Genomic DNA, 72089 nt, shown 5'->3' with positions numbered 1-72089 from the left:
CCAGCAGAAAAATCAAATTACAGTTTATGCAATACATAATGTATGGTAATGCTCTCTACAAAAGGGGACAGATGGGTTATTATTGGGATGTTTAGGTCTAAAGGAAGCATTGACAGCCATGGCTGAGGTTCATGAAGGTATCTGTGGTGCTCATCAGCCTAGTGTGAAGATGAGATGACTCCTTCAAAGACATTCTTAATATTGGCCAACCATCCTTAAGGATTGCATAAAATATGCTAGAGGTTGCCAGGCATGACAGAAGCATGGCGCAATAAGACATGTACCTATAACTTATCTACATGCAGTTGTGAAGCCTTGGCCGTTTAGAGGATGAGCTATGGATATGATAGGGAAAATACACCCACCCTCTTCGAAGCATCATTGTTTCATCTTAATGGCCACAGATTACTTCACTAAGTGGGTCAAAGCTAAGCCGTATAAGGATGTAGACCAGACTGAAGTTATTGGATTCATTAAAGATCTGATCCACAGATTTGGCATCCCACAAACCATAACTGTTGATAATGGGACTGTATTTGATGAGAATATGGTAAAGTCTTTTATGGCGGAATTTAGAATTAGTCTTATTAATTCTACCCCCTATTATGCACAAGCCAATGGCCAGGCAGAGTCATCTAATAAATCTTTGAAGAAAGGAATACAGAAAGGTGTGGAAGACAATCTTAGGGATTGACATAACTTACTGTTGGATGTACTATGGGCTTACAGGACTTTTCCAAGATCAAGTACAAGAGTTACTCATTACGCCTTAGTATATGGGCATGATGCAGTATTATCCGTAGAAATTAACATCAAGTCCTTAAGGGTGAGAAGTCAGGATCAGTAAGTTCCTGAGCAGTATCATTAAAGTATGTGCTTGGAATTAGAGAACATAGATGAAGCTAGAATTCTGGCATTAAATAGCATTCTTTTCCAAAAGAAGAAAGCAGCCAAAAACTATAATAAGAAGGTCAAGCACATTAGCTTTGATAAAGGTGATTTGGTATGGAAGACAATACTCCCAATAGGGATTAAAAGTCACAAGTTTGGCAAGTGGTCACCTAATTGGGAAGGACTATATCAAGTTCATAGAGTATTACCTTCGGGAGCATATCATTGGAAAAATTAGAATGGATATGTACATCCCAAGAAGATTAATATCAGATATTTGAAGCCTTATTATCCGACCATGTGGGAAACACAAGGAATAAAATAAGTGCTAAATGAAAAGAACATGAAAACACTCAAATGATAAATAAGGATTTTATTTCATAATGAGTTAAATACATGTAGCCATAGATTGGCCCAAAAGTCGGTACAATATTTTAGTTGTTCCTTTACAATAGATTTCCCGCTCTTAAGAGATGGAAACAACTGAATGGCTGTAGCCATTTCTTGTTTTCGATCAGCCAGTCCTTGATTAGTAATCTGCAGCTTAGTGGCAGTTCGATCTAAGGCCTGGTTAACTACTGATAACTCTTCCTCAAGTTGAGCTTTTTTCTCTAGTAGTTGAGCTCAAAATTGGGAGATAGAGGAATGTTGCTCTTTCAATTTTGACACTTCAACATGAATTTGGGAAACAAAACTCTGGTCTCTCAGCAATTTCTCCTCTACGGCCTTGGCAACATGGCAGATGTTGATGTAAAAATTAATGGTGGCTGCCGCCTGAGATAAATAACTTAAAACAGTCATGCTGGATTACTCAACAATCTTGCAGCACTGGAGGAAGCCATTCCTGATTATAGGATTTTGTAAGGCGTCGAAAGGAATCCTTGGGAAGGATGTTAACAACTCCAAATAGTTGTCCAAGTCTATTGAAGGCAAGGGAGTCCTAACACTGGAGGAAGAGCTCTCAAAAATTTCTAATAGAGAATCAGCTAGGACTAATGGCTCAGCTTCATTGCTAGCTGGTGGAGTGGTGGAAGGCATGTCAAAAAGACTAGCTAGCCTAGCTTCGAAAATGTCCACCTCATCAATTGACATGGTGGATGCAAAAAGAACTTTGGTAAAAGGAGGAAATGGCTGCATAGGAATTAGAGAAGAAGGTAAAGTATCCCTAGCAGTCTCTATAGTTTTGGCTACTAGTAGGTCAAGAGAAGAGGAACTGGAGCTAGGTAAAGATAATAAACAAGGGATTGGAGAACTACCAGTGTCTTCTCTATGAAAATCAGCTATCCTTGGAGATAAAGTAATTGCTGGGATTTCCTTAGGAGGAGAAGGAGTAGCAAGGCTTGAAGGAAGAATAAATTGGGTAGAGTTGAAGGATAAAAAAGGAAAGTATGAAGTTAAGCCAAAAGATAAGGATGGAGGAATGCTTGGCCTCAAGAAAGATATGGAAAATGTAGGACCAGGAAGTAGGAGTATTATTTGAATTGGATCCACATTGTGAGATTGTTCAACTTCAGATGAAACTGAAGGAGTCCTTATCAAAGGGGGAGGCAGAGTAGTTGTTGCTGCAAAAGAAGAAATACAAAGTAATGTTAATTATCAATTTCAAGAATTTGAGAAAAGAAAGTGGAGACACGAGAGGAAATTAACGGTTTTAGAAGTGGTGGCAATGATGGGAGAACTACGAAGGGAATAATGCTCAGTAGTGTGTTGTCTTCTCACAGTTTCCCTTTGGATTGTATCAGCAGCAGCAGCTTCATCTCTTAATAGTTGTTACTGCCGACTTTTTTCAGCTCCCTGGAAAATAATTATTTCTTTAGAGTGTTCCTTCTCCACTGTTTTGGCAACTATCTTATGAGTAGGATCTTCGACTAGGTCAGAAAGAGACACAGTTATCTTCTTTCTCTTTTTTCTCTGCAATGGTACTTCTTGCTCTTTCTCTGCCTCTTTCTTTTCAATCTGAGACTCAGACTCCTCAGAAGTGAGTATTAGTTTTCTTTTCTTTTTCTGCTAGTGTTTATCTTTGAGAATAGCTAGGTCTTCAGCTCTCTTGGGAGATTCTTCTTGTAGAGACCCTACACCAAATAGTATGAATATGAAGAAAAAAAACAGAAAATTCTAAAAGAAAGGAAACCTAAAAATGCATACCTTTTTTCGAAGCAGCTCTGGTAACTCTGGAAGGAGGGAGTGAGACTGCAGGAATATTTTTGGCAGTTATAGAAAAAGAGGGAATGGTCCCGGCTTCTTTTGGTTTAGCCTTAGAAGGCACACCTAGCCCTATTAGTAAATCATGAGGATGTATTACTAGATGCACTTCCATATTGGCTGTCCACCAATTTTGAAATCTTTTCAAAACTAAGCCAGAGGGGAGGAAATGAACAAACTTAAACTCACTCAAATCTTTCAACAGTTTAAATGTTGCCTCCTCTAGTTTAGATTTGGGTACTCTCAGATCTCTGGCTGTAAGATGGACATTCGAGAGACTGCAGAGGGGAATGAGAATTCCTTAGGTAAACCCAAATTGCTTGGCAAACTGGGAAGGACAGTATACCTCAAATATGCACTTATAAGCTCGAGGATTTAAAGTACCAATAAAAAGTTCCCTCGGCAACAAAATAGAAGCCCACTTGTCTTTGTGCGATGGGATGGAACACTGTATATCAGCCAATAATGTCCTTAGCCAAATCGGTGCTTTATTGGCATCGAATGGGGTAAAGAAGGTGGCAGTTGGAGAAACAGGAAGTTGGTGGAAAAAGGTAAGATAGTAGGCGAAAGAAGCGGGATAAAGGGCAATTCTAGCATACTTTTCTCCATAAGTGCTAGGATCTTGAACTAAGAATTTCAAGCACATGGGATGCAAATCAGTAAAGTAAGCAAAGAGCCAGAGTTGAAGCACCCAGAGGGGACCTCCTTGGTTGATATCGAGAGGTTTCTCACAGAATTGAGAGCAGGCTCTATAAACATGGCCTAAAAGATAGCGGCCAAGGCTATTCGTTTTTTCAAAACAAGGGCCTTTGCAAGTGGGGCAAATTCATGCATGATTCGTTGAGATGATGTACAAAAGAGAAATTTACACAACCAATATAAAATAAAGGAGAAGAGTTCTTGATCACTCACAGGGCCCACATTTCTATTTTCAGCCTTTACGAAGTCACTGAAGGAAGAATTCAAAGGCGGAAGAGAAAATTTAACCAAAAAGTCTGGATGGCTGGGTGTAAAGGGGGTACCGAGTGGTGAAAGCCCTAAGAGATGGCAGATATCAAGAACAGTGAGAGCCATCATACCACAACGAAACTGAAAAAAGTTAAGGGCCATATTCCAGAAACAAAGAGCGGCAGCAATCAAAAAAGGGTCTTCAGGAATGATAAACCTGGAAAGACGAAGGGCATCGAGAATGCAGAGCTCTTGTAAGTCCTATTCTCTTGCAGGCACTACCCTGTCATACCATTCCTCCCACTCAACCCTCAATGTCGGCCAGCAACGATGAGGTCGGTTCACTCTCCAATTTCCCCAGTCAAGCCTCCCTTCATAGAGAAGAAAGTGGTCCTCCAAACGAGGGTACAAAGCTGGAAGTTGGGCGGGACCTTCTTGAAAGATAGGACCTAGGACATATTCTTGTTTTTCGCTGTGACGAGGAACGAAGAGGCATCCGTCTATGGCACTCGATCTACCAGCTTTAAAGTTAGCAATTTCTTCCTTAATACATCGTTTCAAAACCATTGTTGGGATTATGCATTCTCCAGTTGGTACTTTCAAAGAAAAAGACTCCATTGGTAATGAGTAGCAAGAAAAGGAAGTTCAGTAGAGATGAAGGGTTTGTGTGTTAGGCAGATGAGTGGATTCAGAGTACGAAGTAAAAGGGGTTTTCAAAACCTTTGTTCTGAAAAATATACCCAGTCGTTTTATATGGACGAAGTTCGTAAGGAAGTACCAAAGGTACGGGTGCAAAAAGTTTCCCTCAATGTTGATAGTTATGGAGGGAAACGTATTTCAAATACTAGTTTTAGCTTCGAAATAAAGTATTTGGTTTCAAAGCCAAGTTTTGGCGCCAAAATCAGATGACAAACGACTTCGAAAGTAAGAAGTTGACTTCGAAGCACATTCCATGCCTCACGGTGAAAGGATGCTTAGGTATTTGTTTACTTCAAAAGGATTAAGGACCCGTTTTTAGGTTTCTTAATGAGAGTAAGATCCTTCGAAGCAAAACTTGAAATACCTTAAAGTTAGAAATTGTTTGTTCTAAGTTTCAAACCAATAATTGGTTTAACAATATACTTATTTAGAATAAAACAGTGCAGTCCTTAAAAGAGGTTTTCATATTTTGAAAAATGTAGACTGTTTGTTTGAAACAAAATTAGTTGATTTGAAATTACTTGGTTGTATTAACCATATGTTGGGAAACTGGATATGATCAAATCAAGTTTCGAAGGGCAGAATTGATAAATTCGAACCTTTGATTCTGAAAGGAAAACGGCAAAAGTTGTCAATCACATTCCATATGTTGGAGAGGTTCAAATTGAACTTTAAGCATTTCATTGAATATGATCAAATCAAGTTTCGAAAGACAAAGTTGGTTAATTCGAAACTGATGGCTGAAGAATTATGTTGGTCCTAGAATCAGTATGAGAGGCAATAATTGTTTTCTTCAAGGGAAAACTAATTTGGGATAGAGTTGGGGAGTTAAAGCACATTCAGCCATACAGATTAAGTTTATAATTGGAGTGGTAAATCAAAATCTGACAAATGAAATTTGGAAAGCTTAGTTCTATTGATAAGTGCTGTTTCATTTGATTACATTCTCAATTTCATAGAAATATGGAATGAACAAAGTTACAAGATCATGGAATTTAGTCCAATAAAATTCAATAAATAAATACTCTTTTCTTACTCTATCCTCTATCTTGTCCAGGTTTGGTTTATCTAATTGGTAAGCCCTTAATTGAGAAGTGAGTTGTTGGGCCTTCACTTCAAATTCTATCTATTTTAGGGCTTTATCTATGGCGTCCATCTCCTCTTGTTCATGCACTTCGTTCATTGCAACATCCTTCCCATACTCAGAATCTGGGCTCCTGAAGGCCTCATAGTCATCAAGGAGGTTCTCTGCCTCATATTGAACCTGAATGCAAGCAGAGAAGGCTTCATCCAGAACTTCATTGGTAATGGAAGCCTGGAAGTACCAGTTGAGCAAGAGAAGAAGTTGGTCTAAAAAGGTATAAAGCTCTATTTGGGCCACAGGGTTGAGAAGATGACTTCGAGACATAATGTCACAAGCCCATAGAAAGTTTTTGTGGGGAATGTCATCTCGAAGGACTTCAAAAGATAAATGTGAGAAAACAGCAAGTAAGATCTGAGCCCTAAACTACTGATAAGGAGTTGGAGGCACTGGGGCCTGGTAGGGAGTGAAGTATTGGCCCTCAGAGAGAGTGAGTCTCAACTCATCAATCCAATTTGGATTGGAAAGCAGATGAGGAGCAGTCGGAGGTTCCCTGATCGAATCTAGGAATTTAGGTCTGGCCACACATTCTAGCTAATCGGAGGTATAAAGTTTTGCTTTTTTGGCTAAAAGCGCAGGACGGATCCCTAAAGCTTCACCAGGACGTTGGACACTTCGAACTATCCGAGATGGCAAGGTAAAAGTATACCATGATGAAAGCAGATTGTTCTCAAGACTGCGTATACGGTCAATAGGAACATATGAATATACTACAGAACTACGTTTGGAAAGAGGGATTTCAAGAGGGTCATCGAATTCTGGGAATCGGTGATGAATGCGTTCTTTCGTCTGAGGTTGAGTAGGGGTAGGCCAAGTTCCCCAGCCAGAGGTCATAGAAGAAGAAGAAGCAGCAGCTTCATCCCATACGGAAGGCTTTGTTGCAGAAGAAGAGCTTCTGATATCCATGATTGCAAATTTGTGTTCCAAAGAATCGTAAGCAGTAGATTCTTGGTTCGAAGGTTGGTGATTTGCGAAAGCTTCCATAACTTGTATAAATAGAGGTGGATAAAGGTGGCTAATCAATGCATGAAGGTTCTTTCGAGGAAGAACAGCATCATCAAATAACTCTTTGTATGCTTGATCAATGTAAGAAAAGATTGGCTTGGCCATAAAAGATGTATCAGTCTTTTCAAATACTGAGATAGTGGGAATGTTCAAGGGTTAGAAGAGAATTTAATGCAAATGATGAATAACGATTGCATTTCTAGAAAATGCAAAGCCCATGCACGTTCTAAGACGTGAATAAAATACCTTGATCCACTAATATCACCAAGTATTGGGTATATTAGTGCGGGGGGTAATGTTGGTTACATATTTTGTATAAACCAATTACAGTTCGACACGTGGCAGGATGAGGGCAATACGGGAAGACAATTCAAATATTCAATCATAATCACACACATGGCAGTTAATATTGGTTTTTGTAGATCTACATAGCATTGGATCAACAAAGAGATGCAAGATGACGTGGTTTCAACGATTACTCATATTTAAATTCAAATCATGAGGGAAGCCTAACTGTAGATATGGCATAACGGAGCTAACTATAAGACAACATGATCAGCGACCATAGAGGGATGGTTCGACAGTTAGAAATGCAGTTCGACGGTTGTCATTGAGAAGTATAAATAGCAGAGAAAGCCCCAAAAAGTGCCCCCAGACTCAGATCTAAAAAACCAGTTTTATCTACTTTATTTTCCTTCCAGTTTTTACATTTCTTGTTTTTTACATTTCTGTACTTCAAATTCCTGCACTGCACTTCGTTCATAGGAGAAGTTTCAAGTAGTTTGTTGCTGTAAACCTCTGCGAGGCTAATTTGGATCTTTGTAAGTCTTTCATTTTACTTAATGAAATGCTACAATTGTTCTTCAATTAATCATTATTTACTTAATTCTCCTAAACAAAGCCATTAGTAAAAGTCCTTTTCATTGAGGCTGAAAAAACTAAAACATAATCGTCTGATAATTGGTTGTCAATTAATATTCTGTAAGGACTGAATGATCCTTATTGGCACGCTCACAATTACAATAATAACTTTCGAAAGCCAAAAAAGCCAACAAAGTTAATATGTTTGGGATAATATTTTAGTGTTTTTTTTTTTTAATGAATAAACATTTAAAATAGTAACTTACCAAGGGAGACTTAAAAAAGTCACTTTTTACTATTTAAGTCAAAATATTTTGGTGTCAGTTTATTTAGTTGTCAATTAAAAAAATAATCTTTTAACAATTTTAAAAACACAGATGAAATTTACGTAATAAATTACAGATGAAATATGTGGAACCAATAATCAATTATCTTACATTTGTATTCTATGATAATTTAAATTCTAACTTTTTAAAACCAGATCCACCCTATCTCGCAAGCATAAAAAGTTGATTTTTTTTAACTTTTGATTTTAGTGAAAAAATTTAGAGTTTTCTTATTTTATTTTTTTCAAGTCTTTCTACTAAATCTAGAAAGCAAACTAAAAAAATAAAAGTAAGACGTTCACTAAATCAAACCCCACCTAAAATTTTCTCCTCGTATAATCCTGTTGACCAAGTCCACGCTCCTCCGTACGACGTCGCTTTATCACCCGAAAACACAAACGTGAGCTAGCCGGCGGGTGTGTGCCGGAAACCTCTCCGATGCCTAAGTCAGTAAGCTTGACAAATAGACAAAGTTTTATGCTCTCAAAAAGAATTGTGTTCAATTACCTCCTCCAAGGTGGTGCTTGTGAGCTTTTATAGGTTTCGAGTGGCATAATCCTAGTAGGACTTTTATTTCTCCATACAGAGTCCTCCTAGGATTCATACTCCTGAGGATAATGCTTATCCTTTTACACCCTCCCCCACTGCTTAAACCAAGTGGGATGGTTTCCTCCATGGCCGAACTACCATTTAACCGAAATAAAAACTGGCTATGTAGAGCTACAGAGAAGGCCGAACTATCCTTAGCTCGGATTTCTCCTCCAACTCCTTATCTCGGCTTTCCCCTGTTCAACCATGGTGTGTTTAGATCAATCTTCCAAGTAGCAAGTTCTGACCGACCTAACCATAATATGTCACGACCGGACTAAACGCAAGGCCGGACTCACTTCAAACTGCCACCGGACCGGAGTTGCTTTGCACATTCTTGAACCGGAGTAACCACACCCCTCCTGGGCCGGAATAACTTCACTTCTCCTGGGCCGGAGTACCTACACCTCTACTGGGCCGAAATAACATTACGGCTTCTTACCGATTCCTTTATACTTTGGGCCGCAGGGCCCAACTCACAGCTCGGCCCAATTCTTTCCCAAAAAATTACCCTCTCAATTGCCCCTTAATTTCATCTGCATAGCATGATTGAGATTACAGATCCTTCAACCGAGCTGAAGTTCTACAAGCCTTTCCAGCCGAGATAAAAACCCTTCAGTGTATCCAGCCGAGCTAGTTTTACTCCGAACTCTGCTTTACCCGGTCAAAACGTCTCTTCAATCGCGACTGTAACGCTTCCCTTTCCCTTGCCACGTGGCGGGCTCTGATAGGCCGTGAGCTGTCATCACGCTGCCTTCGTACTCTGAACTTTTTGAACAGTCCCGCCCCTTTTTGCCGCGTTTTTCTCTCTCCTCTTTCACAAAACAACCCTTCTTTTTCTTGGATCATTCACCTTCCATTCTTCATATTCTCTTTCTGTGTTCTTGCCGTTCGTGTTCTTCCTTCACTGTTGAGAACTGATTTTGCTGCCACTTTCCCATTATCAGATCCCACTTCTTCCACCTGGTAAGTAGACTCACTTTGCTTCCTTTATTTTGCTTTCGCATCTGTATATCTTGTTTTGTATGTTTTTTGCCAACATTTTGCCCATTTCTGGTTCGCTTTGTGTATTTTTATGAAAGAACCAGTAGAACTCATGTGTGTATGAACTATTCTGTAGAAAACTAGTTTTAGATCCAAAATCACATAGCAACCGAACTAGGATATTGTTTGTCCCATATCGGTAGATCACTTTAGACAATAACCGAAATGGAGCTTGTATAAATACCAATAGCTTCAATGAGTCACCAACTCCTGATTCACTTCAGCCGAAATAAGATCACCGAACGAAGTATGAACATATTAAACTGAGAACCTCGGTCCTCAACCGAGCTAAGCTTTTGGGGCTAAGCCAGCTTTCTAAGTTTCTGAACCAAACTCAGTAAGCTGCCCCTAGAGGCTCAGCCGAAGTAACTTTATTCACACTGCAACCTATTTAGGCCTTGGGGCTAAACCAGCTTTCTTAGTTTTTTTTTTAGACCGAACTCAGAAAGCTGCCCCTAGACGTTAAACCGGTCTACCGAGCAAACTGCTCAAACCGAGCTACCAAACCTTTTGATGAACCGAGATAGAACCAGTTTCTTGAGGCCGAAGTAGGGCTCTTATACCTTACTTTTAAATTGTAGCACGGTCCATTGATCAGTGCTTTAACCCCCTCTGTTTTTTACTTTGCAGACTTAGGTTACCCAGGCACTCCTGCGTGCGCTCAACCGAGCTACTGAGCACGATTTTTGCACCGCTATAAAATATAAGTAAATTATTCATCAGATGGGTAAGTATAGGTATCTAGTTGAGACCCCTGGTGGCATGGCCGAATTTAGGAAAGATTACCAAATTCCTGATGACGTCCATCTGACGTTGGCCAAAAAAGATGTTATTCCTTGGGAAAATGAAGGCTTCGTCCCTTTTACCCTTCAATCCATAATAGAAACCGGACTACGGTTTCCTGTCCAACCGTTGATCTGCGAATTTCTTAGGCAGACTACATTATGCCCCACCCAACTGTCCACCCATACATACCGCATTATAATGGGGATAGCCGCACTGAACCACCAAATCGGATTAAACCTTGGGCTGGCCGAAATATTCCATCAATACTCCATCGGCTCAAAAGATGCTGGGTGGGTCTATTACCTTAGGATTCGCCGCCGCCGAGAGAAGATAGTTAAACACACACCGGACAAAGATCTTAATGACGACGATTTTTTCTAGGTCTCTGGGAACTTTGAGGACTTTCAAGCCCAAATTCCTGGCCGACCTATAAATTGGAAAAAGGGAGAGCCCGGTAATTTATCTTCGGTCTTCTTCCTTGTATGTTATTTCGGTTTTTTTAGTCTATTAGCCGAACTAACACTTCTCTTTTTGCAGATTTCGCCCACTTCCGTTCCCTATACAGCTATCCCAACCTTGCGATTTTGCGAGCCGCACTACAGTGTAAAGAAAGGAGTTGGGCCAAACTTCTAAACTTCGAACCGACCTACCGATATAGCGGTCGTCGGAAGGCTCGAGTGACCGATTTCCTTCTCGAGGAAGCACCAGAACCGGACCCAACCTTACCCGAAATACGACTTGTCCCATTAACTGCTGAAGAAGAGATGGCAAAGAAAAGCAGAGTTAGGGCCCTTCTGACCGCAACAACCAGGGCCGAAGTACCACCAACTACTGAAACGCAGCCTGCCGTTGTGGCCCTCCCTTCTCAACGGCCTTCTTCATCTCGCCCTTCCAAACGCGCCCGATCTACATCGACCGAACAGCAATTTGTCGATGAGGTTGAATCCGTCCCCCAAAGTCCTCAACCTTCCCCCCAACCGGAGCAAACTGACTGAGCTGAATCTCCGAAGTGGGCTCCGCCGCTGACCTTCAGCGACCGAGACATCAAAGCAACTGACTCGGTCGTGGTTGAAAAAGATCACCAATTGGCCTTTAACCTGGCCAAAAGTGTGTGCCTCCCCAAGGACATGGAGCACCACTTAAAGCAATTAAACACCGAAATGAAGTCAATCCGGTCCACATCGAAGTCCATGATCTTGGTAAGTAGCTCTGTCTGTTTTTTCTGCCTAAATTTTCCAACTTTTACTTCGGTTCAAAGGAAATCTTTGTTTTGCCAGGCCTTACAAAAGAACAATATTACTTACAAGAAAGTCCAAGAACTGAGAAAAACCACAAGGCAAGCAATGGCGGAAGCCGAGGCAAAGGCGGCCGAGCTAGAAGAAGCCGAAAAGAGAATGGCCGAGCTACAAGCGGAGAACGGCTGTCTTGCCGATCTGGTTAGTTCAGCGGAGACAGAAAGGCAGAAAGCGGCCATTGCTATTAAGGACAAATATCTGCGGGAGTTGGTGAAGCTTGAGAAGAGAAAAGACACCGAAATAAGCGAACTAAAAAAGAGCGTGGAGGCGGCCGAAAAAGAGGGGTACAAGCGAGGTTATAAGGAGGCAGAAGACGCCTATGTCAAACAATGCGACGCCGCCAAGGAGCTGTTCTTCAAGTGCGGCTGGAGGGCGGCTGTGGAGAAGCTCGGTCATGATCAACAGACCGAGGTCTTCGACCCTCCAGCTTACTTTATACCGAAGTCCCTTGCGGAGTATGCAAACGCCTTGCAACAAGAGTTTCTGGAGGACTCAGACTCTGATGACTCCTCTGCTCCCGAAGACATTCCGGTTGTAAGTGCAGACCCGTCACTTCGGTTGGAGCCCATGGTGGATGACCTACCTATCGAACAGCCAAATGAAACCGTGGTTCCAACCGAAAGCATTCTGGCAACCGAGAGTGAACTTCCTCTTGCAACCGGTCTTTAAGTTGCTGGTGACGCGGCTTTTGATGCTGAAATTGAAGAACTTTTTTCCTGATTTTTTCTCCTTTTTTTTGTTACCTTGTCTTTGTAACCGGGCTGTGCCCTTCTGTAATGACTTTTTAATGAATGGAAAATTTGCTTCAACTCTTATTCCGGTTCTGATATGTATGCCTGTACTTTGTAATGCCTTTTATTACACCAACTTCTATTTCGGTTCTGGCTTTTTAAACTTTGCTTACCAGCCAACCACTCCTTAGCCGATATAATCACTTCGGCTGAGGAGTACAAAGTGCTTAATCCAGTCAATCCAATTTCAGCCATACCCTTACTATGGCTGAAGGGTAACAAGTGTTGGTTTATTTCAGCCAACCACTCTTCAGCCTTGCACTTACTTCGGCTGAAGAGTAATAACAGTTGGTTTATTCCAGCCAACCACTCTTCAGCCATGCACTTACTGTGGCTGAAGAGTAACAAGAGTTGGTTTATTCCAGCCAACCACTCTTCAGCCTTGCACTTACTTCGGCTGAAGAGTAACAGGTGTTGGTTTATTCCAGCCAACCACTCTTCAGCCATGCACTTACTTTGGCTGAAGAGTAACAAGAGTTGGTTTATTCCAGCCAACCACTCTTCAGCCTTGCACTTACTTCGGCTGAAGAGTAACAAGAGTTGGTTTATTCCAGCCAACCACTCTTCAGCCTTGCACTTACTTCGACTGAAGAGTAACAGGTGTTGGTTTATTCCAGCCAACCACTCTTCAGCCTTGCACTTACTTCGACTGAAGAGTAACAGGTGTTGGTTTATTCCAGCCAACCACTCTTCAGCCTTGCACTTACTTCGGCTGAAGAGTAACAAGAGTTGGTTTATTCCAACCAACCATCGAAGTTAGTTTTTCCAGCTAACTTATAGTATTTGGTTATTCCGACCAAATGTCCTGCAGCCTGGATCCTTATCCTGGGCTTAGGAAGGGTGTTGGTTTAATCCAGCCAACCTCTAAGTTAGTTTTTCCCGCTAACTTAGAATAGAATGCTTGCAATATACTTAACCTTTACTAAAGCTAACTTCTATAAGGAACAACTTCTGCTAAAAAGAATTTCTCATTTTATTGAAGGAAGAGAAAATTACATGTGTTTGAAAAAGAAAAGCTAAAAGTAAAATAACTTGAGATTGGCCGTATTTCATGGCCTAGGGATTGCCTTGCCATCCTTGTCTTCTAGGTGGTATGCCCCTATGCCTGCTAACCCAACCACCTTATAAGGACCTTCCCAATTTGGGCCTAACTTGCCGTCTCCTGGGATCAAGGTGTTTCCCATTACTTTGCGTAGTACCCAATCCCCAATCTTGAATTGTCTTGGATGCACCTTTTTGCTGTATTTTCTGATTAACTCTCGTTGGTATGAGGCGATGTGGACTAGTGCTCTTTCTTTTCTTTCTTCTGCAAGGTCGAGTTGTAAGGCTATGGCTTCTCCATTTAAGTCTGGATCAAAATTTTCGCTTCGAATTGTGGGGAGGCCAACTTCTAGTGGGATCACTGCTTCCATTCCATAGGCTAAGGAGAATGGTGTTTCTCCGGTTGATCGCCGAGGTGTGGTGCGGTAAGCCCATAAGACGTGAGGAAGTTCATCCGCCCATTTGCCTTTTGCTTTCTCTAGCCTTTTCTTTAGTCCATCCAAGACGACTTTATTTGATGCTTCAGCTTGCCCATTTGCTTGAGGATATGCCGGGGTGGAATTGTAGAACTCTATCTTGTACTCTTCACAAAAGCTTCTGAAGATTCTGCCGTCGAACTGAGTACCATTGTCTGAGATTAGTGCTTTTGGTATGCCAAACCGAGTGATGATATTCTGCCAAACAAACTTCTTCACGTCTTTCTCTTTGATTGATGCCAACGCTTCTGCTTCCACCCACTTTGTGAAGTAGTCTGTTGCTGCGAGAAAGAACTTCCTGCCGCGGGCGCTGTTGGAAGTGGACCTACTATGTCCAAGCCCCACATTGCGAAAGGCCATGGGCTAGTTAATGGTAGGAGTTCTCTTGCTGGTTGATGTATTTGGTGCGCGAATTTTTGGCATTTCTCACACCTCTTCACATATTTTTCTGAGTCTGCTTGCATATAGGGCCACCAATATCCTTGTGAAATAGCCCTGTAAGCGAGCGACCTTCCCCCTTGATGACTTCCACACACCCCTTCGTGTATTTCGAACAAGAATGCTTCTACTTTGCTGGGATGAACACATTTTAGGTAAGGCCCTGAGAATGACTTCTTGTAAAGTGCCAAAGATGGAGATAGCCAAAATCGCTGCGACTTTGCTCTTATTCTGTTGGCTTCTTTTTTTTCTGGTAGGATGCTGTCTTTTAGGAACAGGATGATGGGATCCATCCATGAAGGGCCTAATTCTGTGTAACATACTTCTTCTGCTTCGGGGTTTTCTATGCTTGGTCTTGGTAAGAAGTCGATGAGTAATGGATGAGGGATTGATGTATCTGCCATTGAGGCCAGGCCTGCCAGTTCGTCCGCTCGGCAGTTTTCCTCCCTGCCAATTTGTTCTATCCTTACCACATCAAACTTCTTGATCTCTGTTCTGACTAACTCTTGGTACTTGGCCATTCTGTCGTCCTTTGCTTCGTATTCGCCAGAAATTTGGTTTACCACCAGCAGAGAGTCACTGTATACCATTAGTTCGGTTGCTTTCATGAAGTGTGCTGACTTGAGTCCTGCGAGAAGCGCCTCATACTCCGCTTCATTGTTGGATGCTGGAAAGCCAAGGTTGATTGCTTGCTCTATAACCAGGCCGTCTGGAGAGATGAGGACTATGCCAAGCCCTGCACCATGTCGGTTGGATGCACCATCCACAAAGAGCTTCCACATCTCTCCAACGAATAGTTTCCAGCAAGTGGAAGGATCAGATGATGTCGTGAGGTCAAGAATGGTGTTTTCTTCAAGGTCCATGTTGGCTGTCTGTCCTTTGTCCTCTGTTTGAACTGCTGGTGAGCCTTTGTTTGTCTCTCCCTTGTTGTCCTTAGTATGGTCTGCCTTGGTGCTTGATTGACGACCTTCCACTAGGGGTTGCGCTATTCCGGCGTCAACTTCCGTCCCTAGTTCGGTTGTGTCAGTTAGGTCGACTGGGCAGATATGATGACTTCCAGGAGTAAACTCTGTGACGAAGTCTGCCAAAGATTGGGCTTTTATTGCGGTCTTGGGTTGGAACTTGATGTCGAATTGTCCCAACTCTACTGCCCACTTCAAAATTCGCCCGCTAAAGTTCGCCCTTTCAAACAGAGCTTTTAGTGGAAAGGCTGTGAGGACGACTATGGTGTGGGCGTGAAAGTAGTGCGCCAATTTTCTGGATGCCATCATTAATGCTAATGCTAGTTTCTCCAAGGGCAAGTACCTTGTTTCGGCTCCCAACAATGTCTTGCTGACATAAAAGATGGGCAAGTGTTGTATTCCTTCTGCACGAACCAACACTGCGCTGACTGCGTGCTGAGAGACTGCCAGGTACAAAAAGAGTTCTTTACCAGGTACTGGAGTAACAAGTAGTGGTGGGGAAGACATGTACTCCTTCAAGCTTTCTAGAGCTCGGTCGCATTCTTCATCCCACTCAAACTTGGCTTTTAAAGCTTGGAAGAATGGTCGTAGTCTGTCTGATGACCTGCTTATGAACCGGTTGAGCGCAGCTGCCATACCAGTGAGATGCTGCACTTCTTTGACTGGGTTTGGTCTCTCCAATTCCTGGATTGCTTTAATCTGAGAGGGGTCTGCTTCTATACCTCGGTTGGTCACCAGGAAGCCCAAGAATTTGCCAGATCCAACTCCGAATGCGCATTTGGACGCATTGAGGCGCAACTTGTGTTTCTTCAGGATCTGGAACATCTCGCCTAGATCTTTAAGATGGTCATTCTCATCCTTGCTTTTGACCACCATGTCGTCGATGTAAGCCTCCATTGTTCTGCCTAACAATGGTTCAAACATCTTGGTGACCATCCTTTGGAATGTCGCCCCTGCGTTCTTTAGGCCAAAGGGCATGACCTTGTAGCAATATAACCCCCTTGGTGTTATGAAGGATGTGACCTCCTGGTCTGGTTCATGCATGGCGATCTGGTGGTAGCCTCTGTATGCATCCAGAAAGCTAAGTCGGTTATGCCCTGCCGTTAGGTCCACCAGTTGATCTATCCTTGGTAGAGGAAAGCTATCTTTTGGGCACGCCTTGTTGACTGTTTTGTAGTCGACGCAGACACGCTATTTACCATTCTTTTTTGGCACTACGACTGTGTTGGAGATCCATCTTGGGTAGTGCACTTCCCTTATTGCTCCTGCCTCCAACAAGTTGCCTACCTCTTCTGCCACTATTTCGGCGTGGTGGAGTGCCGATCTGCGTGTGCGTTGGATGACAGGTCTGGCGGATGGGTGGACATTGAGTTGGTGACTGATGAAGTTTGGATCAATGCCTGGCATGTCGTAAGGTGTCCAGGCAAACACTTCGATATTAGAGGTCAAGAATTCCAAGACCTCTAATCTCTCAGTGCTGGACAACGATGAGCCAAGCAAGAAGAACTTATCCGGGTTCTTCTCATCTATTTTTACCTCCACCAAGTCCTCCACCGCTTTCTGATCAGCCTCTTTGCCGACGTCCGCGAATAGTTCATTACTCTCTGGTTCTTCCACCGAATGAACGTATCCTTTGGCAGCTCGGCTTCCATTCGCTGTGGCGAAGCATTGTTTTGACATGATCTGATCGCCATAGACTTCTTCAATTATGCCGGTGTCATTGGGGAACCGCATTACCTGATGGTATGATGACGCTACCGAACGCATGGCATGCAGCCATGTTCTGTCCAAGATGATGTTGTATGTGGAGGGGACCTTCAATACCCAGAACTCCACTTGTTTTGTTACACTCCCTGCCCTGACTGGAAGAATTATTTTGCCGACAGGCCACTCTAGCATGGAGTTGAATCCAATCAGGGGAGAAACTGCAGGCGCCAAGTCTTTGTCTTGCAGCTTCAGTTGTTTAAATGTGTCGTAGTACATGATCTCACATGAACTACCCTGGTCAATCAGAATCCGCTTGACGTCAAAATCTTTGACTCGGAGAGTGACAACCAGAGCATCATTGTGAGGACAGTATATTCGATCCAGGTCCTTATCTGAAAAAGACATGACGTTTGTTGCCTCTGTTTTCCCCTTCTTGATGGCAGGTTGGGCACTTAATACTTCCCTAAAGTGCTCAGCCTTCTTAATTGAACCTCTGAGCTCGCATACGCGCTCAGGTTCAAAAACTCCATGAATTACATTGATAATGCCTTGAGGTGGTGCATCGATTGGCATTCTGTTGGGATGGTCATTATGATCTTGGGGGGCCGGCTGCGCTCCTCCTTTAATGTATTTGTCCAAGTGGCCTGCTGCCACCAATTCTTCCAAGTGCTGTCTCAGTGGCGTGCAATTCTCAGTTCGGTGCCCCTTTTCTTTGTGGAAGGTGCACCGTGATCTGTCGTCGTAATTTTTCTGAGCTTCCCCTAGCTTGGCTGGCCACTTGACAAAAGGCTCGTCTTTTATTTCGCTCAGAATCCGATATATTGGTTTTTTGAACATCGTTGTTATGGCAGTGCGGATTCTCAACCATCTTTTGTCTGGGTCTTCTCCGTTATCTCGTCTGCCACGCCCGTTTTTATTCTGCCGATCTACTGCATTGACCTTCGCTGGGGTCTTCTTTTCTGGTACTGTGGTTGCACCAGATTTTGCTTTTGCACGTGCGTCATCCTCTTCTACCCTGATGTGCTGATGCACTCTTTCCATCAGGGCCTCCATGGTGAGGGGTGGCGTCATGGTAATCGAATCACTTAGTCTGTTCCCTACTGGTAGGCCTCTTTTATATTGCGCAATGGCCAGATTGGTGGGGCAGTCCCCAATCTGGTTGAATGTCTCCCAGTAGCGACTGTTGTAAGATCTGAGGGTCTCTTTTTCACCCATGTCGATGGAGAGTAACTGGTCTATCTCTACCGGCGTTTTAGTGTTTGTTCGGAACCTCGTTACGAACGCTTCTGCCAATTGGGCCCAGGAGGCTATGCTGCCCTCTGGGAGTTTTTCGAACCAAGTCAAGCCTAGGTCGCCAAGACTTGACGGGAAGAGTATGCACATTAAGGCCTCGTTTCGCCTGTACACAGCCATGACTTGGCGAAAGTGGCTCAGGTGCGAATACGGGTCCGTCTTCCCTTCATAGGTAGTGAATTTCGGCTGAAGGAAGCCCGATGGTAGGGGCGCGTTTTCGATCGCTGGAACAAACGGCGAAGTCTGTAGTCTTGCCAATGCTTTGTCCGTTGGTTCGTAGGCCGGTTGTGGTATTGGCATTCTAACCTCGACGCTTCCATGCGTCCGAGGAGCCAACCGTTGTAAGGCCGAGACTCGGTGTGGATCCCTTGCCCTGGCATCCTCCTTGCATCGTGCTTTTTCTTCGAGCACGGTTCGTAAGTCGGATGACCTGGGCAGCTCTGTTTGTCTAGATCTGGTTTGGTGTGAGTGCGAAGGCCAATACGTGTTTCCTTCAGTGTATGATCTTTCGGATCTCGTCCTCTCAGACCTGGAGTGACGAGTTCTGGAAGATAAGGAATGAGTGTCGCCTGTCCAGAGGCTTCTGCTCTCTCCTTGGGAGGGTGTAGTTTTCCTACTACGATTCTCTGAGTGGCGAGGGGGCGTCTTGTGCTTGCGCCCCTCTCCTGTCGCCACATCTTTAGTCTTCATCTGGCGTTTTAATGCTTCCATGTCCGCCGCCATCTTCCGAATTAGTTCATCTTGTTCTTTCACGCGATCTTCCAGGGCTTGAGGATCAATCCTCCTCCTTTGCCTGTCAGGACTTTGAGAGTGACGAGGGCTGCTATTCCGCCTTCCCCTGCCACTCCTCCTGGAGTTATGTTGTTGGGGCTCTAGATCTGCCATAGGAGGGACAGAGGGTAATCCTTCTCGCCTTGCGCCCCCGTCTGGAGTTAGCCCGTCGACGGCGGACTGCGGTAGTTCTTCAATGTGTGCCATTGATTGAGAAAAGGAGGAGCTTAGTCAAGAGGTTTTTGTTCTTGTCTGTTTGTTCCCACAGACGGCGCCAATTGTACGGGGAGGAAATAATTCTCCTCGTATAATCCTGTTGACCAAGTCCACGCTCCTCCGTACGACGTCGCTTTATCACCCGAAAACACAAACGTGAGCTAGCCGGCGGGTGTGTGCCGGAAACCTCTCCGATGCCTAAGTCAGTAAGCTTGACAAATAGACAAAGTTTTATGCTCTCAAAAAGAATTGTGTTCAATTACCTCCTCCAAGGTGGTGCTTGTGAGCTTTTATAGGTTTCGAGTGGCATAATCCTAGTAGGACTTTTATTTCTCCATACAGAGTCCTCCTAGGATTCATACTCCTGAGGATAATGCTTATCCTTTTACACCCTCCCCCACTGCTTAAACCAAGTGGGATGGTTTCCTCCATGGCCGAACTACCATTTAACCGAAATAAAAACTGGCTATGTAGAGCTACAGAGAAGGCCGAACTATCCTTAGCTCGGATTTCTCCTCCAACTCCTTATCTCGGCTTTCCCCTGTTCAACCATGGTGTGTTTAGATCAATCTTCCAAGTAGCAAGTTCTGACCGACCTAACCATAATATGTCACGACCGGACTAAATGCAAGGCCGGACTCACTTCAAACTGCCACCGGACCGGAGTTGCTTTGTACATTCTTGAACCGGAGTAACCACACCCCTCCTGGGCCAGAATAACTTCACTTCTCCTGGGCCGGAGTACCTACACCTCTACTGGGCCGAAATAACATTACGGCTTCTTACCGATTCCTTCATACTTTGGGCCGCAGAGCCCAACTCACAGCTCGGCCCAATTCTTTCCCAAAAAATTACCCTCTCATATGATAATTTAAATTCTAACTTTTTAAAACCAGATCCACCCTATCTCGCAAGCATAAAAAGTTGATTTTTTTTAACTTTTGATTTTAGTGAAAAAATTTAGAGTTTTCTTATTTTATTTTTTTCAAGTCTTTCTACTAAATCTAGAAAGCAAACTAAAAAAAATAAAAGTAAGACGTTCACTAAATCAAACCCCACCTAAAATTTTCCAACTACAAAAATGCAATTTTTTTTAGTAATTGTCAAGTGTATCATTTTTTTTTAACAACTTTATCCTAAAATGGTAAAATAATAATAATAATAAATTTACCTTTTTTTTTTGAGGGGGGGGAACCAGCCCTTAGGCTCTGTTTGACAAAAACAAAAAAAATTTACACTTGTACGCCTTGTTCTACGTTTTTTTGCATGCCATCGGAGCTCCGAAAATTTGCTAAAAATAAAATTTTTCTCTCTTTGGGCAAAATTTTCAGATTCTAACTCACATGTTCAAGAACTTGTATTTCCCTTATCGTAACTTCATTTCGCCTCATTTTCGCGTCATTGGATTCACCTCATGGCTTAGTTTTCATTTCATCCCTCATATGCCTTGTTTCATCTCTTTTTGCGTGCCGTCGGAGTTCCAAAACTTGGCCAAAAATAAGATTTTTCTCCATTTGGACAAAATTTTTAAATTCAAACCCACATATTAAAGCACTTGTATCTCCCTTGTCGTAACGTCGTTTTGCCTCATTTGCATATCGTTGGATTCATTCCATGACACAGTTTTCATTTTATCCCTCATATGCTTTGTTCCACCTCTTTTTGCATGCCGTTAAAGCTTTGAAAGTTGGCCAAAAATAAGATTTTTCTCACTCTTTTTTTTTCCCCCTCCTCTATCTTCTATCTCCATGTTTCTTCCTTCATCCCTCCTTCCTTTCCATCATTATTCTCTCTTTTCCCTTTCTTTCATGGATGTTCCCCCTACCCTACGTTTTTTCCCCTTCTTGTAAGTCATATACCTCTATACTTGACGACACTGCCACCGTCGGAGGTTTGGTGGCCACCATGAGCTTGATGGAAGGACCATAAGGGAAGAGGAAAATAGAGAATAATAATGGAAATTAAGGAGAAAGGAAGAACTATGGAGATAGAAGATAGAGGGGTAAAAAAATCTTATTTTTTGGCCAATTTTCGAATATCTGACGACACACAAAAAAAAATGTGAAATAAGGCATATGAGGAATGGAATAAAAATTAGGTCATGAGGTGAATCCAACAACGCGAAAATGAGGCGAAACAGAGTTAAAAGGAGAGAAATACAAGTTCTTGAACATCTGAATTCAATAATGAAAATTTTGCCCAAAGAAAGAAAAATCTTATTTTTAGCCAATTTCGGAGCTCCAACAGCACAGAAAAAGAGGTAGAATAAGGCGCATGAAGGGTGGAATGAAAACTAGGTCATGAGGTAAATCCAAGGACCAAAAAATGAGGCAAAACGAAGTTACGACGAGGGATATACAAGTTCTTGAATATGTGGGTTTGAATATGAAATTATGCCTAGATTTTCGTTAGTTTAATATGACGAAGATGGACGGTGGAGCTAGATTGAAAAACGAGTAAAAGGATGGGGTTTAATTTGTCGAAATTAAAAACCTAGGATTTAAAATGAAAATGACGCGAAACCCTAGGATTTTTTGTGTGATTAACCCTATAATTTTTTTAGCTAAGCTAATATAACTAAAAAATTAATTAAAATAGCCAACTTTTCAAATGCGTTTATGAGAAACAAGGGTACACTAACCGTAACAATTTTAATACAAGGACACTTCTCTCACCCAATAAACAAAGAGGGAATTATCGGACAAAAAAAAAAATTACAAAAATAAGTGAGGTGCAAGTGATTTTGTGATAGAGGGCAAGTAAAAAAATTTGAGAGTCTAATTCTCCATGTGTGTGAAAAGAAAAATTATGTCCTAGAGAGATGTAATTCTCCCACAAAAAAAACTAAATGCTAGGCTTCATTTTGTTTTATTTGGAACATTCTATTTTAACAATTTATTAATTTTTTTGCTAACATAATAAATTAATATGTTTAGGATAATTTTTTTATATAAAAAAATATTTAAAAAGTAGAGAAAATATAATTTTTGACTTTTTTGTATAATATGTTGACTTTTTTTTTATTTTCTTAATAATTTTTTAACTAAAATACTAACTTGCGAAACGAGACTTTAAAAAAAATCACTTTTGACTATTTAAATCAAAATATTTTGGTGCCAGTTTATTTAGTTGACAATTAGAAAAATAATCTTTTCACAATTTTAAAAACACATGGAATTTACATAATAAATTACAGATGAAAGATGTGGAACCAGTCATTTATGTGTAATGGTGAAGACCCTAAAAATTCTATCAAAATTTCTATCAAATATCTCACATAAGTGGATCCATACAATGTGAGTCCCGTGTGGATACCACAACTATATGAGATATTTAGTAAAATTTTTAGCATCTCTAACATTTTTGATCATTTATCTTACATTTGTATTCTATGATATTTAAATCCCAACTTTTTTTAACCAGATCCGCCCTTTCTCGCAAGCATTGAAAGTTGATTTTTTTTCAACTTTTGATTTTAGTGAAAAATTAGAGTTTTCTTATTTTACTCTTTTCAAGTCTTTCTACTCTAGTAAATCTAGAAAGCAAACTAAAAAAAATAAATAATAAAAATTAACTAAAAATTAAAAATTAAAAAAATCAAACCCCACCTAAAATTTTCCAATAACAAAAAAGCAACTTTTTATAGTAATTATCAAATGTATCAATTTTTTTTAACAACTTTATCCAAAAACAGTAAAAAAATAATAATAATAAATCTACTATTTTTTTTTTTTTTGGCCAAACCAGCCCATAGGCTCTGTTTGACAAAACCAAAAAAAGTTACACTTCTTTATTTTTATTTTTAATCTTTGGTGATTTTTTTAAAATTTTATATAATTTTTAGGTTTGTCTAGTGTAAAAGGACTAATATATATGACTTTCAATTTGCAACACAATGGCCACATTTTTTTTATTTCTATTTTTATTAGGAAGGCGAAAACTTATATTAAGAAGAAGAGGCTTCAGCCAAAATCAAAGGCGCTAACTCGGGTGGAACATTCTCCATCCAAATTCACGGACCAATACTATCAAATGCAAGTCTACTCAAACAATGAGCTGTCAGATTATTCTCTCGATAAACATGACCAACAAAGAAAGACCGAAATCCGCCCAACAATGAACAGCTAGTGCCAAATGTCCAAACCAAGACAAAGGGGGTGTTTGGTGTGCATTATAGGGGTGATTATAGCCTATTTTAATTTGAGAATCTATGTCAGACTATTTGGTGCAGTTTCTGTTTATAATTTTTTGGGCAGAAATAACTTAAATAAGTTGAGAAAAGTTGATTATTTAAAAGTTAAGTAACGGATGCTTTTGACATATATTTTTTGATTATCAACTTTTAACTTACAATAAGTTGCATGCCTCTCCCGGTCTTGAATTGCCTTATCACATTTGTAGAATCTCCCTCTAGGTGAATATTCATATGGCATAAATCCTTTTGCAAATTGCACCGCACGCAAGGCTGCCATTGCTTCCACGCAAGCAATGTCATCCCAGAATTGAAGCCCATTCAATAGCGCTGCCACCACATCGTACGGTGGGATTTTATAATCAGGTAATTCTATTTCTACGCAATTAATGAGTTTTATTTTTATTATAATTTTATTTAAAATTGCCTTATCTTTTTCATTCAAAATCATAATTCCTAAGCCCTAGTCTCCCACCCTTCTGTTGGCGGCAAACTCCTCCCGTCTTTCTCCAGCTCCATCTTCCCTAACTTTGGTCATGTTTGGTTTGTATTTGTGAAACAATTTTAAAAAATAAGTTTTTAAGAAGAGTTTACAAAATTTGAAAATTTATTTGGTTGTATATTTTAAAAATAGTTTTGGAGTTTGGAATTATTATTATTATTATTTTTTTTATTTTGTAGTTGAATACATGTGAGAGAAAAAAAAATGATTAATTAATATGTAAGATGTGAGAGAAAGAGAGAGGAGAGAGATTAAATAATTTTTTTTTTGGCTAGGCTAAATAAAAAATTATTTTATTTTATTTTTTAAGAATTAAATAAATTTATTTATTTTTTAAATTAAATAAATATAACATCAATAAAAATTTATATTCTTTTTAAAATAAAATTTGAAATAAATTTATTTTAAAAAATAATAAATATTAAACAATGGAATTAAATAATAAATAAATAAAATATCAACAAAAATTAAAAATAAAACATCTATAAAAATTTATTTAAAAAATTAAATAAATAAACATCAAAAAAAAATTTATTTATTGTTTAATTGAGATTTTTATATTTTATTTTATTTTATTAAATACAATGCATAATGAAATCAAATACATGGAGGGCAAATTTGTCATTTTCTAACTTAATCCCATGGTATTCCAATCCCACCATTTCTATCCCACATCCCCTAGGACACAATAATTCAACATATATGGAATTTATAGTCCAATGGGACTCCTAATTTGGCCTACCAATTCTCAACCAAATAATGGACTCCATGGTATGAAATCCAATTCTCTCCCTCCAATACTTCCAAACAGATGGCAGCTGACAACAGTAGAAAGATGAAGTGCTGGGAACGATACAAGTTATCGACGATAAATAAGGAAGATAAGGATTAAGGGTTAGGATTAGGGTTTGAATAATGAAGAATATGAGGATATTTTTGGTAGGGGTAGAATGTGCACTGAACAAAACATAAGATTTTAAATTTATTAAGTGTGTATTTTGAAAAATATGTGCAACAAAAGGATTTGATGTGTAGAGATAGAATTGCCCTTCATAATTCTATCATAATAGGAGGGTCGGATTTAAAATTAAATGATTAAATACCCTTAAAACAAATCTAATTTTCTTTTTGTCTCTCTACCGTTTTCTCTCTTTACCATCAATGTTTGATGAATCACTCAACTAGTGAGTGTTACATTTTGTGATTTAAAATTTATTTATTTGATTTTAACATTAGACATTCTATCGAAAAGTCCAATTTCGAATTTGTTTTGTCTAAAAGTCAATGAGCTAAATGATTGTGTCCATAAGGACATACTTCTGCAAAATGACCAAACTACTCATTCCTATGCATACACACATAGAATAAGGATCTGGTGAAATTGACGTGTGGGAACCTATCTGTTGGCCCATTTCTTCAGTCACTGTTTCTCTCTCTCTCTCTCTCTCTCTCTCTCTCTTCAAACCCTAGACTCTTCTCTCTCATATTTCTTCCTCCTTAGAGGTGACTTTCTTTCTCTCTCTTTATCTCTGATCCAACGATCCTTTATCTTCGCAGTCTTGGAGAGTTCGTTGTTTGCTATAGGGAACTTCTTCAATCAATCGAGTTGACCCAACTCGAATGGAATCAAAACTCTAACTTTAGATCCTTGGGCACTACTGTTGGGGATTCGATGGATGTCACCGTCATGATCGATCGAAAATATAGGTGAGAGAGAAATGTAGGTGGCGGTACTGGTGTTGTAGCGGCTCCGCTGCCTCCACAATATCCAAATCTATAATTGACACCATAGTGGTGGTCGATCCAGGCCGAAGGTGTCTCTTAAGCTCCTCTATCTCCACTCTCGAATATTTTGTAAGATTAAAGGTCAAATAACCCCAGTGAGATGATTCTTTGTGGCCGTTCGGTTCATTAGGTTTTCAATTAAGCTCCAGCGAGTCACCCGAAGCAGCCGACGGAGGAAGAGCATGTCTCTGGGGATAGTTCGTCGTTGTACCAAGCATGAATCTTGATAAAGAGAGAAAATTAGATGATTGATTGTCTATATTCAACAGGTAGAGAGAGGGTTTCGAACAGAGAGAAAAAAAGACAGGTATTTGGATGGTTAGATTGTTATTGATGAATTGAACAGATAGAAAAAATTTGGACATATAAAGCTAAAAAATTTAAACAAAGACCTCTCTTTCTCTTTTCTCTCTCTAGAACAAAAAATTAAATTGAATAGATAGAGAAAACAAACTTGGTGAGTTTCAATAAGTAGAATTTTAATAGATAAGAGAAACATGCTTGGTAAATTTCAACAACTAGGAAAAAAAAGTTAGTGAAATTGAATAGATAGATTTTTTGAATAGATAATTTCAACAGATAGATTTTTTGAACAAATAATTTCAACAGATAAGAATTTTAACAAATAGATTTTTTGAACAATTTGAAGAGATAGGTTAAAAAAATTCAACATAAAAGGTCAAATCTGGAAAAAAAATATTTTCTAAAATAACAAAATGTAATTCTCGCCATAATATTTCACAAAGCATGTACTTCTCACTAATAAAAAATACCCAACGATTCTAACACCTCAAACAATTCTCAAATTGAATTTATCACAAATTTTCACTTTAACATAAGTATTTAATTTCTTTATTATGTCACTTATTTGATTCATTCTTTTAATATATTTAAATCCCATTTTAATGATTAGGGTTTTGTTAACAAGAAAGTAATAAATGACTTTCAACACTTTCCATGGGAAATGTAAGGGGACGAGAGAAATTTATGAAGACTTTTAATAGTTAATTGTTTCTCCATATAGACATAGAATAATACTATATATATTAATTGGTACACTAACTAGTGTATCAATTAATTATGTGGTATAATTAACGAAATTTTTGAAATTTGTAATGTGATTAATAGTGGGATCAATAATAATGTCATAACTAGTGTTAGTACACTAATTAATATGTTAATTAGTGCATGTAGACTACGGAAAGACATAACTTAAGTATCCCTGTTTTTAAAGATAATTTTTTTAACAACTACTACATAAAAATAAATTAAACATCTTATATTTTTTTTGGTTTTGTTTTATTTTTTTTAAGGGTTTTTAATAAGGTGAGAACCCCACGAAAAATATATGAAAGTAAAGTTGAAAAACTTTAGTTGCAAAATATTTTTATTTGATTTAACTTTTAGAATTTATTTTTAAAAAATTATAAATTGTTTTGACAAAAATAAATATGAATATATATGTGAATTTTTAGATATTATTGTATGTTAAAAAATCATATCAAAATAATAGTATTTGATTTTTTTTTTTCACCAAACTAAAATAATATAAAACATCAAATTTTAAAGAAAAAGTGAGGAGGCATACAAAAATAAGGGAGGAGAAGGGTGCAATGCAAAAAGGGTATTTTAGTCTTATTATAAATATAAAAAATTTAACTAAAGTTGTGTTATTTTCTATATAAGTTGATATAAATATATTTATTTAATGTCTTCTTAACATGTATCCTTAGGCATCTATATATATATCTATCTATACTATATATTAAGTAAAATGGGGTTTTTAATCCCAAGCTTTGTGGGGGTTTCAATCTCCCAATCTAAATTTCTTGATTTTTTGATTTAAAAAAAAAAATCTTAGCATTTATTAACTTCTCCAAACCCCTAAGTCTTACCCTCATAATAACACTTTAATGCATTAAGAATAAGCATAAAAAAAATTCTTTGAAATCCAACACATATGAATTCCTTGAAAAGTCCCAACACATATGATTATTATCCCTCATAACAACACTTTAATGTATTAAGAACAAACATAAAAAAAAATTCTTAAAAAGTCCAACACATATGATTATTATCAAAATATTAAACTTTAATATAATTAAAAAAAAGACATTTAATTCCCTGAAAACTCTAACACATATAATTATTATCAAAACATTAAACTTTAAGGGTGTTTTGAGAAGTTGGTAAAAAGTTGACTTTTGACTTTTTACTAAAATATTTGGCTTTTTTAGAAAATGATCTGAGAAATTGGTAAAAAGCTAGCTTTTGACTTTTTTAGTTAATACTTGTTTATGGTATCAAATCAAAATAAAATGACCAAAATAACCTTGCCAAACTTTGAAATTTTACATAATTTGTTAACATAGTTGGCTCAGCTTTTTTCCATAGCAACAAAAACGCACGCAAGCGTTTTTGTGCTCTTCCCAAAACGGCTTAATATAATATAAAAAAAGGAAAAAAAAAGAAGGCATTTAAAAAAAAAATTAAAAATCGCAATTCACATATATAGATAATTGTAAACACAATCCGTGCTGCTAGTATATTATATCAGGAAAATGAGTTTCTAACTCACAAGTCTTGTGAGAGTTCCAATTTGTCAATCTTAATTTCTTAATTTTTTGATTTAAAAAAAAAAAAACTTAGCACTTATTGACTTTTCCCAAACCTTTTTAACTTCTCCCATTCACACCCTTTTCAACTTTTCTCATACTTATTTAATTATTTTGGAAATAATAATTATTCATCCTTTTCAACTTCTTCCATACCTATTAAATAAAACGATATGTACCAATTAGTATACTAATTAGTATACTATTTGATGATGAGGCATAGTTTAAGAAGTTTTTGATATTTGTAATGTGATTAATGAGTGGGGTCAATAACAATGTCATAACTAGTGTTGGTACACTAATTAGTATACTAATTGGTGCATGTAGCACCACCGTTAATTATTTTGAAAATTAATTTATGGATTTCAAATGGAAAGATAACAAAAATATTCCATAATCTCTCAATTGTAATTTCTCTTATCGATTTTCAAAAGAAAATATTAAGACTTGTCTTGTGGGAGCTCCAATATCCCAATCTTAATTTTCCAATTTTTTGATTTTTTTTTAAAAAAAAACCTCACCATTTATTAGTTTCTCCCAACCCCTATGCGTTTTGGGGGTTTTGATCAAAACCCTCTCATAATTAAACTTTAATACATTAAGGACCAACATAAAAAAAATTTATTGAAAAATCCAACACATATGATTATTATCACAATATTAAACTTTAATATAATATAACTTTGATGTAGATATCAGTTTGTAATAAAATTAGTATTTTTAGAATTCTCTCATCAAGATTTATCAAATAAGATCTATTGACTATGAAATTCTTTAAAAAAAAAAATTATTACCGTTGAAATTGATGTAAACAATAACAGTAACATGTTAATCTGTTTGACAGTTATTCTGTTTGATAGTTACTCTATTTGACAGTAACATGTTATTTTATCTCATAGTAACATGTTATTTTGTGTGACAGTAACATGTTACTCTGATTCACAGTAACATGTTACTCTGGCAATATCGTTCAAGAAAAAAAAAAAAAAAAAAAAAAGATATTTTACTTTGTCCTTACTCAATTATGTGTTTTCTCCTCAAGGTATTTATGAAGCAAAATAAATTAGGCTGTCCTTTTCAATAAACAATGGCCAATAAAGGGGTTTTGACTAAATTTTTCAAGCCTTTTTTACTTCTTTCATACCTACTGTCGTACCCTTTTCAACTTCTCCCATATACTATGGTTAGTGATGAAATTGTTAAATTATTTTTATAAAAAATCTAAAAAAAATAATTTGTATATTAAAAAAATATCTAAAACAAATATAAATTCTTATTAAAAAATAACATGTTGCAATTGCAAAAAAAAAAAAAAAAATATTACACTGTGCATTTCATTATAATGCTCAAAAAATGTGCCAAGTATTTGTGTAAAGGTTTGACACATGTCCACTCTCAAATTATCAAGTGAATATAGATGAAATCAAAGAACTCAACTTTAATAGTTAACAAATACAAGAAGCCCGACTATTGAAACCAAATAACTATTAGTTAATAAAATTCAACAATTGAAAGGTTTCAAACTGCATATCTTTGTCTTATTAAATGTTTCTTTTTTTTTATTTATGCATTCATTGTAATATTGATAAAGAATTAAACGTGTGGATGAGTGAGCGACATTATAATTATACATTGAGATGTGATTGCGTTCTTTCTGTTTTCTTCTTTGGTGTGTTTGTGTGGCCTAAGAGCTTACCTAGGTTTTTTCGGTACACATGGAATGTGAGTTTAACTTGTTTATACTTTGCACACTGGAATAGAATTACTTATATTTTCTTTTTAGTTTTAGCTTGTTTACATCCTTAGGTGATTCAATATTTACCTAAGAAAAAGGTTGACCATGACTCTGAACACAGTCTGTTTTCTCTTTTCAGGGTTTTGATGAGGAGATAATTGTAAGAAGATACTGCTATAATTGGATATGGATCAACCAGAACAGACTCAGCACCAGCTGCCGGTTGTGGGAGTTGTAGCAGGTTCAGGTCAAATGGCCTACACTTCTCCACCCTACCATATGGTGGCGTCAGGCTCATCCACTGTCGATGTACATTCTCCAACTGAGCCTCCCGCCACCTTTTCTACTTCTCAGCACCAGCTTGCCTATCAACAAGCCCAGAACAACAGCAACTTCAAGTACTCTGGATCAACCAAATGCAAGAAATTGAGAGAACGACTGATTTCAAAAATCACAGCCTTCCACTTGCTCGTATCAAGAAAATAATGAAAGCTGATGAGGATGTTAGAATGATTTCAGCGGAGGCTCCAGTCGTATTCGCAAAGGCATGTGAGATGTTCATCTTGGAGTTGACTTTGCGCTCTTGGATCAACACGGAAGAGAATAAAAGGAGGAGAGGACCCTTGAGAAAAACGATATTGCTGCTGCCATTCAAGGACTGATGTCTTTGATTTCTTAGTTGACATTATACCCAGAGATGAATTGAAAGAAGAGGGACTTGGGGTCACCAAGGCCAGTATCCCTATGGTAGGTTCTCCAGCTGATTCTATTCCATTCTACTATGTACCGCCACAGCATCCAGTGGGACCGACAGGAATGATTATGGGAAAGCCAGTTGATCAAGCAGCACTGTGCGCTGGTCAACAACCTCAGCCCCCCATGGCATTCATGCCATGGCCTCAGACTCGCCAACAACAAACCCAGCAACAGCAAAGTGAATTGAGGGAATGTGTTGGCTGTGATTGGCGGAGACATGTATCTCTACTTTGGCTTCTTTTGGGTGCTTGGCTTTTATGTGCATTTGTTGCAAAAGTCAAAAATTGGCTTTTTTGTATTTAAAAACATTTGGGAAGTTGATTTTTAGCTACTGGTAAAATTACACTTCTATCTCTCATGGTTCAAAATGTACTGCATGTACTGCATAGGTGAAGTTGTAAATATTTTAAATTGATTGGGGATAATTTGGTCATTTTATTGTGATTTGACATCACAAACAAATATTAATAAAAAAAACCAAAAGTAAATTTTTACCAACATCCCATATCACTTGTCTAAAAAATCAAAAGCTTGATTAAAGGTCAAAAAGTTACTTTTTATCATCTTCTCAAAACACTCCTTTACCTTATTTGTAGGAAGTAATAGTGGTAGCTCAGAACCGAAGTCAAATGTTGTGACAATTGTATCAAGTTTGTTTGTTTGTTTGTTTTCTTTCCCGTGGCTTTAACGCCACAAAAAGGATTTGATGATTTCCCCGTTATGCCATCCATCCATCAGGGGGCGAAAAAAAAACCATTGTATGCTTGGTTTTGTTGGATACGCGTATTGTTGGTTTGCCACATTAGACCCATGATGGAGATGGTGATGCTCAGATGCTGCTGGAACTACTACGTTTGACAGGGTCGCAATTGGAATTGAACTAGGTTATGGTTGTGGACCAAGGTGGACTAGATATGGTGAAGTTTGGGGGAAAGCATCTCCACCGTTGCAACTGAACTAGGTTATGGGTGTGGACCAAGGTGCACTAGATATGGTGAAGTTTGGCATATAGTGGAAAGCATCACCACATAGCTACTTGCAGACGCACAATCGTGTGGCTTTTTCCCTCAATGATATCCAGTCTCAGTAATGCTTACTGTATTCAAAAAATATTTTAAAAAATACTCAAAATTTAATGTGTAGATTAAAATTTGAAATGTGTGATCTTCCACACACCAAGTTTACACCATAAATTCCGATTATGAGTACTTTTTTTTTTATTAATACGTAGCATTTCTAAAATTCAAATTGAACAAAAAAAATAAAATTAGAAAAAAATGGCCAGACTAGTCCGAACAAGAAACTGCAATGATGGGCAAGCAGCAACCCCACAGTATTCTGTTCTTCCGGAAGGAAACAAGTATACTCTGCATACACATCTTTTCTTAATCTACAAAAAAAAAAAAAAAAAAAAAAAAGGTTCATACCTCTTCATTTAATTATTCTCCAAAGAATGTTAAAACAAAACAAAACAAAATTGGAACCGATCAAAATTACACAAGAAACAGCCTCAATGAATGCAGAAAATTGGCATTCTGAAGAGGAAGGGCTACAAATTACGACCTTGTCATTTGAATAATTCTTGCGAGCTGCCTGCAGCTCACGCACCCCCATCCACTCACACTCGCACTTGAGAGTCAGTGGTAGAGTAAGAGTTTTTCAATCTCCCCACTATTCAGCAGCTCATCCTCTTTCTCTTTTTACTCCTTTTCTTCTTCAGTAGCCCTTTCTCTGCTAATGTCTTCAGTTTCTGCTCTTTCCGTGCTTTTGCTTTCTCCTCAAACCCATCATTCATCATCTTCATTGCTGCCACACGTCTGGCCTTGTAAACCTGTGAATTGCATGCAAAATCAAGAAAAATAAGTTCTCCACAGGTTTAATGCAGCACAAACAGTTACAGGTACATGCACTGACGCATCCTGACCCCACTAGATATTTCTACTTTTATGCAGACAACTAAATGATGATAACAGCTACCATACTGAGAAATATATCACTCTAACACGCTGCTCGAGTTCCATGGAAGCCTGTAAGCTGCAAATGAACCAAGCTGTTCATGAAAACTCGGCTCAAAACGAGCCGAGCTCGAGCTCGCATAAACTCGGCTCGTTTATCATTATTTAAATTATATAATAAATATATTATTTATATATTAAATAATATATAATATATTAATTATATTAAAATATATATATTAAATAATATAAATAATTTTTTTATTTAAACCAAACCAAACCAAGCCTTAAGTCCCATCAAATGAGATTGGCTACATGAATCTTTCTTCTCCACGCAGCCCTATCAAAGGCCATTTCATTAGTCAAATTAAGTAGATACACATCTCTATTTACAACGCTAACTAACGTTAATCTAGGCCTATCCCGTCCCCTAACACTTTCATCTACTGTTACAGTATCGCATCTCTTCACTACTGCTTCTGTTGGTCTCCGTTGAATATGACCAAACCATCTCAGTCGATTCTCTCTCAACTTATTTTCTATCAATCCTATTTCTACCCATTCCCGAATACACTCATTCCTAATTATGTCTTGTCTAGTTTTGACACACATCCACCTTAGCATTCTCGTCTCAACCACACTCATCTTATCTACATGTTGTTTCTTGGTTGCTCAACATTTTGTCTCATACAACATCGCTGGTCTAATAACTGTTCTATAGAACTTACCTTTTAAGTCTAATGGGTATTCGTTTATCGCACAGTACCCCAGACGCACATCTCCACTTACACCATTTTGCCTTAATTCTATGGGCCACACCTGCATCAATCTCCCCCGTTGTTGTGATAATCGACCCTAAATAACGAAAATGTTCACTCTTAGGCAATTCTTGATTCTCAATCTTCACTTCTCCTCTACTTCCATTGTTACTGTTAATCAATTTCCATTGTTACTAAATTTACTCTGTCTCAATTCTGCTTATCTGGAATCCTTTAGATTCAAGAGTTTTTCTCAAAATCTCCAACTTTGTATTAACTCATTCTCTAGTCTCATCCACTAGCACTATATCGTCTGCAAAAAGCATACACTATGGCACATCATCCTGGATATTTCTTGTCAGCTCATCCATAACTAAAGCAAAAAGATAAGAATTTAAGGTAGATCCTTGGTGTAACCCTACAGTGATAGAAAATTCATTTGTCTCTCCAGCAGGCGATCTAATAGTGGTTACCACTCCTTCATACATGTCCCTAATCACATCAATGTAACTTTTTGTCACCCCTTTCTTCGCTAACACCCACCATATTATATCTCGGGGTACTCTATCATATGCTTTCTCGAGCTGAGCTCGAGCTCAGCAAAGCTCGACTCGGCTTGGTTCGGTTCGGTTCGGTTTGTTTGCAGCCCTAGAAGCCTGAATGTAGAGAGTCAGTAGTTTTTCAATGTCTGAACTAGTGGCCCTTAGGTCCAAGTGGAAGCAGCAGGCATTTTAGTGCCAAATACTTGGCAAGGGCTTGAGCCTCATCAATAATCAATCCTATTCCCAACAAAAAAGAGTTGTGGTTTCCCTGTTCAGCATGATCAAATACTGAACTTTGGATCTGTTTTATTCATCAAGAAGGATTTGGGTGCAGGGAAACAATATCCCAACTAGACACATAGGATCCATCAGCTGAATATAATCTTCAGCAATTTTGTAGCATAAATTTGCATGGATACAGTACTCCATCATAAAACACAACTTTTTTTTTTCAATATGAAAATGATGGGAAAAAAATTAAACCACTCCAGTTATGCAGAGGCTGAAAATTTCACAAAAATACTAAATTTTGACATTTATTTGGTTGTCTAGTGAAGGAGATAGAAAATAATAAGTAAAAGAAGCACATGGCAGTCATGAATTCAAACCACAAGGAGTACACTAATGGTTATTTCATTCCCCCACTCCCTCTTGAGGGCACCCTACGGCTTAGACCATATAATTACCTAGTGCATGTGGGACAAGGGGACAACATATACCCAGGGAGGGGGATTAGCAGGGTGAAGCCTCGGACAACCTCGCAAGCAAATGAAAAACAGGGTAAAATAAGCATATAATGATACTGCCTTCTTTCAAAAAGTAAAATTTGATGAAGGTGACAATAAAGTAACTCTAGACCCATTTATTAATCAGAAATAAAATAAAAAATCCCTGCAAAAGCTTTATGCTGTTAAGGCACATCTAAAGTGATGAATGGCATTGTAAATGAAAGTAGTTAAACTAGCAACCAATAATTCAATGTAAACTTTACTGTTAAAATGATTAAATAAGTATATCCCAAAAGTCTTACCTTTGTAATGTCCACAAGCACCTCATTCTCATTATATTCGAATTTGTCCAATTGTTTTCCAAGAACAGCTTCTATTTCATGGATAAGATCTACATCATTCTGCAAAACAAGCAACAGAGTGAGCAAATTGAATAAATAATTATAGTTCCTAATATTTCTGAACTAGATACACAACATGTCTAAAAGGAACTCTAGATGTATTATTATTATGCAATACTAGAGAAAGAAAGAGTCACCACATACTGGCACACTATTCAACTGATCATTCATTTTATTTCTCAATCATAGAATGACTGCATCATGTAGTATTTTTTTTCTGTTTGTTATGACATTGTCACAACAAATAAATTAACACCATTCCATGCAGGTAGTGACAACATAAAGGAGGCTACTCAAATATAATAATAAGTCATTTGCAAGTCAAATTATACAGTTGAATTTTACATACTGTTGCCATTTTTGATGCAGTAACAATTGGTAATACTGTTGGTAATACTGAAGCGCGCGCGCGCACACGAAAAAAAAAAATTACAACTTCAAAATTACATCAAAGGGAATTTTACTTCTTACCTGGGAAACAAGGCTCACTGCCAGCCCTCCTCTGCCTGCTCTTGCAGTACGCCCCACACGATGAACATAGTCCCTCGGGTATCTACAGTAATAAATACATTTTACTGAAAGAAACATTAAACAAAAATTAAAAAGAACAAAGATTGGTTACAAATTATAACCTTGGGATGTCATAATTGATAACAAGATCAACTGTAGGAATATCCAAACCACGACTGGCAACATCAGTTGCAAGCAATACAGGAACTCGTCCAGATTTGAATCAATACAGTGCAGCAAGCTTCAGAGACTGGGATTTGAATGAACGCAATGCTGCAGCTTCCAAATCAAGCTCTTCAAGTAATAAACTTAGATGGTGACAACTCCTGCTCAAACAGCATAAAAATAAATGGTAATTTTCCAGGCCAACTAAATGAGTGTCAATAAAGAAAATATAAACAAGTTGATGTAAGATGGCTAATCCATTGTCTCACTTTCTCTCTCTTTGCACCAAGAAAATTGTTTATTTACTTGCTACTTGATTAGGCAATCTTGAGAATATTCTTAGGTGCTTCTGATATTTCGAACCATATTACAATCGCATTTATGTTTGATAGAATTTGGTCTCATGTGGGTTTTGTGACATGGTGCAATGGAAAATGTTATCCGCCCCCAGCCAGTGGCAACGGTTTGGGTAGCAAGACTGAATAATTTATTATGTATTATCCTTATCTCGTATGCAAACCCACTCACACTGCAAGTCTGAAAGACTACACCAACATGGGTAGCAAGACTGAACAATTTACTTTACAATACATATACAAAACAGTGAGTGCATAACCACCAAAGTTTTGTTTTTTAATTTTTTTTTCCTTTTGTTTTTCCTTCATGTTTTACAATATTAACAAAATTGATTAGAAATTATTCTGGGTAGGTGTGACCAGTGTATGCAATGCAGTCACGAACACTTTACTCGAAAAACTGGGAGAGACACGAAATAAGTTGTACCTGCATGTTGAAACAAAAATCATGGCAGATCGAATACTCACGTCTTCCATTTTGGACAAAATGTGTAGTAGACAAACATCCTTTACATTTTTAGGGACAAAAATGTAGTGCTGCTTGAGAGATTCAACTGTCTTGAAGCCCTCATATGCCTCATAGAAGTATGCCTTGTTTGCAGAAAGCTCAAGTAGTGTTTGTAGGTCGCTCGTCATTGTTGCAGAAAATAACAAAGTATGCCGATTTTTAGGCAAGCACTGAAACACCACTCTCAATTCCTCTTCAAAGCCAACATCCAGAACTCTGTCTGCTTCATCCAACACTAGGAACTAACTAAGACAATGAATGGTTAAATATGAGTTCATGGTATACATTGGTTAACAAATCAAGGGTATAGAAAAAGGAAGGATTAGAGTGAGTGTTTGTTCCATATATATCAAAAAGCTACCAAATTTTAACTCCAAAAAAAACAGAGTAAAGTGATTAACCTTGGTTTTAGAGAAGACAGCAAAAATATCAGGATTCTGCTGAATAGGAACCTTAATCCTCCCGGGAGTGGCAATTACGACATGAGGGAGCTTTATCAGGGTCTGAGCCTGGTTAATCATGTCCATGCCGCCAACTACGACGGCGCATCGCAAGTTCAAGCAGGACCCTAGGGCACGAAATGGTCGGCCAGCTGGTAGGCGAGCTTGCGGGTGGGTGTGAAGACCAGTGCAAAGACTCCGTAAGGATCCTGGGCGAGGCGGTGGAGTATGGGAAGTGCAAAGGCGGCAGTTTTGCCACTGCCGGTCTCGGCAAGACCCAAGACGTCCTGCCCGGAGAGAATTTGGGGAATGCAGTGGTGTTGGACAGGGGTTGGTTTCTTCATCCCCACTTCTTTGCAGGTTTCCACTGCCCATTCGGCAAGACCCACGTCGCCGAAAGAGAGATGATTATGCTTAGGGTTAGGGTTGGTGTTTGTTTCTCTTTCTTACTCTTTCGAGGAGCTGTGGGTGGTTAGGGTTAGGGTTCGGGTTCTTGGCGGGTGGTTGTTTAGGGGGTTTTGATTTTCCGGGAAAATAATGGGAAATTCTCATCGATTAGGGTTTCTTCGTCATCCTCCATATTTTTTAGTTGCGAGGTTTATGAATTATTGTGATTATGATTTGAGATTGTTTCATTTTTCTATGTATATTTTGTCACGGTTTTCAATCACTTTTCACACTATTTTTATTATCACGCGTACCTTCGTACTATCTAAATTAAGAGTGGTTTAAAATGATTTAAATAAGTGTATTTTTTATCTTTTTATAAAAAGATATGCAGAAAAATAGAGAGGTGATGTGATAAAAAAAAAGATAAAAAGAAAAAAAGATAAATTATTTTAGATTGCCAAATTTTGCCTTATTATCAATTTTGCCTCTATCTCAAATTTGAAACAGAAAACGTTAAAATTTTAGCCCTAAATTTTAAAATAAAGATACGAACTCACCATTTCCTACGAGCAAACCATCACCACCAACCACCACTTCAGGCCCTTCTATCTCCTTCCTCATAACTCCGTTTTGCCTCATTTTTACGTCATTGGATTCAACTCACGGTCCAGTTTTCGTATCACATCTCACACGTTTTGTTCTTCCTCTTTTTGCATGCTATCAGAACTCCGAAAATTGATAAAAAAAAAAATAAGACTTTTCTTCTCGTTATTGACTTTTCTTCGAGCCATTTTTCGGACTTCATATCTTTCTCGATTTTTGATGATTCTACTTTATTCTTTCGCCATTCTCTTCACCTCACTTCCTACTTCGCTCTACACTACCTCACTTTCTCATTTCTTCATGTAATGGGCGATTTGGGTATGCCAAAAGTTGTTTAAAAACTAATTTCGAAAATTCCGAAACATTCATCATTTGTTTCTTTCTCCTCCATTTTCTTCATTCTACTTTTTCTTCTTCACTTATAACATGATGTAGAGCATGGTTCTAAGGGGTAACTGACCACTCGAACCACCAACTTCATCAAATTCTCTAACATCAACACCTGAACCACCAACTTCACCAACCCGAACAAAACACACAAAACGTGACTTTCATCGTACAACCCACCGAAGACTTGTCATCACAAAGATTTGTTGCAAATGAGGACCTAGTTTTTGTTGTGATTGTATTGTATGAAATTGGTATTATTGATTTAAAAGTGATGTTGTAATTGAAAGTCATGTATTTGTATTCAAGCTTTGAGAAAACTATTTTCTCTTTCATCTATATATAATTATATATGTTTTTTTTTTACTGCAATTTTTTTTTTCTAATTTAAAATGGTGATTGGCTTGTTCATATATTTATTGACAATAGAGATAGTGATAAATTTTCAGTTGAAATTATAAAAAATATGACATGTTCCATAGTTTTAACCCACACGGGTAGCTCAATGATTAATAGTATTGAATGTGGTTTTCTAATAATAGATAATTTCTTGAGGTCTCTTGGTCCAGTTTCATGAGGTGCAACACATTCGGACTTATTCCCTGGTTGTATAAGATTTGGAGCACGTTTGGTATGTTGAAAATTGGAATGGAATGCCAACGCCTATTTTAGTTTTGTATTATCTTCTCATCACCACCCGAACCACCAACTTCACTACTACCATGAGCATCACCATCACCACCACCTTTCAAACACCAAACCCACCTCTTTTACAAGCAACTTCCATTACTACTACCTTCAAACTCCACGACCACCATCCTTGCAAGCGTCGTCGCCATCGCTGTCGCTAGACCGCAACCACCACCATCACCAACCCCGTTACCACCTAGAACTATGTTTCACATCATTTTATAAGTAAAGAAGAAGAATGATGAAGATGGAGACGAAAGAAACAAAAGATGAATGTTTTGAAATTTTCAAAATTAGTTTTCGGACAATTTTCGGCATGCCAAAACCGCCCATTACACGAAGAAGTGAGAAAGCGAGGTAATGTAGGGCGAAGTAGAAAGTGAGGTGAGGAGAATGACGAAAGAATGAAGTAGAACCGTTAAGAATTGAGAAAGATATGAAGTTCGAAAAATGGCTCCAAGAAAAGTCTTATTTTTTTATCAACTTTCGGAGCTCCAATAACATGTAAAAAGAGGAAGAACGAGATGTGTGAGATGTGATATGAAAACTAGACCATGAGTTGAATTCAACGACGTAAAAATGAGGCGAAACGGAGTTATGAGGAAGGAGATAGCGTAGGGTTGGTCATTGGATATACCCCATACACATAGGGGTTGGTCATTGGATCAAATCTTTCACATGGATGTGGGGCCCACATACATGTGGGTTTGTGTGAATCCTACACCCATGCGAGAGATTTAGTAAAAAATTTGATAGATTATTAGAGGTTCATAGCATTTTTCACAAAATTATCCACATATGAGGGTGTAAGTGTGTTTGTGGTGGTGTACAAATAATATATATATATTTTTTTCCTTCTCTCACCTGTCTGTAATTTCCTCTAATTTTTATAATTGCGAGTTTAAATATATATATTTTTCAATTAAAAATAAAATAAAATAAAATAATATTCAATAATAACTTTTAAAAGTAAAATATAATTAAATTTAAATTTTAGGATAAATTACAAATATACCTCCTAAGATTTGTTTAAAATACAGATTGCTCATTGTAATTTAAAAAATTACGAATACCCCTTGTTGGAAATTTTTTATTTGACAGAATTAATTGAAAAAATAAAATTCATAATTACTTTTCTATACAATAATAAAATTATCTAAATTATTAATAAAAACATATTTTTAATATCATTAAAAACTGTTAATTGACTTGATAATTTATTAATAAAAAACACGATTTTTTTATAAAATTAAAAACCTCAGAATATAGAATATAATTTTCAAAATCACAGAAAACGATTTATATTTTAATCAAACCTTAGGTCGCGTGCTTATAATTTATTCTAAATTTTAATACTAATAGTACTAGTGCAATAAATATCTACTCAATAACAATATTATTATTGTGACTAGTGAAGGGACAAAGCCAACAAATTTATATTAAGTAATTGAGAAACTTAAAAAAGACATGGTGAATTGTAATTGATAAAAGATATTAAGTAACTGAGAAACTTGAAAAAGACCTGGTGAATTGTAATTGGTAAAAGATATTAAGTAATTGAGGAACTTGAAAAAGACATGGTGAATTGTACTTGATAAAAGATATAACTCTTAGATCAGCCAATAATTTTTTTTTTTCACTTGTGAGCTCCTTAATTTTTAAAAATTTAACACAACTAATTTCTTCAATTAACCCATATATAGTCATTTTCCCCTATGTTTTGCATAAGTCATAATTTTCTATTTTCATTAAAAGCTTTAATTTTTTGCATTTCTGAATTGAAGAGAAAAAACTAAAAACCACATAGAACTCAACTATGAACATACACTTGACCACGAGGTGAAAACCATGATTTAGAGTACTCACCCAAAAATGCTAATAGATGCCCACAAAGCATTGCTTAATATCAGGATTGGGATGAAAAATGTCTTAAAATAGGTGAATTTTTTTTTAAAAATGAAGTCCTAAATTACCACCATCCTGCTGCTCAAACTTCTAATATCCCCAGTTATTCTACAAATTTAACAGATATAGCTACCCTCAGTACAAACTTAACCATCCCAATATCATTTATTTCCGCTCATTTTACATCCACTATCAAAACACCTCATGTCAAAAGAAAATGTCACCAAAACTATTGACCAGATCCCAAGTCATTCAAAGGTCGATTCAGCCCAGAATAGACAGCCTTGCGGAAAAGAGGGTGCACATTCTCTGTGAATACCTCTGCATCGAGCTTCTCAATATGGGGCCATATCTGTCGAAAACATTATAAACCAATTAAAAGAAAAAGGACTAAAAAGGTTCAAATCAGGAATCAGGTGCAATTACTCTCATTCTAAAGAAATCTAGGATCTATCTGGGCATGAAGTAGAGGAAATTTCTGGAACAAATCTCATAAAGTTCAATTTTTGTTTCACCAGCAACAAAGCCATTCTAATTTTGGAGCAAAAATAAAATCCAACACCACTACTTTTGTCAACCAGCGTTAAATTTAACCAATATAGGCAGCTGTAAATTAATTCTCCTAGAGGTTTCCTGAAATGTCAGTAGGACAATGCATTGCATTTTATTTGCTGGTAAATTTTTCAAAATGGCAAATTGGTCTTTTAAATATAGGCCACTAAAGATGTATATACCCAATCATATGTGCAAATTGTGTAGAAACTGAGTCCCAAAATGAGAGAAGATTACATAAGAATTGAATGGCTAGAAGCAATACTGTGGAGAAATTCGAGAAGATAGTGAGGCAGAGCTACCATAAACCACACTTACCTCAGAAGCATACTGCCTTGAAAAGGCCTTCACGTAACCCAGTGTTGATAAACACCACTGCTCTTTTTCACCAACATTAAAACCATTGGCCCGTTCTCCATTTGAATGGCTACCAATTTGGCCCAAAACCAACAAAAAGAAACAAAGACTATCAATACACCACTTGCAAAGATACAACTGCTAGAAATGAGAAAGGATCGGTGGGGAACCTTTTCTTAGGTTTTCCATTCTCTTTGTCCAACTCCATTGCAGATGAGTCTTCAAGGTCAATTGCCATTTCATCCGCTTGGTGGGACTGGCGCAATGTTCCATCTCTAAATGCATCATGTATACGTTCCATCATAACAGTTGAGAAGTTTTTAAACAAGGAAAGGAACAATGCCTGTACATGCCAGTTAAAATGTCAATAAGCTATGGACTAAAGAAATTGGTGCAGGTTGATTTGTACTTTACAAGCATGTGCAAGGCCAAGTCAGCAATTTCACTGCACAATCAAACAGGTGGAATTTGGAATGGATTCAACACAGAGGTTCCTTTCCCACTGGCCCCTTCCTTTCAGTAATTAAAAAGTTGACATCAACTAATTCATAACACATACCAAAACCCCCAGTGGAGGGAATACTTCAGAATAGGAGACAAAAAAGGAGGGCAAGGCCCAGGACTGCACACAAAATTTTAGTTATTTGACTTGATCCAGAAGCAAAAGCTTCACTCTCTCTACACCGACAAATGAAATATAAAAGGACAAATTACACTGATTACCCTTGAGATATAGAGAAAATACAACAAGTCCCACAACTTTAGCATAATTACACCGACCTCCCTTTTAGTAAAGCTAAAGCATCCGGAACGAATGTAGATGGTCTGTAGACAGAGTGATAAACAAGGCAAAATATACATTTCAATACAGAAGACATGTATTCATCATTTTTTCATCTATATGACTAACGAATTATTGATTAAAAAAAGGGCCAAATATAATGGAATTAAAACCTTAAGGGAGCCCAAAATAATTATGCCAAATTTGGGAGGCTCAGTGCATCTTCTGTCATCCTCAAGGGAGGGTGTAATTTACCCAACATGAAATGATAAAGAAGACGGCGCTGACAAACAAATTCACACCAACAAAAAGCAAAAGAATGGAAAATTATAGCCACGATGGCAAAATTCTTATACAATAGATTCCGCATCTTGCATAAACCAAACCAAACCAAGCCTTAAGTCCCATCAAATGAGGTCGACTACATGAATTCTTCTTCACTCAACTCTATTCAAGGTCATTTCGTTAGTCAAATTAAGGAGGTTCATATCTCTTTTTATTACACTAGCCCACATCAATTTAGGTCTGCCCTTTCCTCTAACACTTCCATCTACCGTCACTGTATCGCATCTCTTCACTACTGCCTCTGTTGGTCTCCATTGTATATAACCAAACCATCTCAATCTATTTTCTCTCAACTTATTTTCCATCGATACTACTATCCATTCTCGAATATACTCATTCCTAACTCTATCTATTCTAATCTTGCCACACATCCCCTTAGCATTCTTATCTCAGCAACACTCATCTTATTTACATGTTATTTTTTAATTGCCCAACATTTCGACCCATACAACATCGTTGGTCTAATAGTCATTCTATAGAACTTGCCGTTTAGTCTAGTGGGTATTCATTTATCGCACATTACCTCAGACGCACTACGCCACTTAAGCCACCCCGCCTTAATTCTATGGATCACATCTGCTCTAATCTCCCCAGCCGTTGTAATAATCGATCCTAAATAACAAAAATGTTTAGATTCGAGTGTTTCTTTCCAAGTCTCCAACTTAGTGTTAACTCCTCTAATTTCATCCACTAACACGATATCATCTGCAAAAAACATATACCATGGCACAAATCCTGAATATTTCTCGTCAACTCATTCATAACTAAAGCAAAAAGATAAGGACTTAAGGTTGATCCTTGGTGTAACTCTATAGTAATTGGAAATTCACTTGTCTCTTTAGCAGGCAATCTAATAGTTGTCCACATCGTGCATATATTGCAAATATGAAATGTACTTCTTCTATGAAACAGTATGACATTGTAACAAGAAATAGTTGCATAGTTTTTTTTTTTTTTTTTTTTTCTTTGGAAAAAAGAATGACAATGTGTACATAACATTTGTAAAAGGTACCTCATTTTCTTCAAGGGCTCGAGCAAGCAAAGCCTCCTTTGCCTCCAAAGATTCACAAACAGATACCTCCGCCTCTTTTGTTTTTTCTGCATTAGCTTTCAAACGCTTTAATCTCGCAGGGTTTTCACCCAGAACAGGCTCACCATCTACAAGCGTAAGCTTTGCCTCAGCGCCCTCCAACTCAGCTTTGGCTTTAGTTGCAGCTTCCTCAGCTGACACAACACCGTTCTTGAGGACTGAAATCTCTTTTCTTAGATCAGAAATACGATTGTATGTCTTATTAACAGCATTTCTAAGAATCTGTAAAGCATGAACAAAGGGCAAAAATGTTTACAACCAGTCAAAAAGGTATCTGTTTTAATTTTTTTAATTTTTTTTTTAAAAAAAAAAAAAATTATATAGAGAAACAAATCACATACATCTTGAAAGATAACAGAAACAACATAATTCTTTCCCATTTGATTTGGGATAGCACAAAACAGAAAAATTGTCCAGCTCAGGTGGTATATTAATAATAGCTATGATAACATCCAACTAAACATCATATTGGTATCACAAGTGATTGTATGAATAATTCTTGGACAGTAAAAAGTGAGTATGCGAAGGAAGAACAGATAACTACTACCACAAGGAACCAGAAGTGAAAAGGTTGACCCAATGAAGATCACGAAAAATACAAATCCTGATTATGTGGTCACAGTGAAGGAGACAGGAATGGCCAAACATATGAATTGTGATACTGGGAATGACCTTTTCATATATTATGCAGCCCTTGAGCCCTATGGAAGATTTTCTCTGATGATGCTTCCTTCACTTTGTGCAGATCATATGGAAGGTGAAGCAGCCATAAATTTGTAGTGTACTGTTTATCAAATATTTCCAAACATGATGCTGAGGGTAGTAATTGCTGTTGGGAAATTGGAAATTGTTAACTTGTATATAATTGAAGGGGTCAAACACTAGACTTTCCATGCAACTCTAATGAAGCAAATACATTGTTTCCTAATCTTCCATCAGGCTATGTGTTCTCCCCCATTTTCAACAATAAGTTTGCTATAACCAAAAATATCAATTGCTCATCCAGAATATGACATCAAATCCACGTCAGATAAAAATAGGAATTTTGCACGAACAAAGAAAAAAGAAATGATCAAGAATTCTGTGGAAAAGATAATTCACTATATAGCAGATGATGCAGTTGTGTACCTCCCATGGATGGTCAGTGGTGTGAAACTGCTCTATGTTTGCTGGAGAGAAGACCCATCTCACAATGGCCAAATTAGATATAAGCCGATAACCCATCATTCGATCAATGGCTATAGCTGTCATTTGGGCACTGTTCTTCCAATAAGAGCTCACTTCAGCTATCAGCATCACTTGCTTGTCCTGATCAGTACAAATCCTTGCAATCACTTGGCCATACCGCTCCAAGACAGTGATCAAATGAGTAAAGCTTTTTGAACCAATGTCAAGAAGGGTCTGAACAATCACACTGAGCGTAATTTCAAAACCATGAGCCGGCATTACATTTTCTTCCATCCATGAAATAACTTCACGGATAGTTTGCCTTGCTTTCACCATGCCACTGAGTTCCACAGAAAGTGCATGTTCAGTTCCATCTTCGCCACTGTATTTGAAGTTTGGTCCACCCTTTGGAGGAAGCAACTCCTCTAAAGCAGGGGCATTCTCAATGCTCTATGCAGACAAAATACATGAAAAAAAATATCAAAACTCTTCTATGCCAAATGCAGGTGAGAAGCATACTATTTTAGAATTAAGGAAACATGCTGTGTTTGGTATAGCTTTCAAATTATAATTCTACCCCTACATTCCAATGTTATATTTGGTTGAAGTTTTCAAAAATTAATTCCAACGCCACATTTGAAAACACATTCCAATGCATGTTTAGTAGTGTGAGTTTTTGATTTTTGAATTTGCGCTTTGGGTGGTCCCCCCGGACATCCTCGGATGTCTGGCCAGTTGACCGGAATAGAGTTTTTTTTTTTGGCAATTGCCAATCGCCACCTGTTATTTGAAAAAAAAAAAATATTTGTTTTTGATATTTTTTAAATGTAGAAATTATTATTTTTAGACCAAAATGCAATTTTTTTTTTGAATTGAATTTTAAAAGGAGTTTGGTTATGAATTTTGAACAGAATTTTCAATAGACTTTTGAGTTGTGTGTGTGGCTATGAATTATAAGTTTTTAAATTAAGTTTTGAAAACTCTTTTCAAAACTCATAACTAAACAACTTTTTTCTTTTCAAATCATAATTCCAAAACTCACAAACTCAAAATACAACTCTATTCTCAAATCATAATTCTAAAACTCTACCAAACACTACCTAAAATTTTTCCTCTTCCTTCCACTTTCCCCTAGTTGAAGACAAGGCAGATACATGAACGTTTCCATTCAAGTAAAATTCAACTTCCATAATTGCACTGCAGTGCAAAATGATCACTACAGGGTACTTAGTGTAAGTTCAACACAACTAATTACCCATCCCCTTCTGTCCAAAAATGAAACCATCTAATGACAATTTGTACAAGTCCACCTGAGGCACACATGTATGATTTCAAAGTTAAAATTTGACAATACAACATGTAACTACTATATCGAATGGAATCAAATATCCAATCAGTATCATGAAATTTATAACATGCAGAAAATATGAAGTACTTGTTGCAATACTTGTTTTTTGGCAATTGAACTACATGTTGCAGCAATTGATTCATATGAAGAAAAAGGAGAAGGCCAAACAATTTTTAATTTACCACCTGACGTGGCACATCCACAACCACAAATGTAAAGGGTGAGCACCATTAATATTCAACAGTTGTGGATATGAACAAAATGTGGTAGAAAATATGGTCAACTGTAGCATTATTGACAAGGAAATTGAGGCCCTTGCCAACATCTAGATTACTAAATGCTCTTTTTCATGTCAAACCCCGCAAAATCTCCCACTCTATTATGTCACCCAGTCACAATATTCAAATCTAATTTCTGAAGAAAATTGAATAAGCCGCCGTCAATGTATTAGCAGTTCGGCATACTTTACTACCTGCTTAACTTTGTCCCAATATGACAAACGGACTTCTCTCTCCAAGACCTCCTGAACAAAAACACGTTGTGGTGCCCATTTTGGAAGGTCTAAGACATAAGCCCATTCTTCCCAGGGCCAAATGAATTGGAAGTTTGATCTGCAAAACCAAGAAGCCACCAACAAATTTAACAAATAAAAAATCAAGAAGGCATTATTCAAAAATGACTGAAGGCAAACAATTGCAGGAGAAAAAATTGTTCTATATGCACACAGTACAAAAGGATGAAGACAAGACATGGCAAATTCATCAATCTTAGAACATTTGCAAATTGACAAATGCATGCAATGGCAATTTTCTAAAGATCCCCAAAACTTTCCCTCTATACCGTACACCTCATCAAATGAAAAAAAATAAAACTAAGGGTCCGCTTGGTTTAGTTTTAGAATTATGATTTGAGGGTGGAGTTGTGTTTTGAGTTTTTGAATCATGATTTAAAAAGAAAAAAATTGTTTGGTTGAGTTTTGAAAATAGTTTTGAGATGATTTGTAATTTTTTTTATTTCTTTTTTGATTGATTGATGTATAGGATGTGAGAAAATGTGAGAGGAGAGAGGAGAGATGAGAGAGGAGAGAGAAAAAGTGATTGATTAATTGATTAATAATAATAATATTAAAAAAAGAGAAGAGAGGAGCTTTGAAAGTAATTTTGAGTTGTATTTTAAAAATTTGTTTGGTTATGAGTTTTGATACGAATCATGATATAAAAATAATTGAGTTTTGAAAAGTAAACCAAACGGTACCTAAAACTATCCCTGGAGAATTGCCAATATATTTGACGATTGAACACTATTTCGAAGATTTTTTTTTCTCATTTTCAACTGCATGTATGCTGTGTATTCCATATTAAAATCATTCTACGATTCTCTCTGAAAACATTCCCAACAGTTTCCCAATTAGATACAAAAACAGTCCATCAATAATGGAATCATGGATTTAAATTACTATATTGAACCAAATTTCACGAACTAGATGCCTTAATCCACCTTTTCATTTAAAGTGTAACCAAAAGAACATTCCAAGGCCTATAAGGTGCCATTATGCTTAAGAGCATCAGTTAAATTCAACATCATCAAAAACAGGAAAATATGTATTAGCCTGAACTTACAGATGGTGAGAGAACCAAAGGATGAGGCGTGTTCGGCATTCCATATCTAAATCAGCTATTTTATCAAAAAGAGCACGTACAGCACCAGCAACAACAGCTGGAAAGGCCCCTGGAAGAGCCTAAAATAAAACCTTACAGTCAGAAGCTTTGCAAATGCAAGAAAACTCACCAATCTACATAATTGCATTCTTGAAGCCTCAATAGTATATCCACCGGAACCAAAAGATAACATTTAATCAAATGAACAGATTCCAATACCTTACAGAGGTCAATAATAACCAATGTGTAATACATTGGCTTGAACGGGGGGTGAGGCAACAAGAGTAGCTGCAGGGGAAACAAGAAAAAAGTGGGTGTTTCTTGTCAATAGAGAAAACCAATCTAATTGAAATAAGGAAATTTTTTAACAAACATAGATTTTAACTAGCAAAAGAACCATGATGATAAAATTATTATACCCTTTGTATACAAGTCAAACTATGCTAGTAGCTTTTTTACTTGCCCAACTCGTGCACATACAGATGATATGCATTCATGCTGGAATGTCTGTATGTATTTGTATAGTTATACAATTCATGCCTGAATGTATGTATGAATCTGCTAAACTTTTCATGGAGTATTATTTATCTCATGGTGATAATATTTGGAACTCTCTGACTCTGACATTGCCTCATTATATGGTGATCCAATAAATGACCCTTTTAGTGATAAACAACACCTCAAAACACTTCTTTTATTGCATTACTCCAAACTAATGCCATGCTCATTTCAAACCGTTCTCTTCACCCACTGGTGGTTTTTTAGATCTCCAACAAGTCCCAAAACCCCAGTTCAAAGTTACTGCAACTCATGCCTGTGATACATCTCAAAAGCCTCCCAGGCCATTTCAGAACACCATAGACCAGTAAAAATGGACCTCCTCACTGCCCCCCTAATGAGAATTATCATATCATCTGTGATACACGTCAAACTCCATTAGAGACTTATATTTTCTAAACTCAATTACAGATTCTAATTTTATGAACTCCTGCACATATGAATTCACATAGGAATGTCTGTACATATGTACACATTCCTGCATGCATAAGTGTTTATATGTATGCATGTATGAAGTCTACAACCAGTGTTATTTGTCACAAATGACATAACGGGAGACATCACTTATTGTAACTTAGTCTCACAGAAGGCTATCCAATCATGGCCCTTTTTTTTGGTGATAAAACTTTACTTCTTTCTCGGTAGACTACGTAAAAAAATCGCTTTAATCGATTCATCAAACATATGCCATTTTCATTTTAAACCTTTTTCTTCACCCACCTGTCGATTTCCAGGTCCAACAAGTCCTTTACCACAATTCAAATGCCAATTATACCACTTGTTTTTTTGGTTCTGTGCACTTACTGTTCTTTATAGTTTATAGTTGAAATCCATCTCTAAAAAGTCCGTAGGGCATCCTCATGGAAAACAATTTGACCATCATGATCATTGTATTTGGAAAACCACCATATCCACAAAGTGGTGTTGTTGGAATTGTCATATCATGTGATGATGACTTCAATCTAGTGGATTCAGGATGACAGCCAACTGAAGAGGCCACCTTTCCAGCATATAAGCATTCCCCCATTGTATGTAATTATCCTTCATTTTTCCAATCTTGTTTGCATACAGTCTTTCTTACTTTTTGGAGCAGATATCCACCACCTACTGGTATTTTCCTCTCCTAGCTTTTCCACATCACCAAAAAAAAAAAAAAACCCAATAGTTTGACAAAAGACTTCTTCCCATTATCCCAAAAGATAAATGTAGGCTCACTTCTTCAAATCAATTTAAATAAAAAAGAATTTACTGATCTCATCTAACTAACTTCTGACACCATGATTCCTCAATATCCATACAGAAGGAAAGTCATTTTAATAAAATTGAGAAAAAAAATAATAATAAGACAATTGTGATTACACATGACACATATGAAAAATATCCAAATGTGGCATACTTCTCACATAGACAAACTATATCATATTTATGTTACATAAAAACCGAGCAAAAACTAATTATGAACTTGAATAAAAACAACTTAGCCACTCAATATTATTTAAGAAACAGAAATGGAGCAAACATCATTTTTTACCTGAGAGAATATGGTCTCAGCCATGAGATATTCATATCGGAAAGGAACAGGTAGCCCAACCATGCAGGAAGCACATTCCTTTCGACTAGCTTTGCATGAACGTGAAACAACAAAAAAAGAATAATGAGGTTGAAAAAATCTCAGCACTAACATTGCATAATTTTGATAAACAAATGTATTTGACTATAAAATATTGAAAATTGGTAAGAAACATGAGCACCACAACAGCAAATCAAGTATGGTGCACAATATCTCTCTTTGCTTGGTATTCTCTCATGCAAATTAGACTGTTTCTCTTTGCTAGATGAGTTGTGTTTGAAGGGTAAGGAATCTAGGAAGCACGGATACGAGATACGAGATACGGTGATACGGATCTGAAAAAGTAAGATACGGGTACAGCAGGGATACGTTCGTAAAAAAATATATTTTTATAATTTTTATAATGGAATATGCATGAAAATAAAACTTAAAGCAAATTAATAAATAAAGAGACGGGTTCCTATTAAATAAAGAAATACTAACATTAAAGTTCCTAAAATTAAAAATTTGGTAAAGAAATACTTACATTAAAATAGTGTAGGGAACCCGAAAAAAATTAAATAAAGTAGCCTAATAAATAGGGGGGGGGGGGCAAAAAAAAGAAGAAGAACAAGAGTGGAGAGTATTGACCATTGAAAAAAATATAAATATAAAATAATAAAAAAATTGGAAAAAAAATTATATACTTATTTGGTATATTAAAATATAAAAAATAATAATTAGAAAAAAAATTGGATACTATTTGGCGTATGCCTCGCGTATCTTGCCGTATCCCTCAAGTATCCTTCGTGTCCCCTTACGTATCTGAAATTAAAAAAAATAAAAAATCGGATACTTATTTATAGTATCCGATACGTATTCCGCGGTATCGGACGTGTATTCGTATTCTCGTATAGCACCTATTTTGGAGTATCTGTGCTTCATAGGAAGGAATAGAAGATATTATTGAAAATGAAGAAAGCATGATTTTGTGATTCAAAGGAGCAATGCTTGTATCTATTAAAAAAATCAAAAATAAAATTGGCAACTTCAACTCCATTAACCACTACTTATGAGTCTCGGGGCTAGGGAGATTTCCTTTTTTTTTAAATCTTCTTTCGTTGACATTTTGGGAGTGACAGAAGATCTATAGGAGGGTATAGTTTTGTGTAAAAATTTATGTATTATTGATTGATATTGATGTGTTGTGATTTTGATATTACAAGGATTCCTATTATATAGGAGAGGATTTGGGTAGTAGGTGAGGAGTAGGTGAGGGTACATTGGTGGTAGGTGTAGTAGGTGTGGTAGTAGGTGGTGGTAGGTGTAGGTACATTTTAACAGCCCCCCGCAAACTCAAGGAGGATAGGAACTAACCAACTTGAGTTTGGAGAGAGTTACAAAACAAGAAAATACATAAAAATAAAAGAGGATAAGAGACACTGTATGGTCGTGTCAGACCATTGGTGAAGACACTGGATGGTGGTGTCATAACGTTGTAGAGGACATTGTATGGGGGTGTCATAACCATGTAGAAGACAGTTTATGGGGTCATGTCGGACCGTTGTAACAGACACTGTTGTGACAGTTGTTGTGACAGTTTACGGAGTCTTGCTAGACCCTTGTAGAAACTAACCGGAATCAATGTCGGGACAGTTTACAGAGTCTTGTCGGACCCTTGTAGAAACTAACCGGAATCAATGTCGGGACAGTTTACAGAGTCTTGTCGGACCCATGAAGGAGCTAACCGGAATTAATGTCGGGACAGTTTACAGAGTCTTGTCGGACCCATAAAGGAGCTAACCGGAATCAATGTCGGGACAGTTTACAGAGTCTTGTCGGACCCTTATAAAGTCGCACCCTCAAAAGGTGTGCCCAATCTATCAAAAGGCGTGCCATCAAAAGGCGTGCCCAATCCATAAAAAGACGAGCCATCAAAAGGAGCGCCAGACACGCGGTGATGCACGTGATCGACAGTGCGCGTGTCGGCCTCTTCGTCATGTTCTATATAAATCAATGCGGAGGCTGAGGCAGAAAACCTGCTAAAATCTTCTGAAAAAATCTTCCTTGCCTGAGAGAGAAACTCTGTAATACTCTGTAACCAACCCGTCTCTGAAACACTCAGCAACATGGCCTCTTCTTCCCGTCCAGCTACCCAAAACATGGCCTCCTCTTCCCGTGGGCTACTTACGCTCTTTCCAGAACTGAATGAGTCCACAAGAGAAATAACTGGTGCGGTGGCCAGTGAACCTCAACCAAACACCTCTGTGTTTGCTCCGTTGAACTTTCCGATGCGGTCGGTGGAGCAAAAAATGGCGGTGCAAACTGATATTGAGGCCAATCAATATACTCTGAAGTCATGCGTGGAAACCATGACTGCGGTCACAAATTTGTCGCACCGGCTGCAGAGCAGGACAAATGAGGTGCAACAGTTAAACTCCCAGCTGGCTCTGCTCCAACGCATGTATAAGGATGCGCGAGCAGAGATAAGCGTGCTAAGGGCAGAAAACAAGGAGCTGAAGCGGAAGGCCACCGTGATGTTCCGATTTGGAGGGACGCCATATGCTGCAGTGGAGGAGCAGGGAGTAGTGATCGTGCCCAGTGGAGTGGGAAACACGGAGGCAACACCGGCAAGGGCTGCTCAGGACGGAGGCAAAAAGAAGAGACCTGCGGCTGAGTAAAGAAGAAAAATCCCACTGTGGGTGTGGTTGTGTTGTTTGTGGTTTTTTTTTTTTTTTTGTGTGCAAAGAAAGAATAATGAAAACAAGGTTTCGTGACCCACGGTTTTGTGAAAACCTGCAATGGTTTTTTTTTTTTTTTAAATAATAATAATAATAATAGAATATAGTATAATAGTATGGTGGGAACAAGCCCACGAGTTGCTTTTCAAAAGATAGAGTAAAACAATTGAGTGGGGAACATGAGTGTGTGGAAAGAATGAAAAAGAAAAAAAGATGGGTTGGAATAGTGCAAGTGTGTGTGTGTATCTGCGGGTTGATGATGGAAAAGGGATGAAAAGAAAAAATAAAGAAATAAAAGAAGAAAAGTAAAATGAGTTTGAAAAGAGAGAGAAATCGGTCAAGTGATGGAACCCAAGAGAGAGATTGGTTATCTTCTCCATTCAGGTATCATGTGTGTGATAGGAGAGGGAGACGAGGTGTTTGTTGACTGTGCCGACGAGGAACATGGAGATGATTTCCATGGCCGACGAGGAACAGGGAGACTTTGTCGTCAACAGCCATTGGTTGATCTCGGGGCCATCGATGTGGACGAAGACGAGGCGGATGCCGACGCAGGAGAGGAGGACGAGGTCGGAGATGACGGAGGACGAGGATTTCATGGCGGCGGCACCGGATTTGACGATGATGGTCTTGCCACGAAACTTCTGGATGAAGGGCGGTGCCGGATTCAACCTCCATTTGTGCAGTATGATAACGTTCTTCCTCAGTTGGGTCAGATGCTGAGAACCCAAGCTTCCCTTAGTTACAGGACCCCCATCGGGAACCCTTTCTGTGCCACGGGATTGAATCAGACATCTCAGGATGCTGTCTATATGTAGTGGCCTACGGCTGCCATGATGGAGGCACAATCAGACGATCAATTGAGACATTATTTTTTTATTTTTTTTTTATTTTTATTTTTTTTTGTAAGGCCCCTTAAAAGAGAAAAAACCCACAGTATACAGGAATGGCGCATTTTGTGACTAATTTTGCTGAGAAAGGTGATCCTGAATGTGAACCACCTGTCCAGAAGGGTGAAACTCCTGCACAAAGAAGGGCTAGAATCCACACATTACGGCTGGAGGAGGGTTCAAAAAAGGCTGCAGAAGAGCTTGAGAAATATGATCCAACTAACGACCCAAATATTTCTGGAGACCCATACAAGACACTCTTTGTTGCTAGGCTTAATTATGAAACATCGGAGAGCAAAATCAAAAGGGAGTTTGAGGCTTATGGCCCCATCAAGCGGGTTCGACTGGTTACAGATAAAGAGACAGGTGGATTTGGGCAATGATGGGAAGGTATGTGTAGAAAATAAGCGGCATAGGTTGAGGTCCGGCGGGCGGCCAAGGCAAGGTTGCCGCCCGCCGGTGAAGCGAAAAATACTAATTTCTTAACCTTGCTCTGATACCATGTAAAAATTTATGTATTATTGATTGATATTGATGTGTTGTGATTTTGATATTACAAGGATTCCTATTATATAGGAGAGGATTTGGGTAGTAGGTGAGGAGTAGGTGAGGGTACATTGGTGGTAGGTGTAGTAGGTGTGGTAGTAGGTGGTGGTAGGTGTAGGTACATTTTAACATTTTGCCTTTCTATTTTGAAGTATACATTGTTTGTTTGTACAGGGTTCTGCCTCCTTTTCTGCAGCACCTTAATGAAATTGCTTTACTTATCAACAAAAATACACATGTAAAATACACACAACGAACATCCCCAAAATTTATACCCAAGATCAACATGAAATAAGTCCCCATTGCCAGGGGAAAACCACCCAAATTAAGTTTCAACATTTTCCATAAGACCTCCCTCAAAAAGACATTAACACAGTACACATTAAGTTTTGGAATCTATTCATGCTTGGAATTGCATCCTCATTAGGTGTCTCTGTAGTAATCCTTGACAAAGATTAAACTTTAAGTAAACAATATTTCTACTTTCTAGGCTATTTGAATCATTTATCTACCCAAAGTAACTAAATGCATCTGACAAACTGGAAATAATATTAACCTACTAGTGCAATAACTCAATGAAGTTAATAAGGCATAAATGATGATGCTGATATTGAGCTAAAATCATAACAATAATGAGTCAGTGACGAGTACAAACCAGCCATTCAAGAACAAAAGCACATCCAGCAAATACTCTTCCACAACAAAGCGATCTATAGGTTGCAGATCCTGTCATACACGGGGTGAAAAAAGAAAAGGAAAAAAGAAGAGGAGGTGAAGGACAACAATAAAATCCTTGCAAAGTGAAGATTTGTCACTATTAAAGAATATAACAAAAAGTCATGCCAAAGATTCCACAACTTCAAAGAAATACTATAGAGGTCACTCCAATCAAAACATTTCTGCATACACAGATTTAGTAAGGTAATAACATTACAAAAGCTTGTCCTAATTGCCATAATAGTTAATAGAAGAGACACACATCACACATAATACCTTCCATTCACGCCTGACACTCCTAGGGTGGGTGGAGTTGGGATTGTCACAAGAGTCTGCCCAAAAATTTATTAAATGTATACAAAGAAAAGAGCTATCTTATATCCTATTAGATGTTCGGCATGTGGTGTCAGTCTTCATAAGCATTCACAAAATATATTTCAGATCTTAGTCAACAAAATGCAATATTGTATTATTGGTAAAGATGATGAGAGCAATCACTACATCACTAAAACATAATACATTTTTTTTTTTTTTCGATTAATTACTAAAACATAATACATGATTATAAACTATACACTATGGAAACATTCATTAAATCTGACAAAAGTTAATTACTATAATATGCAAAAAAGAATAACTAGCACAAGTATTGACATGCATTACACAGTTTACACCACCAAGTACGCAAAAAGCTCAAGAAGCTAAACACACAACTTCCGGGGCCCTCCAGTATGAGGGGGAAAAAATACAGTATCATGTCCAGGAACTTAGTTATTCACAGCATCACTTTTCCCTTGACCCCACAAGAGGGTTTGGGAAGGCGAACGCATAGCAAACAGAAAAACAAGTAAATACAAGAAAATACAAAAATAGGAATAGAAGCACCAATGCACAAGATTATATCTTAAACTAATACACTACCTCAGTTTTATTTGCAGGAAATATGTTGAGCCTGCGTATCCTCTGAGGATATTTCAACTCAGCCTCATGCTTTTGTTTGCCACAGGTGATAGCAGAGAGTACTGCAGGTGGATCTGGTTGCTCAGGGCAATTAATTGGCTCCAAATCATGAGCTTTTCCAGCAACCAGCTGTGCTTCAAATGAAAGGTGTGGCCTGGGAACTAGAACCAAAAAAAGGTTGCACAAAATCAGGCAACAGAAACAAAACCAAGTAATAACCATAATTTTAATGTAAAATCTAGAAGGTCAAATTCATTGTACAGCAGATAAAGTGTAGTACAATGCAAGAAATAGATATCAGCCACAATTGAATAGTTCAGAATTACAAATATGTGTTGAAAGACAACAATTTTACACATCTGGTTGCACCATCCCATGGCAAACTATATATACTTTCCAATTTCAAGCAAACTCTCAATTAAGGCAAGAAACAACATTTTCCTACATGTTAACTCTTTTCTAAGTTTTCATCCAAACTACCTTGTCCCTTTGGCTTGAAATATTCTGCTTCATACTGTTCAAATCAACCACATAAAGGAAAAAGGTTGGAAATGATTTTTTTTTTTTTTTTTTTTTTGGGGGGGGGGGGGGGGAGACACAGGCATAACTGGATCCCTATCTTCCTCAAAATCTTTGCTCAAACTGAGTTATTTTCACTTCATGATTATTGTTCATCCCATCAAAAGGTAATCTATGTGGCTGACCTGTCTATTCATCACCTTTCAAGGATGCGGTAAACGATGAAGTTTTCCATCCGCAAACCTAAATAAAGGGGATGAGATCATGAGAGTACATCAACTAAAGTTCTTCCTCAACTACATCACATGAAACAATAAATAGAAGCGCGAGAAAGTTCTAAACCACTTCGAGTTCTTTTTGCTCATTAAGTTTTCAATGATCAACACAGAAAGTGCATGAAATGAAATCATATCAAGAAGTCCACACACAATTCTCATTTCATAACAAGAAACTTCTCTAGAAAGTTCTACACCACTTCGAGTTCTTTTGCTCATTAAGTTTTCAATGATCAACACAGAAATTGCATAAAATCAAAGCATACAATTCTGAATAAAACTGCACAGACAAATTTATATGATTAATGCAGAGAACAATCAAAGAGAGGAATAAAGTTGACAGAATAAGGTGAACGTAAGAATACCACTCTCAAGTTTCCATCCATTGCTGGATAGATCTTGGATCCGACCCCATAAATCTTCTAAGAAATCCTGAAATAAAATTATAATGGCAAAAGTTAAAAGTGGAGAATCTGCAGCCATTATTTATTCCAACAAAACGACAGCCTTGTACTTGATAATTTTATGCATAAACTTGTCAGCCAAAAACCTCGAACTAGCCCTGATAAATCAAACTTACCCTGACTCAGACCAAAACGCCGATTATCTCATATTACAACCTCTACCACTCAATCTCAACAATATTTCGGTTTCTTACCAGAAAAAGGATAAGCAAATTTACAGCATCCAATATTCATCAAATGACAGAGAACTACTATAAGGAAATAATACCTTTTCATCAAGAGCTTTCTCAGTGTAATCAACATCCTCAAAAATAGCGAAACCAATATCAGAAGTATGCCTTCTAATTCTTAAATAAGCTTCAACACCAACCATAACTCTCTCAATCTCCTCAGGAACTTGCTGTAAATATATTAGAAAAAGAAAAATAAAATTTGTTGTCTTTTAGATCTACAAAAGAAGGTAAGAGCAACAAACATTAGTATATTTTAACCTAAAAACCTAAATAAGGGTTTAAAAGTTTATTTGGCGGGAAGCAAAAAAAGGGTCTAGCAATTTGGACAGGATACCAAATTGCACAAAACATTACAAACAACGAATCCTCTTACTCCCTATTTTGACATAAATGCATTGCAAGATGAATTTTGTCCCATCAATTGTATCGTGGAGGCAGTGAGTTGAATCTAATCATATGGGTAAAATCACTAGTCCAAAGATTTTATCAATTATGCAACTATTTAATAGTCACTTTAGTTCTAAATATATTAGAAAGCAAATGATTCCAGTTAATTTCGTTGAAAAAATTTATGAACCAAAAACTCAGAAGAAAAATAAGCAGAACAAAGAGGAAGGAAGGAGGTAGAAACCATAATAAATAAATGATAGTTTCTTTTTTTTTCTTAAGGAGGAACCCCTTGACCACACCTTCGGTGAGACCCAGGATAAAACCACGGAATGTGTAACCACCTGCTAACCTCACATAATGAATAAATGATAGATACCTCGACAAGTTCAGCTCCTCCCCAAGGGAGACAGGATAGAATGCAAGTTATGTAGAAGTCAGCACATGCTTGCCAAGAGGGATTTCCTCTCTCTTCATCCACCGTTGTTGCTGCGGATGATAATAGTGTCTCATAGACAACCACTAAAGAACTTGGTTGGAGGACTTTGCTGCACATCTACAGGCAACAAAACGGCAAAATTAACATTAGAGAACATCAAAGCAACAACTATACGATCTAAAAGCAATATATTATTTTATTATTTGAAGCTTTGATAGTTAATAGTAATAAACATCAATATTTTGATGATGATGACTCAAAAAAGAAATATTAGGGACCTTGGTATGCATGACTAAGCCAAAAACCATACTAGACACCCTATAGGATTGCCAATTAGTAAGAACAGTAAAGGTGGTCACTAGAACTTCATCTGGAAATAGGGCGTAGAGTGAAAGATAAAGAATTGTAAACCAAACTAAATAAAGAAAAAGAATAAGAAACATCCTGAGATTCGTGAACAACCAGCTTTTCCCTCAATTTGCAAAAGGGAAGGAAAGGAGGTTAGAATGGTAGTACAAGCTATGATTGCCTACTAAATCTCACCATCTTACTTAAATCAAAATTTTGTAGATGGATGGTCCTCCATTACTGTCCCCGTTACTATATCCCTGTATTTCCATTTCAAATAAATGGGAGAACAATAAAGATTTATAATACATGAATTCTTTATTCAACAAATCCAACTGCAATGTCAATGTTCACAATGAACCGACTTTGCCTTCAACTTAGCTAAGTCATGGAGGACAAAATGATAACAATACACGAAACCTACCATAACAGTGAGAAACCGCATCATTATACGAATCCTGTTGCAATTTCCAGCAACTAGAGCATCCTGAAAATACACAAGAAAGGAGCCTAAAGCAAGTAATAGTAAAGGCAAAATACTGCATGTGTGCCCTTAGGGCACATGTTAAGAAGCTTAAACAGATTGTACATTTTGCGTGAAAGTGTATGTAATAAAAAATGTACAATCTTTTACGCTATCTTATACTTTAACAAAACCCATTATAATGTAAAAACAAAGCTTGCAACTACAGAACAAAAACTAGAAGATATATTCTTATGCTTTCAAGGTTGGAGCCTTTCTCACCTGCAAAGTAGTTTGAGTATTCTCCACTACTTTTCTAACAAAATCCTCATTTTCCAAATTTAACAAACCAACCTGCACAAAGAGAGAGTTTCTCAGATATTCAAAAAAACAGTTCAAAAAATTTCATACATCAGAAGCAACAATCAAAGATTCAAAATGCATAATAAAAAAGACCGGACCGGCCATATTTTCAAATGAATGAACAGCATTATAGATGATGCATAAACGATGAGAAATCCTTCCATGAGATATACAACTCAAATGATCAACTACAAACAGACAACAACAGATACTAGCTCTAACACACACACACACACGGAGAGAAGTAGCAAAGGTTGTACTAATTTGTTTTTAGCAGCAAAATTAAGGACTTTTAAAGGGCAGATATTTGATTAACACTGTTCTATTCATGTGGCTATGCTGATCTCTGTCCAGAATCCCTACACATACGGATTTTCTTTGTAGTACCCAGCCCAAAATTATCTTGCAACTCCTAATCTATATATCCTGGATTCAAGCATTCTCTTCACCATGTCAGATGTCAACATCCACGTGGTACAATTTCAAATTCAATTCTTTAGTTTCAATAAACTTCAAACCTTGCTTAATCTTTGAAAAAAAAGTTCAGTGCAAGAATTTTTCTACGCTACTTATCTATAGTTTCTATACTCGTATACATAAATGTAGGCAGAGAGAATGGGTCAACCAAAATGACACAAGGAAAAAAATATTAAAGGATATAAAAAAGGAGCATTTGTCTCACCACCGTCCCATAGAGAGGAATCTTGTGAGGAAATTGTTCAGCACACTGGACAATGTACTGTCAAGATGGAGAGAATAAAGTAAATATATCAGCATCCAAATATAATGAAAACAATATAGAAATGCCAAAAAGACTCTGATATTCACGTGTTTTTGCACAAAGCACATTGGAAAGAATCATTAAAGTCGTCAATCATAGCAAAAACAGCAGAAAGTTGCCTAGAATAGCAAATCTAAATTAAGTTATCTAGTAGTGTGAAGTAATATACTATATTAGGAAGGGATCAACAAATATTACTCACATCACAATCCAATCCAAGCATTTCTAAGACAAATAAAAAGTAGATTCAACATGATTGCTGATATACTTAGACTGGCACCCAACACTTGAACCCTAAACAAGTACAAATGTTGTGGTGGGAGAACTTCACAAGCAGTCACATAAGTGTGCCAGCAACAGACTAACTGTAAAATCGATATGCAAACTTATGCATTCTTCCCGGCAATTATAAAATTTGGGGCTATCTTCCTAAGCAATCTAGTATGTTAACAAATATATATATACATATATATATATATATATTATATATGTGAACAAATCACTTTTAGGGGGTGTTTGGAAAGTTAGTTTTTAGGTTTTTTTTTTTTGTTTTTTATCACTAAAAGACAAATCAGTTACAAAACCAAAAAAAACAAATCCAAACAAAATAACACATCAAACCCCATAATCATTTCACTTTTTTTCTTACAACCATTACATCTAACCACAAAAAAACCCAAATATCTTCTCAAACGCAAAAAAATTCTCTAATAATATCCCACAACTAAAAAAACCTACAAAAAAAAAAAACCCACTTCCCAAACACCCACTTACTCTCTTGAAGCTTGCTCTCTCTTTTTGCCATGTGGATTTTTTTATATCAAAAAAGAAAAAAGAAAATTATAGAGTAAAGTGCGCAAGATTTGAATTTGAAAAATAACACCCTTACCACTTCATCAACAAACGCTGCATATATTTCTAATTCAAAATCAAAATTTATATTTTACAAATTTAATAGCACACCCTAGTGTGTATATATATTATACAATTTGAGTTTAAAAAAAAATACAAGAAAAATAAACAAGTAAAAGAAGATACATGCAAAATATCAGTTTCGGAGTGCTCTAACTCTCGCCGAACCACACCAGAGCATGTCTCCTGCAATTGTAAAATAAAATTGAGACACAGCGTAAGTTGTGACATTAAGCAATTGTTCTGGAAAAATAATAAATAAAGTTAGGGTTTTTTGAAAAGTGCAAAGAAGAGGAGAGTGGAAAGAATACTGACAATGTGATCTTTGAAATCGGTAATTCCACCATACTCGGGACAATTCTCTCCGATTCGCAGAAGCAAACTCTTCCAACTGCTCATTTTAACCAATAAACCCTAAACAAACCCAGCTGCTACCCCTCAGATGGGAGATTGAGATGTTCCAAGTGAGAGAAAGCGAACTCGAACAGACAGACAGACAGACAGAGCGCGGAGACCAACGGAACAGGAAGAAGGGGATTGATTGAAAGGGATTTTATATGAGTACCACACCAATGCTAAAAAACAGCCCAAACTGTTTTTCAATAAACCCCGGCCCAAATCTATTAAGGCTCTGTTCGGTGCTCATCTCATATACGACCCGTTTGGTAGAATCGTGGGATAGCCATTATAATTTATAGTTTAATAGTTTATATCTTATAATTTATAGTCTAATAGCTTATACCTTATAATTATGAACATGAACTGATTTTTGACTTATAAATTAAGTTTCTCCTTCCCCATTCAAAGAATAAATTGATTTTTGACTTACAAAAAATTATAAACTATATTATTAAGCTGAACCAAACACATCAAAATAGCTTAAAAAAGATAACCCTGTTGGCTAATCATTTTGTTTTATATTTATCAAAATTTTAAAACTAGTATAAAAATTTATTTGGTCCCAATTTATACCCAAAGAAAAGAAGATATTTCTGTTTTTTTTTTTAAAAAAACATTTTTTTTTTAACTTTATGTATTTACTGTTGTTAGATAATTCAATTGGTGTTTAAATTATACAATAGCATGAAATGTGTGTCTCAAAATGAAAAGAAGCTTTACATTTAAACTATAATTGTGATTTTTATATTTATGCATAACACTTTTCCTACGCTTCACTTTGTCATTGTTGGTTCTTCTTTTAATTAAAATTATGAATAGTTAAGTTTCACATGTAATGTAATGTGAAGCATAACCTAATTATGTATGTTTAACTTTTAAATTGATCTATAGTTAGTATTGTATTAATATATTTATATTTTGGATATTTATTATAGTTTTATGATTCGTATGATTTTCGTTGTCGTAAACAATTAAAATACAAAATAAAACATTTTATACATTAATACTACCAAACATGTTTTTGAATTTTCGTTTTTAAATTTTTTTTAATATTTTGTTTAAACTAAATGTGTTTGCATTTTTGTTTTTCTAAAAATAAACATAAACTAATGTAAACGTTACCACATATCACCTAAACTTTTCTATTTTCTATATTTTATTTCCTTCTTAAATAACCAAAAATTTGTTCAAAAAAAGAAAATAATCGAAAATATGACATCTAACGGTGAATATTTCTCTAATTTTTTCATAATAATTTATTTCCCCTTTTTGTTTATTAAAAACAAAAAATAAAAAAACAAACAAACAAACAATGAAAAAATATATATAATTACGTTGCCTCATCAAATTTATTAGCCAAATAAAACCCAAATATATTACTCTATGCTTGTACATTCACTACCCATTTTTATCCATCAAAATAAAATTGCATGTTAAATTAATAAACTTTTCAATCTCCTTTCTTATTTTTAGGACACCATTTCTTTATTATGTTATTAATCTTATCAATTGTGTTAAAATACTTTCCCAAATTTGTTTTAAAAGAAGAGTTGAAGAGTTGAATTGAATGTTCATTAATCTTATCAATGTTCATCATAGATGAAGCTAAATTTTTCTTTGACAATATCACCTTCACTTGGGAATTTAAGTGAAAAATAAGTAGTAGTTCCACACATTGAGATAATAAGAGAGAGGAGCATATTTTTGAAAAATAAACTTTTTCGTCTGACATTATTTCCGATGACCAAAGAAAGAAAAGGAAAATTCTTGTCACAATCATCGATCTCTTATTTGGATTAGCATAACATATTCGTGTTTGTAAAGCCAAGTATGGACTAAACTAACAAAACAAATAGTGAAACAATTGGAAAAGAAGAATAAATAGTTCCAACGGGAAACTTGTTAAAGATGGTTCCTAGTTTATACCCTGTACAACTTTAATTCACAGTCATTCAACTCTAATACATCATTTTCAATTAAAGGGAAGTGAAGATAATATTAAGAACATAAAAAACTAATCATGGCCACCAGGCCTCTGAGGAAGCTGCTTTTACAAAAAATGGCAATATACAACCGTAAATGCTCCAACCAACCTCATCTCTGCGAGGCACCAAGTCAAGAAATGGTAGCACCATGAGAATCCACATTCTATAGCCTTTCAAATGAGAAGCTAAACCCTAGATTTGAAGGGTGAAATTTTCCACTTCACCCCATGATTTTTCTAATCTTTTAGTGTCCTAACCCTTTGGAATGTATTGTGTCCAAACTTTTATTGTTACAAACAAATAATAAGTTCAATACATTTATCTTCCACAGAGTCCTACCCACCAGGTGAAAATTCAAAACCAACTTTAAATCAAAGGCCATTGATCATGACAGGTAAGTGATGAGTATTGGCTATAACATTTTGGACTTCTTATGCCTCCTACTCATTCTCTCCTGCCAAAGTTACAAGCCTAGGTACACTGCACTCATGTAAATTCCAGAATCAGCGCCCAAGAAAAATATGTGAGAGAGAGAGAGAGAGAGAGAGAGAGAGGTCACCTTGTTTTTAAAATGGGAGGAAAGGGGAAGCAGTATTATTTTGCACTTAAGGGTTCATCTATTGGAATACATGGCTTCCTCAATTCTCCTGCTGACGCTGCTTAGATTGCCACCACTTTCCAAAGCTTTTACAACAGCTTGATGAGCGTGTTTATGCCATTTGAGAAAATTATAAGACTGCAGAACTGACCATCTTAATTGATTTGACATCCATTTTTAAAAAACGACAAATGCTGGAAGTTCATTAATCTATTAAAATCTTTGTGAAAAAGGAAGGTATAGTGATTTCAGTTTTGACCCGACCTTTGTTGTATTCTGGACTCGGGTCTTGTGGTTTAATATTGTTATTTATATCTTTTCCTCATTTTCCTCTTTAAATTTGAATTTTGGAATGTCTTGGGTGTGTTTAAAACAGGTTGGTTGCCAGTTGATCTAGAATGTTGTTGCCTAGAATTTTGGTTTTCTGCTCGAGTGAGGTTTGCAAATACTCAGTACTTTGCACGTCTGCAAAATCCTGGAAGGGTGTTTTTCATGCTCGAGCGGCATTTCCACCGCTCAAGCGGGTGGGTGCTCGAATGGACTTTTTTGAGCTTGAGCGGTTTGTCTGTTGTCTGCAAAATGCTGGAGGTGTGTATTATGTGCTCGAGCGAGTCTATTTTGCGCTCGAGCGGAACAAAATGTTATGTCTGACGTTCAAGCGTCAATTTTTCCACTCGAACGGATTGTGCGTATATCAGATCACGAAAGTGATGTTTTATATCACTTTTTCATTTCTTTCTCTTTCTAAAACTTTCAAAAAACCTAGATTGAGACTCTCTCTCTCTCTAAAACTCAACACTCTCTCTACATTTTTACCCTCATCCATTGATTTCTCTACCCTTAGGCCCTTGTTAAAAAGGTAGAGCTCCTTGAGGACTCCATTTTGATTCGAATAGATTGTGATTTCAGCTTGTTTGAAGTATCTCCATCTTCTCCTTTGAACTTCTAGATTTGAGGTAGGGATATTCTATACCTTGATATGATTTTTAACCTAGTTATTTGTTGTTATGTATAAATGGTGAGACTTTGGGAGTATTTGAGTAAACCTAGGGTTTGGATTCAAATTGAAAAGATAGGTTTCTAGGTTGTGTTATATAAATGATTGTGGGGTTTTGAATATGGGGTCACCTTGTTTTAGAATGGTAAATTTTAACCTTTGGGTTAATATTTGAAAAATGGGGAAATTTGCTCTAATATGTCTTGAATAATTATTTTGTATAAATAATGAAATTGACATGAAAAATGTGAAATTGGAGAAAAGCATAGATGAATGGTGTTGTTGGATTTGTTTAATCACTCACCTATGGAAATTTGATGAATTATCTGTTATAGAGATTGTATATCTGTTTAGAAATATTTGTATTGGGCTATCGGTGGAGAATAGCTATGATTATTGTAGAAATTATATGAGAATTAGGTGAATTGAAGCTAATCACTTAAATTGTGTCATTGAATATGACAGTATGATAAGGCATTGAATATGCATAGTTAATAGTCATTGAATATGACGATACTTTTAAATATATTGTATATGTATAATATTTTGGGAGGAGAAATGGGATGTACTCCATTGTTTGGGAGGGGATATGTGATGGACTTCATTGAGAATTAAATTGGTCGGAGTGTCCAGGGTGAAAGTCCCAAAATCTTATGTATACATGGGTACCGATCCCGCGGACGAAATTTCCTTAAAACTGCAAGGTTGAAGTGCTTGTATAATAGTTATGTTGATTGAGAACCACTGAGTTGTAGTCTCGGTTGGGTTATTTGGAAAATTATAAACTTGGTGTATGACTTGAATGAAATGAATTGACTTGAAATGAATAAATGGAAATGGTTTGAGATGTGAGTATCAGTACTGAATGGTCATAGGAAGAATGTAAATTGGTCATAAATATTGAATGTTTATCTGACACTTATATCTTAGTTAAAATCTCATATATTGTGTTAGACTATCTCTACTGGGCTTTGGCTCACCCTACTTAGGAAACTACTTTCAGGAACCGGTGACATGCTTCCTCCAAGAACGTAGATTGGGAGGACTTAGTAGCTAGAGGCTCCATTTTATTGTTTAAATGCTTAGATGTTTATTTAAGCCATGGGCTTTATATGTACATAACATATGACTCTCTTTTGTTGTAACCAAGTTATATCTTGGAAAGATGTAAGCCCGTAGGGCATTTATTTTGTTGTCATTAATTGATGTTACATGCTATAGATTCAAGATGAACATTTATGAATATGTATTGCATGTATTATCTTTTATAATACGAACTCTGATGAATGAAAGTATATTAATTCATTTATGTTCATTTCTCTTATGAGTTGGATTATTTGTATTTTTTTGGGGTGTTACAGAAGGAGAGAGAGAAAGAGTAAGCGAAACCTGTGCAACAGATAGTGGGGGTTCCAAAATAATACAAACACTCCTGAACAGGTTTTCATTATTTTCTCCACCCTCAGCTTCGCCATAGACAAGAGCTTCGGCAATAATCCCAGCAAACAACACCATGCAGTACCTGACCAGTTTTTCAAATGCAGGAACGAATAATCAGTTAATGGTGTTCAAGGAAAATGGTTATTTTAATTGTGCTGGCATTGCCAAACAAACTCATTCTTTAACCAAGTTGATTCATGCCATCAAACATGTGTCCAAATATTGAATTGCATACCATTATAAGTTTTGGAAGAGTATCTAGGGCATCAAATTGAAACTTGAAAATAATGTAGTCTATTAATAACCACATATGATTTTGTTTGCACCACATTTTATTTTTCTGTCGATTGTGACCTATTAATTATGTCCAAATTCAATTATGGTCTGTCGGTTAAAATTATAAACTTATTTCAAAGAATAACCATGATGACATTTGTTTTTATTAATAACCATACTGGACAATGTACTGTCAAGATTGAGAGAATAAAATAAATATATCAGCATCCAAATATAATGAAAGCAATATAGAAATGCCAAAAAGACTCTGATATTCACGTGTTTTGCACAAAGCACATTGGAAACAAACATTAAAGTCGTCAATCATAGCAAAAATAGCAGAAAGTTGCCTAGAATAGCAAATCTAAATTAAGTTATTACATAGTGTGAAGTAATATGCTATATTAGGAAGGGATCAACAAATATTACTCACATCACAATCCAATCCAAGCATTTCTAAGACAAATAAAAAGTAGATTCAACATGATTGCTCATATACTTAGACTGGCACCCAACACTTGAACCCTAAACAAGTACAAATGTTGTGGTGGGAGATAACTAAATGGCATCACAATGCTACATGAAATTTAATTGTGATACACTGTTTTCTTTTTTTTTATCAAGTGTCAGAGTAAATTATGAAAATATGGGCATGACCATAGCAAACTTTTGTTTAATTGTTGTGCACAGTACAATAGTCCAATACATATAATGTTTTAACAAATATTTCATAAAACCTATGAAAAATGCCAAGAAGATGAAAGGGCTCTTCAAATGTGATGCAGGAGCATAATTGACATCAGCTTTTAAGTTAATTAATATTTAAGTAATATCTTGTTTTGTTTTTCTAAAGTGTCTTTTGGGTTCCTAGTCAAAGTATTTAGTGTCTATTCAAGACTCTTTGAAAGTTGTTTAGTAATTAATAGTAGTAATGAGTTATTTTGTAATGCCTATTAATATATGAAGAAATGAGATGATAAAGAAGATTAAGTTGATTAAAATTATTTGCAAGTGTGTCTTGCTTGGAGTGAGTGATTCTTCCTTCTATCAAGCGTATGGCTTGCTCGCGTTGAGTGGCATCTGCGACGTAGAGTGACATCCGCTACCCCTTGGTTGAGTGGCATCCCAGGTACTATCCTATTCTAATTCCTTCATTGCAGGTATCAGCCTACACCAGATTGGTATCAGAGCAGGAATTTCCTGTTGTGGTGTCAATTTTTTTTATCTCAAACTCTTCATATTCCATCCCATGTTCTTCTTTCAACCAACCATGCCTCTATGACGACAACGAAACAACCACAACATCAATAATGGTGATGTGTATGCAGAACTTAATGAGTTGAGACAATCTAATCAAGCACTTTAAGAGATGATAAATGAACTGCTCCAGCGAATTCCAATCCCTGGAAACCAAAGTCAAAGTGAAGGGAGTAGGCGATCTGGTTATCGTGATGATCTTGATTTTGATGGACATTCAACTACTTCTAATGCTATTCCAGAACCAGCCCTTGTTAACCCATGGTCTATGGATCGTTGGGCTCGTGCTTTAGAGAACATCGATCGAAATATTCAAGTTAATGTGCCAGATTTCGAAGGAAAGCTCAATGCAAATGCGTATTGTGACTGGATTGCATCATTAGAAGCCTTTTTTGATTGAAAAGAACTCTCAAATGAAAGGAAGGTGCAATTTGTTACAACAAAACTAAAAGGTCATACTCTGATTTGGTGGCAGCAATGCCAGCGAAGCAGGGATTAAAGGGAAATCTCATAAGTGTCCAAAAAAGAAGGCTGAATTGCAACTAATGGAAGAAGAACAATAAGAGAAGAAAGAACCGGTTTATGACGATAAACTAGAAAGTCTTAAAAAGAAGCATTGTGATCCAAATTTTGATGTTGAAAGCCTTGTCATCTAACATGTCATGATAGCGCAAGAGGTTGATCAGTGGCGGAAGCATAATATTTTCAGAACTTATTGCAACTCTTATGAAAAGAAGTATGTTTTAATGATTGATTCTGGGAGCTGTGAGAACATGGTGTCACAAATCATGATTGACAAGTTGTAGCTAGCTTGTGAGCATCATCCAAAGCCTTACAAAGTATCCTAGTTCAAGAAAGGATGAGAGATCATGGTCAATCAGTGAAGTCGCATCAAATTTTCTATTAGCAAGTATGAAGATGAAATTTATTTTGATGTTCTTCCCATGGATGCTTGTCATTTACTCCTTGGCAGACTGTGGCAATTTGAAAGGTATGTTTAGCACGATGGAAGAAAAAATACTTACACTTTTGTTAAAAATGGTGTGAAGTATGTGTAGAACCCATTGAAAGATGTTCCTACCACCGTACAGTCTACCAATCAAGTTAGTTTGTTGTCTTACAAAGAGTTCAAACAAACCTATAAAGAAGATGGGATAGCTTATGCTTTGGTTACTGTGGCAAATGTTCAAGGAGAAGTTCTTGAGGTTCTAGATGAGGTTGAGAAGTTGTTTCATGGGTTCAAAGGCTTAGCTCCAGATGAACTTCCAACTGGTTTACCTCCACTTCAAGACATCCAACACCAAATTGATTTTGTTCCCGGTGCAATCCTTCATAATTTACCTCATTATAGAATGTCCCTTGGGGAACATGCTGAAATGAAAAGACAAATTGAAAACTTGTTGACAAAGGGACAGATTCGAGAGTCCCTTAGTCCATGTGCCATTCCAGCCCTCTTAACTCCTAAAAAGGATGGAACTTGGAGGATGTGTGTCGATAGTAGAGCTGTCAATAAAATCACAATTAAATATAGGTTTCCCATTCCTCGACTCAATGATATGCTTGATGAATTAGCTGGCTCTAAAATCTTCTTCAAAATTGACCTTCGAAGTGGTTATCATCAAATCAGAATAAGAGAAGGTGATGGATGGAAAACAACATTTAAAACCAAAGACGGGCTTTATGAATGGCTTGTTATGCCATTTGGGTTGTCCAATGCCCCGAGTACTTTCATGAGGCTTATGACCCAAGTTTTGAAGTCATTTATGGGAAAATGTGTTGTGGTTTATTTTGATGACATTTTGATTTATATCAGAAATAAGATTCAGCACTTGGAGCATTTGGCTAATGTGTTTACAGTGCTCCATGATAATCAACTATATGTCAATCTGAAAAAGTGCTCTTTCATGGCTGATTGTATTGTGTTTTTAGGTTATGTTGTGAGTGCAAAAGGCATACATATGGATGGTGAGAAGGTGCAAGCTATCCTCGATTCAGGGCCGGCCCTAGCCTAAGGCCAGTAAGGCCTGTGCCTTAGGTTCCAAAATTTTGGCTCAAAAATAGGGCCCCCAAATTTAGTAAAATATTCTAGGCCCAATGTTTTTTCTTTTGGTTTAGGATCAATTTAAAGGGCCCCAACATATTTTATTGGGTCCTTGTATGGTTTAACCCATATTTATTTATAAGTGTAGTTTGGCCCATATTTATTAAAATGAAAATATATATTAAAAAAAAAGTGTTTGGGCCCAAGAAGAACAATACTTACAATATATGGGCCCTAATTTAATTTATTTTATTTTTTTGCCTCCTTTGTCTATTAGATTTTAGTGGAATAAATAATTTTTCCTTAATTTTTTTACCTAGGTCTTTATCAGTTTATTTGAATAATTTTTTCCTAATTTTTTTGCCTTAATTTTGTTTCATTAAATTGTTTTGTTTATAATTTTAATGATTATATGTGCAAGTAAATTTTTTTGTAGCTACAAACAAATAAAAAAGTTGTAACTTATCGTTTTATCCATGAACCCTTTTTTTTTCAATGTAAAAGAGGCTCCCATTTCCGAAATTTGCGTTAGGTCCCCTAAATCTTAGGGCCGGCCCTGCCTCAATTGGTCAACTCCTAAGAGCCATACTGGTGTGAGGAGTTTTCATGGTTTGGCTTCATTCTACCATCGTTTCATTAAGAATTTCAGTACCATTATTGCCCCAATGTTTGATGTTTTGAAAGTAAAAGACTTCCAGTGGACTAAAAGAGCTGAAAAGAGTTTTCAATAGTTAAAAACCAAACTTTTAGAAGTTCTTGTACTTGCACTACCAGATTTCACCAAGGCATTTCAAGTGGAGTGTGATGCATCTAATGTTGGCATAGGTGTTGTCCTTATGCAAGAAGAGCAACCAATTGCTTATTTTAGTGAGAAACTCCATGACGCAAAGTTGAAGTATTCTACTTATGACAAATAGTTATATGCTGTTGTTCAAGCCCTTCAACATTGGGAGCATTATCTGATTGGTGTGGAACTCATTCTCTATTCTGACCATGAATCATTGAGATTTCTTAAGGGGCAAAGGAAACTAAATTCAAGACATGCTGGTTGGGTATCTTATTTGAAGAAATTCTCTTTTGTTCTTCAACACAAATCAGGTGTGTCGCAATGAAGGAATTAGGATAGGATAGAGCTTGGGATACCACTCAACCAAGGGGTAGAGGACTTGATTGACAATGGGGCTAAAGTCATTCTTTCCAGTCACTTGGTGAGTTTTTTTTTTTACTTATCAAGTTGTAATCTTGTTTG

General features: G+C 36.9%; 1 protein-coding gene and 2 pseudogenes across 2 annotated transcripts; 1 reads left to right on the top strand and 2 right to left on the bottom strand.

Moving 5' to 3' along the window:
- Positions 1-30482: 30482 nt before the first annotated feature.
- Positions 30483-32027, top strand: LOC114276528 (nuclear transcription factor Y subunit C-4-like; annotated as a pseudogene).
- Positions 32028-32446: 419 nt separating this feature from the next.
- On the bottom strand, positions 32447-38458 carry LOC114276527 (DEAD-box ATP-dependent RNA helicase 36-like; annotated as a pseudogene). Its single transcript, XR_014331169.1, has 7 exons — positions 38369-38458; positions 37391-37878; positions 36909-37231; positions 36083-36286; positions 35922-36003; positions 35352-35450; positions 32447-32897 (listed from the first exon to the last, which is right to left on the bottom strand). The product of XR_014331169.1 is annotated as a DEAD-box ATP-dependent RNA helicase 36-like (transcript).
- A 2966-nt stretch (positions 38459-41424) lies between these two features.
- On the bottom strand, positions 41425-62507 carry LOC114276536 (nuclear cap-binding protein subunit 1). The gene is made up of 19 exons (XM_082869625.1): positions 62163-62507; positions 61974-62033; positions 60837-60893; positions 60074-60145; positions 59753-59815; positions 58921-59097; positions 58190-58321; positions 57823-57889; positions 56625-56824; positions 55642-55712; positions 50792-50876; positions 48922-48990; positions 48664-48782; positions 47517-47655; positions 45658-46146; positions 44452-44751; positions 42484-42656; positions 42275-42383; positions 41425-41756 (listed from the first exon to the last, which is right to left on the bottom strand). The coding sequence occupies exons 1-19, from the start codon at positions 62244-62246 to the stop codon at positions 41634-41636; spliced, it is 2589 nt and encodes an 862-aa protein (XP_082725751.1). The 5' UTR covers positions 62247-62507; the 3' UTR covers positions 41425-41633.
- Positions 62508-72089: the final 9582 nt, after the last annotated feature.

Source organism: Camellia sinensis, chromosome 5, assembly GCF_055761805.1.
Source record: "Camellia sinensis isolate YWXY chromosome 5, ASM5576180v1, whole genome shotgun sequence".
NCBI lineage: Eukaryota > Viridiplantae > Streptophyta > Magnoliopsida > Ericales > Theaceae > Camellia > Camellia sinensis.
The sequence above is the reverse complement of the archived record's forward strand: the minus strand, read 5'-3'. Positions and strand labels throughout refer to the sequence as shown.

Excerpts from the sequence above, each read along its gene's own strand:
- LOC114276536 (XM_082869625.1), bottom strand. The coding sequence starts at position 62,246 with ATGAGCAGTTGGAAGAGTTTGCTTCTGCGAATCGGAGAGAATTGTCCC. Across the intron at positions 42,657-44,451 it reads GAGCCCTTGAAGAAAATGAG|GCATTGTTCCTTTCCTTGTT; the intron begins GTACCTTTTACA and ends TGGCATGTACAG. Across the intron at positions 41,757-42,274 it reads CAAGGCAGTATGCTTCTGAG|ATATGGCCCCATATTGAGAA; the intron begins GTAAGTGTGGTT and ends TGTTTTCGACAG.